Source organism: Triturus cristatus, chromosome 2_2, assembly GCF_964204655.1.
Source record: "Triturus cristatus chromosome 2_2, aTriCri1.1, whole genome shotgun sequence".
Classification (NCBI taxonomy): domain Eukaryota; kingdom Metazoa; phylum Chordata; class Amphibia; order Caudata; family Salamandridae; genus Triturus; species Triturus cristatus.
Genome location: NC_140582.1, coordinates 437922539 through 437994627, shown reverse-complemented (window position 1 = coordinate 437994627; position 72089 = coordinate 437922539).

Below are 72089 nucleotides of genomic sequence, written 5' to 3'. Positions count from 1 at the left end.
TATATATAGACTTCAATATGTTGGTTCTACAATCGGGAATGTCAGAGAGGACTAAAGAGCATATGAGAGCCTTTAAAAACAAGGATATGAAATGGCTCTTGTAGTGCACTTTTTCAAAGAACACTCTACTGAAAACATTGAGATATTAAACTTATAGGTAATCATAAAGATACGTTTAAAAGAAGAGTAGCAACCTGGTATAGAAATGAGAATGACGATTCTCCAATTATCATACAGAGAGAATCTTGATTTCATTAAAGACAACGGAGGCTGACATTATGCAATAACTTTTATTGCTGCCCAAGATATGCAGCCCTTCAAAGTGTAACCATTACACCATGAATAAAACATTCCAAACAGCATAACAAAGCACCATAGCAACCAAGTGACTTACTCTTAGAGCTGCGAAACGTTAGGACAACTTCATCCACGTTGAACGATGATCTGGATTTACAAGGAAGTTGAGTCTAGAAAAAAGAACATAAAATTGAAAAGCAACAAGGTCAAAGATAAACAACCACCAGGGAGTGGTGGGAGGGATAATGTCAGCCTCCGTTGTCTTTAATGAAATCAAGATTCTCTCTGTATGATAATTGGAGAATCGTCATTTCATTACAAGACCGGAGGCTACATTATGCAAGTTTAAAGCTTTGCAATGCTATGTTGCTTACATGCTCTACAGGCTTAAGATATAATTTAACAAAGGTTGAAGCATTTGACCAATCAGCTGCTTTGAGGATATCTGAAAGTGAATCTCCACCCCAGAAAACCTTGCTAGCCATAGCTCCTCGAGAGTAGTGAGCACCAAATTTTGATAGGTCAATACCGTCATCCATCATCACTGTTCTAACCCATCTAGAGATAGTAGCAGAAGAAACAGCCTTGTATGGTTTTACAAAGGAAATCAGTAACTGATTCTCATTAATAGGTCTCAAAACACTCATTTTTTCTTCATAAACTTTCATACAACTTACCACACAGAGTTTGGGACAGTCAAAAAAGGAAGGATAGAAAATATTTTCCGACATAGTCTTAGTTCTCTTCCAAACTTCAAACAACATGCCATCAGGAGAATAAAACCTATTAGAAATCTCTAATGCTTTAACGTCTGACACGCACCTGAAGGATATAAGGCATAATAAGGTAGCTAACTTAATGGAGAGTTGCTTTCTTGTTAATGAAAAATGATCAGGCCAAGAAGAAAAAAGTTCAAAAACGAGGTTTACATTCCATAAGGAATCATACCTAGCTTTAGGAGGACGTTTGAGTTTAATTCCCTTCATCACCCTGCGAATTAGGGGTCAGTACCTATTGAAAAATCATTTAACAAAGAATGTCCTGCGGAAATTGCTGATCTATAACAATTAACCGTTCTATAGCAGAGGCCTGACTTAAATAATTCTGCTAAGAAATTTGCAACCTCAATTACAGGTGCATCCACGGGATCCAAATCCCGTTCCAGGCACCAACTATGCAATTTTTTCCAAGAACCGGTGTATCTTCTCCTTGTTCCTGGAGCCCAAGATTCATCCAGAAGAACTTTAGCTTCTCCCGAAAGGCCAGAATATCTTCTTGAACCCCTGAAATCTTCCAAGCAAGAAGGTTCATTTTTTCTTCTAAGAGAAGAGGGTGTACTTCCCCATCTGGGCCCTGAAGGAGATCCAAACTCCCTTGGATGAATCGTGGAAAATCTATTGCCAACTCCATCACGGATGGGAACCAAACTTGAGAACTCCAAAAAGGAGTGATTAGAACAATGCGGCAACGCTCCGTTCGAACTTTCAGGAGTACTCTCTGAATTAGTGCGAAAGGAGGGAACGCATAACAGCTGGGTATGTCCCATGGTTGAAGGAGAGCGTCCACTGCAAGAGCTAGAGGGTCCGGTCTCCAACTGAAAAACTGATATATCTGAAAGGTTAGCCTGCTCGCAGAGAGATCCAGCTTGAAAGGACCCCAAAGGTTCTGCAGTTTTTGAAAAATCAAAGGACTGAGTTTCCAATCGCTTGAATCCTTCAGAAACCTTGAGTTCCAGTCTGCTCTTGTGTTCAAATGGTCTGGGATGAATTCTGCTCTTAAAATTATTTTCTGGTTCCAACAGAAGTACCAAATCCTTTGTGCCAGGTCCGCAAGGATCTTGGATTTGGCTCCACCCAAGCGATTGATGTAAGAAACAGCTGTAAAGTTGTCTAGCTTGATAAGAACTACGCTGTTTTTCAATATATCCTTGAAACTCATTAAAGCGTTCAAGCTGGCCATCATTTCCAGACTGTTTATGTGTAAGGGAAGTTCCTTCTGGGACCACCTCCCTCCAGTTTCCATACTCCCTAATCTTGCACCCCAACCCAGACTGCTCGCATCTGATTCTAAAGTGTGTTCCGGGATATTCCCGAATATTGCCTTTCCATTCCAGCTGTCTAGATTGTAGCACCACCAAAGGAGATCCTACCGAGCTTCCAGGGATAGGGGAAGAAGGTCTGAGTACCAAAGGCCTTGCCTTAGCCCTGAAGATTTCAGTCTCTGTAAGGCCCTGTAGTGTCATGGCCCCGGAGAAATCGCTTGAATCGAAGAAGATAAAAGACCTATTGTCCTTGCCCTTAAGCTGACTGAATTTTTTGAGAGGACGTAAGAGACCTCCTTTTTTATTTTTGCCAATTTCTTCTGTGGAAGTTGTAACTGAGTTGTAGGGGTGTTGACTTGAAACCCTAGGAACTCTAGATTTTGTGAAGGAATCATGATGGATTTTTCTAGATTGATAATGAAACCTAGATTCTCTAAAAGATCTATAGTCCATTTCATGTGGGTCAACAATTCGTCTTTGTTCTGGGACATCAGTAAGATGTCGTCCAGGTAGATAATTAGACAAACTCCTCTTCTCCTTAGGGATGAAACCACTGGTCTCATGATCTTGGTGAAACACCAGGGAGCCGAGGATAGACCGAAGGGAAGGCAATGAAATTGGTAAGTTACGTTTCTCCACACGAAACGTAGGAATTTCTGAGAGAACGGATCCATAGGGATCGTAAAGTACGCATCCTTCAGGTCTAATTTTATGAGCCAATCCCCCTCTTGGAGAATGTCCCTCAAGAGGTGAATTCCCTCCATTTTGAAATGTCTGTACACAAGGAAAGAATTCAAACCCTTTAGGTTTATAACCGGGCGCCAACCCTTTTCCTTCTTTTTTACGAGAAAGATTGTGCTCACAAAACCTACACTTGTGTCTGAAATGATCCGAATCGCCCCTTTGGCTAACATTTGTGAGACCTCTATATCTACTAATGAGGATTGTTCTTGACTTAGGGAAAGTTCCCTTGGTACTTTTTTCTGGAAAGGGGTTGTAACAAAATCTATTCTGAAACCCCTGACGGTCTTTAGGACCCATACGTCCTTGGTAATGGCAGGCCAATTGTGACTAAACTCTAAAAGTCTTCCCCCTACCCTTGGAAGGGAAGAACCAACAGAAGGTCTTACCTGGTTGTCCTTGGAATCTTCCGCGACTGTTGCCGCCTCGTGTACGTGAACTGCGGTCTTTTGGGGGTAAAAATTATTGTTTCCCCGATAGTATCTTGAGGAACCTCGCTGGAAGGGGTTGTAAGAGGACCTGTTGAAACCTCGGCTGGCAGACGGTCCTCCCCTGCCAGCCCTTCCAAAAACTCTTCCTCCGAACAATCTTCTCATATTGCTCTGTGCTCTATTGAAGGCGGAAAAGGTTGAAACGTAGTTTCCCAAGGTTTTAATAAAGGCCTCACCAAAAAGAAGCCCATTAGGATCCTCTTGGATATTTTTGTTGGCTAAATCTCCCAACTTGGGATTCATCCGCATTAGGATGGCTCTACGCCTTTCCGATGTTAGGTTAGCGTTTGCATTGCCTAGGAGGCAAATAGCACGTTTGCTCCACCCCCTGAGGAGTTCCGTATTAACAGGTGAACCATTCATTGCGGATTCCTCAGCTTGATCTAGGATTCTAGCGAGGGGACCAAGGACGTCCTGTAATTTATCCTGGGACTGTTTTAGGCAACGTTCCAGACCTTTACGTGGGTCTCTCCCAGACTTAAAGAGGAAAGTAAGTAGTTCCGGATCTAAGTTGGGGGTTAAACCCGCTTTGTTGTCTAGAAAGGGTTTCGGGCACTCCGATTTCATGAAATTCCTAGAGTTGCGTTCTAGGGGTCTTCGAATCCATGCCTTAATGAACTTTGCGACATTGTCCATGGGCCACCAATCAGAAGCTCTTGGATGGGTAATTTTAGAAGGGTAAAACATCTCGGACCCAGAGGGATCCTTGACGATGTTACTAGATTGCCCAGTAGATTCCCCCAAATCTTCGTCGAGGTCAATCTCCATTTTTTTGTGAGGGTCAAAGACGTATTCGTCTGCGTCTTCGGTCATATCGTTTTGAGACAGGTATTCGTCGTCATCATCATTGAGGTCAATTGTGCTGTGATAAGCACCAGGTCTTATTGTGCCGCGTGGGACACCCAAACTCTTTGCGCCATTCAGGTCGCTCTTCCTTTGCGTGCCGCTCGGGGCACCTAGGTCTTTTGTAGCGCACAGGCTACCAAGAGATAGGATTCTGTCTCTACAGGAAGCACGTAGGCTAACTGGTTCCATGTGTTTAGTTTTTTTGGTGGCCTTTCCGCTTTTAATTCGAGCGGGGTCCTGTTCTTCATCCGAAGAGGAAGATCTCCCATTATCCGTATTATTTCTCCTTCTCTTGGTTAGAGCTGATTTTACAGCTTCCTTTAAGGTATTTTTAATTTGCCTCCCAAAGAGGTTCATTAATGATGACTCTGTAAGGGTTGAATCATTGGTTGACTGTGCGTCACCTTGAGACATAGTTAAATACCTGTTTGAGAAGGGTTAGACCAGGAAAGTTCTTTCACTTTTTTCCCCTTTTTTTTTTTTATTTTTATAAGGAGGGGTTTACCTTTAGTAAGAGGTTTCCAAAAAAAGTACCTCAAAAACTCGCTCCAATGTGATTATTTGACCAATAACCTCCCCAAAACTCGATCAAACGCGATGTTTTGATGAGTTACGTGACTAGAAGAGAGCACAAACAAGTAAAACAGCTGATCTGCTGCACACGCGAGTAAAAACAGCTGATTCAGGCGGGAGAAAAACAAAGCCGTTGGATCCGCTGTTCGTTACCATAGTAACACGTGTTACAACGATCGTCTTAATTTCGCCCTTCGGGTCACATTTAATGCTCAAATTTTTGCAGTGTGGGTCTCACTAGTGCTTGGGACCCGGAAGAAACAACGGAGAGGCAATCGTTTGGGTCCGTTGTGGGCCGTATGTCGAGGCATTAGTCAAGCTCCGTTTGCCAAGCTTGAACAAGGACAAGTTTCCTTGTTCCGTTCGTGTTGCGCCCTCGATCGTATAGCTGAAAGAAGTTTTAGTAATTAATTAAGTGCAACTCCGGTCCGTGGAGAAGCGGACACGAGCGTGAGGAGATATCAACTCTCTTCAGTTGAAAATTAAGGACACGAGCGTGAGGAGACATCAACTCTCTTCAGTTGAAAAATAAACGACAGAAAAAGGAAAGGAGAATGAAAGACCCGACCATAAATTGGAGGGGTATGGAGGAGAAAGGTAGGAACTTACCTCATGAAGGTCGGATTATGAAAAAAGTCAACTATTAATTCAGACTGGCATATAATAGGCATGAAACGACTTAAAAGTTGATAAACATGTATAAACAATGTAAAAAAAGATGTATAGACAAACATTACCGCAAAAAGTAATTACAAATCAGACTAATCACTATCTTAAGGAATAAATATGTTATAAACCCATAAAAATATAGGAGACACTGAGAAGTTGTACTTAACTTGTCCAGAGCAGCGAATAAAAGAGGAAGTTACTTGGTTGCTATGGTGCTTTGTTATGCTGTTTGGAATGTTTTATTCATGATGTAATGGTTACACTTTGAAGGGCTGCATATCTTAGGCAGAAATAAAAGTTATTGCATAATGTCAGCCTCCGGTCTTGTAATGAAATTGGAAACCAACAGTAACACTTGATTTGTGTGAGTACCTTGCATATGTGTACCATCAATTATGAGTGAGGAGAGCATTACTGCCTAAGTCAAAGGACCATCAATGCATGAGACAAAGGGTTGATACCTGCAAATGGAACTGATTATTAATTATGCAGGTTTGTCACACTTAAAATAGAGATAAGTTTGAAATAAGATATTACAAATAATAGTAGCGAAAAGGAATACCCTTGATTATATTGTTTCAGAATTTATCTGATACCGACAGGATTAATTTATGATAGTCTTATAACATGTCTCAAGATAAATTAATAAATGGAATGAGGATTCTAGTACTAAGACACATAAGGAAACCTAAGTTATAACCACAGTTTTCAATATGATTTATTAATAATGATAGACCATGTTGAAATGAATAGAAATGACCAGCTAAGTACCCTGAGGCGGAAGCCGGGGTGTCTGTGTTGCTGCTAGACTAGCGTTTATTTTAATCATTGTCAAACTGCACTTTGTTTCATGTTTTGATTTTAAAAGACTTAAAACTCACTTAGTCAGCTGCTTTGCTCTTTTGCACTAAACTGCGCCGAGGGGGAAGACCAAAATCCCTACTCAGCGTCACTGCACCCACGTGACTCGGGGCCACGCCCACCCACGTAGCCACGCCCACTCCAGGAAGTAGAAAAGCGCCGTGCTCGCTCTAAGCCGGTGTTGACCAGCTAAGTACCCTGAGGCGGAAGCCGGGGTGTCTGTGTTGCTGCTAGACTAGCGTTTATTTTAATCATTGTCAAACTGCACTTTGTTTCATGTTTTGATTTTAAAAGACTTAAAACTCACTTAGTCAGCTGCTTTGCTCTTTTGCACTAAACTGCGCCGAGGGGGAAGACCAAAATCCCTACTCAGCGTCACTGCACCCACGTGACTCGGGGCCACGCCCACCCACGTAGCCACGCCCACTCCAGGAAGTAGAAAAGCGCCGTGCTCGCTCTAAGCCGGTGTTGACCAGCTAAGTACCCTGAGGCGGAAGCCGGGGTGTCTGTGTTGCTGCTAGACTAGCGTTTATTTTAATCATTGTCAAACTGCACTTTGTTTCATGTTTTGATTTTAAAAGACTTAAAACTCACTTAGTCAGCTGCTTTGCTCTTTTGCACTAAACTGCGCCGAGGGGGAAGACCAAAATCCCTACTCAGCGTCACTGCACCCACGTGACTCGGGGCCACGCCCACCCACGTAGCCACGCCCACTCCAGGAAGTAGAAAAGCGCCGTGCTCGCTCTAAGCCGGTGTTGACCAGCTAAGTACCCTGAGGCGGAAGCCGGGGTGTCTGTGTTGCTGCTAGACTAGCGTTTATTTTAATCATTGTCAAACTGCACTTTGTTTCATGTTTTGATTTTAAAAGACTTAAAACTCACTTAGTCAGCTGCTTTGCTCTTTTGCACTAAACTGCGCCGAGGGGGAAGACCAAAATCCCTACTCAGGGTCACTGCACCCACGTGACTCGGGGCCACGCCCACCCACGTAGCCACGCCCACTCCTCTATCCCCTCTTTATCATGCTCACTTCTCGACAGCGCAGTGGTCGAGCGCAGCGGGCACACCATCAGCACGCCGAAGACACGCCAAAGACTAGCCCGTCTGTGCCCGTCCGTGCCAGGACGGGGCACGAGGCCAAGGCTCCCACTCCCACTTCACCCCCTAGGCTGGTAAGAACATCTTCCGCTCTGAAAGCGTTGCGCCCTACCCCCAATCTGAATTGCTCTCTGTTCAACCTTCACAAAGTTGGAACTCATGTTTGCTCCGAATGTAAACTGTCTACCACCGTATATCAACCCCACCCCGACCCATCTAGGAGACACAGGAAATGCAAACTGTTACGTAAAAACGTGCCGCCAACATACGTATTTTATAGTACAAACTGTCGATCATTGCCCAAACATAAGCATGATATCTTCAATCTCCTTACCGAAGAAAGTCCTAGCGCTGTTTTCTTAACTGAGACATGGCTGCATGACAGCGCCGGCCCGGATGTTGCTATTGCCCTCCCCGATAACTACGCCATTGTCAGAATAGACAGGGAAAAACAGGTAGGGGGTGGGATTGCTATCATTTTTAACAGAGAATTCAAATGCACTTTGGAATCTGTATCAATTCCAGACTGTGAAGCGGGTCTTTTCAAAATTTCTTTGAACCCCAATTTTACAATGTCAGGCCTTCTGATTTATCGACCTCCAGGCAACCCCTCTCAATGGGTATCAAACTTTGCAAATTTTATTACTCCCTACTATATGTCATCAAGCAATTTTTCCCTGCTGGGTGATCTAAATCTCCACCTAGAAGATCCCACTATCCCCTCATGCTCTAATCTGTTGGAAGACCTAGCTGCACTAAATTTGTCCATAATAAATTCCAGCCCTACTCACATAGCGGGCCATTTGTTGGACCCCATAATATCCAACATCAGGGAACTTACGTACATTGCCACCGTACCTTCTGGCTGGTCCGACCACCATCTCATTAATTTTAGCATTACTTTTCCACCCTCCCCCAGTTTGGAACAAAACACTGATGTCACTTTCAGGAAAAATTGGAAGTCAGTCGACATCGATGCTTTAAATGCGGCACTAAAACATAACCCTCCAAGCCTAAACTCCAACATGGACCGCGTAGCAATTGAAACACAAAACTGGCTAACAAATGCAGCAAATAATTGTCTGCCCTCTACTCGCACCAAAGGGAGTAGGCATCGTCCTCCAGCCCCATGGTTTAACGACAGCCTTAAAATAGAAAAATCAAAATGCAAAGTACTAGAACGCAAATGGCGTAAAAAGTACGACCCTAATGCCAAAAGAAGCTATCATGAAGCCAGAAATCATTATCATGCTGCCTGTACAAAAGCGAGAGCTGCTTTTGTCTCTAAAACAATTATCGAAGCAACTAACATGCCTAAAACTCTTTTTTCCAAAGTCAAGGAATTGGCGGGCACACATACCACAGCTGTTGCACCCCCACTAAGCACACAACAATGCCAGGCGTTAGCTTGTTTCTTTACTGAGAAAATCGATAAAATTATCTCAGACATCAAGACAAAAAATTCTGATCCTGACCCTCTTTCTGACCCATTTTTGCCTCAACCCATTGCTCTGGGTGAAAATTTACTGGAAGCCTGGCCGACTCTTTCATTAGAGAAATTGAAAGGAATCCTAAAAACTGTTAAATCCGGCTCCCCTAGGGACCCCATCCCTATTAAAATTATTAAAAAATTGGATGACCAGTCTTTGGAAATCATTGCCAATCTCTTAAACTTATCCCTCGATCTCGCCACTGTCCCAGCCTTATGGAAGCATGCCATGGTGACACCCCTTTTGAAAAAGCCTACTGCAAACCCAGAAATACTGGCCAATTATAGACCTATATCTCTGCTCCCTGCTTTTTCTAAATGTCTTGAGAGACACGTACACTCTACTTTAGCCACTTTTGCAGAAGAAAATTCCCTACTCCATCCTTCGCAATCTGGCTTCAGGGCTGGTTTCTCGACTGAAACCGCCCTGTTAGGTGTCACTGAACACATCAGAAAACTTCTTGACCAAGGCCAGACGGTCGCACTTGTGTTATTGGACCTAAGTGCGGCGTTCGACACCATCTCTCATGAAACGCTTATTAAAGAGCTATATACAAATGGTGTAAGAGGAAAGGCTCTGGATTGGATCAAATCCTTCCTGGCAAATAGAACCTTTCAGATCGCATCTGCACAAGCCGTGTCAGACACCCTACCTGCATCACATGGAGTGCCTCAGGGGTCCATCCTGAGCCCTCTGTTTTTTAATATCTATCTTAAACCTCTGGCAGAACTTGTTGAAAAGTTAGGTCTAACGCTTATGAATTATGCCGACGACACCCAAATCATTTTTTCCCTATCTGAATCTTGTCCCCACTCCCCGTCGTTACTCAAGGAAGGACTATTAAAAATATTGAACTGGATGACAACAAACCAGTTAAAATTGAACGGCGACAAGACGGAAATACTGATTTTGGGTAAGGATCAAGTTCTCTGGAACCCTGCACATTGGCCGGACCAGATGGGCACTTTTCCTACCCCGGTGTCCCATGCTCGAAATCTGGGCTTTATATTGGACAATGCCTTATCCATGGACAAACAGGCCAGCAAAGTAACCGGCCTTTGTCTCACCATAGCTAAATGGTTGAGGAAGATCCTGTGGATGTTGCCAGTGTCAACGCAAAAGACCGTAGTCAATGCCCTTATCACATCAAGGCTTGACTACGGCAACATCCTCTATCTGGGCGCAAATAAATCTGTGATCGGACGACTACAGGTAGCGCAAAACGCTGCGGTCAGACTCCTTTGTAATATTCCGAAGAACTCTGGAGTCTCGAACCATCGTCGGAATCTTCATTGGCTCAGGATAGAGAGCAGAATCCGCTTCAAGGCCCTGAACTACATGTACAGAATAAAAGCAGGAATAGCACCAAAATATCTCCAATCTCTTGCCTGCCTCTATACGCCCAAGAGAAACCTCCGGTCACAGACAGCAGCCTGTTTCTGCATACCAAGGTTTAAACGTGCAAGAACAGGTGGCAGATCTTTTGCCTATCTGGGACCCTCCCTGTGGAACACGCTTCCCCCCGGTATCCGGAAGGAAGAAAACTACTGTAGGTTCAGAAAGCTTGTAAAGACCTGGCTGTATGAACAATAACCACTTAACAGTCACCTCCTTTCTCTGTCCTCAATCTAGCTGTGTCTAGGCGCCGGGAAACCCTTTTTGGGTAGCTGTTGCGCCCTATAAATTGATAAAATAAATAAATAAATAGACTAGTGCTGCAACTGATAGGTTAAGTTTAAATATCCATGTATTATGAAATTGTAAACAACCCTTACAAAATTAACCTCTTCAGTGCCCATGACGAGATAGTCTCGTCATGGAGCACGGTTGCGCTGTGCCAATGACGAGACTATCTCGTCATGAACCCCGCCCGTTAATGTAACGCCCGGCACCTGCACCTTACCTCCAGATCTCCCGAGGCTTCTCCGGGAGCAACGCTGCGTTTTAAACCTGTTCTGTGATTTTCGCCGGCTGGATTTTAATGACTTGCCTGTCTGCCTGTCTCCACTTTCAGCGCTCTGAATACAGCGCTTGGATCCTTCCTGGCTGCCCCTTCTCGCGCTAGCAACCCAGACCGCCTCCGCTGATCGCCCCCCCCTCGCCTGGCTCTCGGAGGGGGACGGGCGGCTCCACCATCTTGGGCGGGTCTGGGCGACGCGCTGCTGCTCCTTGGCCCCTCCCCCTTGGCTCAGTACTTCAGGTGGATGACGGTCTGCTTACCTGAACCTGCACCTTACCTCCAGATCTCCCGAGGCTTCTCCGGGAGCAACGCTGCGTTTTAAACCTGTTCTGTGATTTTCGCCGGCTGGATTTTAATGACTTGCCTGTCTGCCTGTCTCCACTTTCAGTGCTCTGAATACAGCGCTTGGATCCTTCCTGGCTGCCCCTTCTCGCGCTAGCAACCCAGACCGCCTCTGCTGATCGCCCCCCCCTCGCCTGGCTCTCGGAGGGGGACGGGCGGCTCCACCATCTTGGGCGGGTCTGGGCGACGCGCTGCTGCTCCTTGGCCCCTCCCCCTTGGCTCAGTACTTCAGGTGGACGACGGTCTGCTTACCTGAACCTGCACCTTACCTCCAGATCTCCCGAGGCTTCTCCGGGAGCAACGCTGCGTTTTAAACCTGTTCTGTGATTTTCGCCGGCTGGATTTTAATGACTTGCCTGTCTGCCTGTCTCCACTTTCAGCGCTCTGAATACAGCGCTTGGATCCTTCCTGGCTGCCCCTTCTCGCGCTAGCAACCCAGACCGCCTCCGCTGATCGCCCCCCCCTCGCCTGGCTCTCGGAGGGGGACGGGCGGCTCCACCATCTTGGGCGGGTCTGGGCGACGCGCTGCTGCTCCTTGGCACCTCCCCCTTGACACGCCCCTTTGACCCTTCTCCCCCATGTGTCCCTATATATTGGTTGGTCAGCCCCGGCGGCGCAGCGGACGGGCGCAGCGGGCGCGACGAAGGCGCGCCGAAGTTGCGCCTAAGTTAAGCCCGTCTGCGCCCGTCTGCGACAGGCCGGGACCTGGGGCCTCTGACCCCGCTCTTCCTTTGGTCTATTCGTCGTCCCAACTGGTTGCACATTCTGCTCCTACCCCTCTTTCCCCTTCTCTCATATCCTATTTGGATAATCTTGGTATTCTTCTCTCGCATTCTCTAGATTCCTCTTCAGTTGTGCCCGCCCTGGCTTCTCTCACTCCAGGCATTTCTCCTTCCCCCCGCCCCCCTGTTAGCTTTCCACCTGCCTCTGCTATCTTGCTTAACACTCGCTCCGCAGTCAAAAATCAATCTGCTCTCTTTAATTTACTCAACACTGATTCTCCTGATTTTCTTTTTCTTACAGAAACCTGGTTCTCCACTGACTCTCTTCCTGACCTCCTGGCTATTCTGCCTGATACTTACTATGCCCTCCGTGCCGACCGCCCTGACGGCAAGGCTGGGGGGGGGGGGTAGCTATGATAATACGTTCATCTTTGAAATTTCAACTCCTTGCTCATCCCCCCATACCTAATGTAGACTATCTTGTGGCCCGGTCACTCAATCTCCCTGTACCCCTTACTGTTGTCCTTATGTATCGCCCCCCGCACCCTATGCCGCAGTTTGTTTCCACCCTGCAGGATCTCTTGGCCACCTTGGTGGTAAACAATTCTTCATTGCTGCTGCTGGGCGACTTCAACTTTTGGCCTGGGGACCCCAGGGAGGACTCTTTGTCCAAAGATTTTTCTGCCACACTTCGGTGTCTAAATTTCCTTCCCCATGTCTCGGCCCCTACTCATGTCCAAGGCCACACTCTGGACCAAGTTTGGTCCTCAAGTTGTAACATGTCATCTGTTTCCATCCTTCCTTGCGTCTGGTCTGATCATGCCATGATTTTATTCTCCATCTTCCTCGGCTCGGTCACCAAAGCTCCGCTTCCAAAAAATATCTTGGCTCGGAGTTGGAACCAGACGGATCTTAATGTTCTTTCTTCCTCCTTGGTCTCATCCGCCCCTGATCTTACGGGTTTGTCTCTGGAAAGTCAAGCCAATACCATCAGTGCTTGGCTTTCCTCTTCCTGTGATCGGGTGGCCCCGCTCAAGAAGGTTAAATCTGTCCGTCCCCATGACGCTCACAAATGGTTTTCTCATGACCTGAAAGCCCTCAAACTTAGTCTCAGGCGCGCTGAACGCCATTGGAGACGGAACTACTGTCCGACTCTTCGCGCCAAATACAAAGCCCTTCTCTGCGACTATAAAAGATCCGTCCTCGCGGCTAAGACCAAATATTTCACAGAGAAAGTGGCCCTCTCTGCCAATAAATCTCACGAAATCTTTTCTCTCGTTCACAGTCTTGCCTTTTCTGATCGCGCCTCTTCACCCCTTGTTCCATCTCAAGCTCTTTGTTCTTCTCTCAACGACTATTTTATTGATAAAATCTCCAACATCAAAGCTAATATTCCCTCTGTTCCTTCACCTGAACAATCTGGTTTCTCTTCTTTTTCTACCTCCACTCTGGATCGCTTTCAACCTATCTCTCCCCAGCTTTTTCTTGACCTTTTGGCCAAGGTTAAGTCGGGTTCCCCTACGGATTGCGCTCCTGCACGGATCCTTAAAACTCTCTACACTAACTGTCCGGCCCCCCCTCTTGCCCTTCTTAACACGTCCCTGGCTCTCGGCTCCGTTCCCTCTTCATTTAAATCTGCTATTGTTTTGCCTATTTTAAAAAAAACGGGTCTGGATCCCTCTCTTTTATCTAATTTCAGGCCTATTTCTTTGCTTCCTTACCTTGGGAAGATTTTGGAAAGCTATGTAACATCCTGCCTGTCCGCCTATATTGAGGAGAATTCCCTTTTGGCCTCTCATCAGGCAGGCTTTCGCCCAGGCCACTCCACTGAGGGTGTGGTTCTTGCAGTCCTTGATGAACTCAAGGGGATGGCGGACAAAAACCTCCCCCAAGCCCTGGTTCTTCTTGATCTGTCCGCTGCGTTTGACACGGTCGACCACGCCATCCTTCTCGATCGTGTCAGCGCGGCGGGCATCCAGGGCCTCGCCCTATCTTGGGTGGCGTCCTTTCTTCAAGGCAGGTCACAAGCGGTACAGCTCTCCGGCTTTTCCGCTCCCCCGCGTCCGGTCACCTGCGGGGTCCCCCAAGGTTCTTCTCTTTCCCCTCTACTCTTTAATCTTTACATTCGTCCCCTCATCTCCTCACTTTTGGCGCTGGGGGTCTCTGTGTATAATTACGCAGATGACCTCCAGCTCGTTTTCGATCTTTCTTCCCCTCTTGATTCTCTTCCCAAATTCTCTTCTACTCTGATCTTTATCTCCCAATGGATGAGCTTCAATCATTTGAAGCTCAACCCTGATAAAACGGAGCTTGTACTCACGGGTGGTCCCTCCAATCCTTGGTCCCCTTCCCACTGGCCCCTTTCCTTTGGTCCTCCTCCATCACCGGCTGCCTCTGTTCGGACTCTGGGTATTAAGGTTAGTCAGGATCTTTCTATGCACGCCCATATAAGTTCTGTGGTGTCTTCTTGCTTTCTCTCCCTTCGTTTAATTCGTAAGATATCAAGGTTCTTTTCTGTTGATGCCCTCAAAACTATTATCACTGCCCTCATCACGTCCCGCCTGGATTATGGGAATGGCCTGTACGTTGGCATTCCTGCCTACGAAACCCGCCGCCTTCAGGCCATCCAAAACCAGGCAGCTCGCCTTATCCTTCGTCTCCCCAAAACCTCTCACATCACGCCTGCTCTTAAATGCCTCCACTGGCTCCCCGTGTATTTTAGATCCTATTTCAAACTTGCTTGTTTTGCTTTTCAGGCTCATGCCCGTTCTGCTCCTTATTTCATTAATTCTCTTATTGCTCCCCACGCTCCTAATCGCACTCTCCGCTCCTCCTCACTTTCTCTTCTCCATGTTCCTCGATTCCGTAAATCCCGCATTGGTGGCATTCGTTTTTCAGCCCTGGCCCCCCGGTTTTGGAACAGTCTCCCTCTTTTCCTTCGTTCTATTCCTATTTACACCCACTTTCGTAAGGCCCTTAAAACTTTTCTGTTTTCCCAAGCTTTCCCTATCTAGCTCTCTGGGACTGTTCTTGTGAGTCTGGACTAGGTGTCAGCGCCAGGAAGCCGCTTGGCAGCAGTGCGCTTTAGCAAATTCCTTTTTCATTTCATTTCATTTCATTTCATTTCACAGGGCGGGGAAAGGGCGGGGCACTGAAGGGGTTAAGATGACTGTTGATATAAGCAATGTACTTTATAGCGAAGTTATGCACAACAATGTGCTAGTAAAGAGTGCATGTGATAAATAGATTTGGAATAAATACGTGTGGTAAATGACATAGTAGGTGTAATGATTCATGTCTTTAAAAATTCTAAACAATTACCACAAAATTAGGATGATTAGTAACGTAAGGAGTATAATTCTTAATATCATAAATATAAGATTTAGATTGCTTGTATAATATGTCTACAATAAAGCAAATGATTCACATTGGCTTTATATACCAACTAATATATTTCTATTATAAAATTACAGCCTTTTAAAAAGAGGTTTGTTCCCTAAAACATGTGTTGGCTGTTTTATGAAGGAGTGGCTGTTGTATGAAAGACTGTCCTTTTATGTCAATAAGACATGAAAAGAAGATTGTGAGGCAATTTCAAAGCATAAAGGACAAATAGATTATTGGATGTAAAGAACATTCACCAATTGGTGGATTATATCAACTATACAAAGTGAATTACTATCTACAAAATAAATTACGGTTTCAAAGATTACTCATAAACATGTGGTTGACAATTGTAAGTGCCTCCAAATAATATGTATATCATCTGCAAAAATATTTCTCCATTGGATTTAGAATTTCTAGTTTTTATCTCCCACATGGCAATGCTTTTCTAAATGATATTTCACACAAAATATTTTTGTTACACTAACTTTAGGTGACGATATTTTGGTACTATACTATTTGGAATACTATGAAAAAATTAACCTGATACTCCTAATGGTATTAAACCTTTTTTGACATTCTTGTCCTACAAACAAAGGCACAAGGATGGAAGGTAGTGGCAGGGAATTTGGAGCTGATGAACAGAAAGTTTTACTCATTCTTGAAAGACAGGTAAAACAGAGTCAGCACAGCAAATGGCAGACCCCTGTTAGATATATTAAATATTGTGCACCCCAAGGCTTGTGGATGGTGCTACTACTTTTTATTATTTATATAGAACCACTGCATAATACTTATGTTAATTGAAACTGTCAATTCAAAACTACATGTATGATACATAGCTGATATATGACCAGCCGAAGGGTACTGAAGTATTACAAAGATCCCAGGCTGGTTGAATGATGACTAGTTGAGCCCATATTACACCAAAACAGACTTTTTTGTAAGAACTAATATTCTGGTAATCAGAGTGAACTGAAAATGCTTCGGGTGTTGTTTGACTCCTAAATGTCTATGAATTGCAATGAGAACTCAACCATAAATACTGCTATTAGCCATCTGAAAATGATGCAGTCTCTGTCCACTATTGGATGGATCAAAAAGGACACTCATTGCCAGAGGAATAACTGTTACAAAGATCAACTTCTGCAGATCCCCACAAGCAATGAAAACCAAGGCAAATATTGGGAAACAGCATGCATTGCAGAAATCCTCATAAAGGGCTATAATGATTATTACTCAGAAAAGCTACATCTCACCAATTTAGAGGAAAAGTTCCAAGGATTACCAGGATCAAATTTAAAGCGCTGACAGTAGTCTGTTGCTCTCTGTCCAGTACTCTTTTAAGGCGAGAGAATGTCATAGGCAGAACAGAATGCTGAGTTCATATAAACAGAACTAGTTGATGGCGCCCATTATGCTAAACATAAGAGAAGTAGTTCACACCGTACCAGCATACGTCTGCTCCCTGTGTAATATGCAGCTGGTTCAGAAAAGAGTCAATGAAGGCACCTTAAAATAAAATGATCAACAAAGGTCAATTTCCCTTGTTACAAGACTTTCCTAAGGGTTTAGTGCTGAAGGAAAATATGGGGTGATGATGATGAGATTCATTTTCTACTTGATACATTTGCAAAGATGTATAAATATGCAGATCTACCTAATTTTCAAGCAATTTGGGCATGCCACAGAGCAGACAATGATAATGTTGCCATGAACCATGACATCCCTCATTTGGTTGTAGGAACAGATACAGACAATGGAAAATATTTTCAAAGTTAATGATTATGGTTAATTTTTTATTCAGTCTGCAGCATTTTAAGGGACTTGAGTTAAAATGACTTGATCAATGTACATATATATGTCTCCCATCTGTGCCACTATTCTGAACCTATGTTGTCGAGAGTTATAACTTAAAGGTCAGCACAATAAAGACCATATGGATTCTCTCTATAGTTCACTAATTTCTTCTGACAAAGGTGACTGCATTACATAAAAGTTGTAAAAGTATACTTGACTCACATTTAGGGGAATTGGTGGCAGTGTTTCTCTGTCAAACACTGTGTGTCATGTCTGAGAGTAGGAATTGTGTTAATAGGGTGAGAATGTCAGAAAAAGAATAAGGGATGCTCTGTGGGTAGGTTTTGCAAATCATTATGGATGCTCCCATAGATACTTCCCAAATAGAGGTACCAAGACTGGGTGTATTAGTAACTGCATGTGGTTGGAAAGGATTACAAGGTGAACTTGAAGGTAGCCCTTAGAAATACAGATTTAGCAGGAGAATCAGCTGTTTTAGGTTCAGTTCCCTGGGTATTCCTCATTCTCTAGGTTTTCAGGTAGATATTTTGGCTATTTTCTACAAAAGGTGAAACCTACCACGTCCATGGTGAATCCACAGACCTTTTAATTCTGATCGGGCCACTAAAAAAATCTTCCAGTGGATTGCCATTATCTCAACATTCATAATCCGATAGGTTTGCAATTGTGTAGATACCAGGAGTCCCCTAAGTCTCTACTCTATGTCATGATGTAGAGTTCTGGAAAATTCTCAGAAATGTATTTGGTTTATGAATTATATATTCATAAGCCTCAAACAATATTGTAGTGTCATGCCACAATTAAGTTTAGTGGTATGTTTAAGGTGATCAAGCAATACATGTCTAGGCCTTTCTGCCCATTATATAGAATTATAGATGGATAACAGTGAATTATGTGAATCTTTTTCTCTGAGGGGTTCTGCGTGACATCAAATTAACAATAAGAATTAAGCTTAAGTCGTCGAATATGTCACATAACCCCGAGAAGTAAAAATCCCTTCAATTCATTAATGCACATTTATACTTTTATGCTACGTATGGCGCTGAAAATCATCTGCCCCTGCTTTCAAGTGCTTCATATGTGAGAGGAGTCATGGGGAAGCCATAGATAACATGGCCTCTCTTCAGTCCAAAATTTAAAAAAACTAAACGGATGGCCTCCTGCTACCCATCTCCACCTCTCTCTGTCCCCTTCCTTCCTCTCATCCAGAATCTGTGTTCCATGCTTTCTAGCGCTGCTCTGACAGTTTCTCAGAAAGTCATTGAGAACAGCCTGGATTCCCTTCATCACATAGCAGCAGTGGTTTACAGGTTCTGTTACCCACTGTTGCTATGTCATAGCAGTAAATTGCAATCTAGTCATTCACTCTAATGGCTCTCTTTAAAAGGCATGCATGGCATGTAGAATTACAAGTGGGTAACTGTGACTTTCAGTATGTTTTTCATTACTAAGGGGATAGCATGCTTTTCACGTAGGGGATCTGTGTGACTTCAAATAGACAATTGGAGAAGAGCTTGAGTTGTCTATGATGTCACTCAAAATCCTGAGGTGAAAAACATCTCTGTAACACACATTTATCCATCTATAATGTTAAGCCTCTAGTTGTAACTGTTATGCTAAGGCAATGGAGTAATGAGGGAACCATGCTCTATTCTTCTTGTTCCAAATGTGAAAAAATACATAGACTCCTGCCTCCCCCTCCCTCCTCTCTTTGTGCCTTTACTTCTCTCTCCTGCAGACGCCATGCTTACCCACCATTGCTATGGCATAGCAGTGAATTACTGGATTTACTCAGTCATTCACACTAATGGCTCTCTATGAAAGCCAATCCTAACATAAAGAATAATAGATGAGTAACTTTCAGCTATGGGGATGTTTTTTATCAAGGGGTTCTGGGTGACATCAAATAGATGAGCGCAAAGCTTGAGCTGTCTGATGTCATTCAGAAATCTGAGGTAAAAAACATGGCTGGAACTCACAGTTACCCATCTATAATTTTATGTTATGTATGGCCCACAAAATCATTTGCCCTTGCAACTACTAGGCTGAGGCAAAGGGATAATGGAGGAACCAAACACACTATAGCCTCTCCTGCCAGTCCGAAATGTGAACAAAATAGTTTACCTGTCATCCTTAACTAGATCTCCACACTTTCCCTGCCTTCCTTCCCCCTATTGCAGCTGTACTTTCTGCTTGTAGTTGCAGCAGTGCTGTGCAGACAGGCTCTCAGAAAGCCTCAGCGAGGGTATAACCTGTGACCATTCAAAGATGGGCAGAGTTGTTTTGTAGAGCTCCTAGACAGAATAATATAACCTGTTTGAACAGTGAAAGGCAGACAAAGGTACAATCAATTTTCATGCATGTTGTTGGAGAGTAGTAGGTGGCTGCCGGAGGGTTGTCTTCTGGGAACCTGCCATTGGCGGCTCTTGAATTGAGGGGCAAGCTAGTTCTAATTAAGCGGTCGTACATGTTTTTTCCTTGCATTGGTATGACCCAGAGCAAACTTTGAGCTGCCACTGCATCTTCTGAAGAGGTGACAAGCAGAAATAGGATCAGGTCACTGGTGAGGACGATTTCTGCTGTTTCCACCTGGCTGATTTATGCCCCATAGCTGGTCTGTTAGCTGCCATACTGCCTCATTTTTTGTTTTAGGTCATTATAAGCATTAATGATTATTGTTTTGGATGTCCTGTTCTGTGGTGTGGTGGTTATTTTATTGCGTTGATTGCTGGTGAGGCAGAGCAAAAAGAGCGTGTCATGACTGTGCAAGCAATGGAGACATACGTTGCCAATCCGCCTCATAGGTGGCCGTATTTTGCTCCCCTAACTGCTGGGGTAGAAAAACACAAATATCCTTAGAGATGTAATTATTCTGCCAATAACGTTTCCTGCAACGCAATCATGTAAAACGTATTTAGGTAGTTAAGAAAATCCTGGTCTGACAGCTTGCTGGCAAGGCCGTCAATATTCCACGAGCACAGGTAAAGTTGATTGTTGCTTAGTGTGGCAACTGCTAATTTTTCCCAGTCTTGTCATTGGCTACCAGATTGCCTATTCATTGTTCTAGAAATCCACCTGAGGTCATTGTATGGATCTTAAGGATCAACTCTCTCCTGACGATACCTGTTTGTGTCCTGAGAGGTCTTCATGTGAGTGCCGCATTGCTCCTATAAGCACAGAGCTAGTAGTGTTAGTTGAGCCAGCTGGGGATTTGCCCCTGCTCTGTGAGAGCAGAGGTGCAGGATAACTGGGTTTGTAAAACAGCATGTTATTTATTCTCTAGTTCCAAAGGGGAGCTTTCCGCAAAGGCTTTCTAAACAGTGTTCGGCATTCTGAAAGTTGTCTTGGGGTCTTCACCCCTCAGCGGGGTTTTGGAACGGATGATGTCTATCAACACCTGGTCTGTTGAGGATAAGCCTGCCAAGAATGGAATATTTGCCAACAGCAGAAGTACATTGCCTCGATTCAGGATGTCATGGATTCCTATGGATTTGTATTCTGTGCTGCAGATGAGAGTGTTTGTGTCCCACTGAGAATTGATCACCTTTTGGGACTGGTGTTTCATGGTTCCAGAAAGGCAGCAAGGTAGGTTTTGGCCTTCTGGTGATATTTGGGCCCCTTATCCAGCCCTTCTTCCTTTGTCTGTTTGGGCAACGGCATAGAGGCCACCTGGTCCATCTGGGCTGTAACACCCCGGGGCTCAATGCCAGTTCCATATCTTTGCTGGCGTGGTGGTGGCTTAGTGGGGTTCTTGTTACTTGGTGGCCAGCTTCTACTCTCATCAGCGGGGGCCATGGCCGCTGCCCTACGGCCTCTGGCTGGTGATACCTGCGGGCTCATGTTTATTACCTGTGGTGTTGGACCAGAAATTTGTTGATGGATATCTGTCCATGTTCCTGTCTTTGTGTCACTTGTTTCTGAGGTTGTTTCTGCCATTTTGGTTTCTTTGCTTTCTGGCCTAGAAGGAACACTGGCCCCCTCCTCGGCAGTCCCGGGGGTGGCTTAATGGGAAGCTCCTTTGTAAGCTTGGTGGCTGAATCCGCTCTGGGGATATGGTCATTCTTTGGCCTGGTACTGACCTAAAGCGGGGGTAAATGTCTACCTGGTTTGAAGCAGGCTTTCTATTCTGGCCTTACCTCCTTTGGGCACGTCTTTGCCTTGCATTTGTTTTTATTTCCGGGTAATCTGGAGGTTAGATTGTTCTCGTCCTGGAACCTAAAATGGCCTTAAGAGGAGATTGCAAACCTTGAACCCAGTGCTGCTTGAAAACAGACCTGAGCCAGCGTCTTTCAAAAGGCAGAAATTGGGGTATATTTTCAGTTGAAAGAGGGTGGAACAGCATTTCTTAGTATTTTCTTGTGCCTCTCCTTCAATACTGCTTATTGTGCCCTCCTTGTCAGACTCAATTTCATTGAGCTGGAGATCTGATTGCTTTTGCAGAGGAGGTTGGGATGATTGCAGATTCCCTTTCCACATTTCCCCTTTTTGTTTTTGGCAACGGGGTCCCCCTTGTTCGCCTGGACATCATTCTGAGACTGTGCTGGCTCCACTGAAGTTGCCAAGCCTTAACTTATGTTTGCTTCCTTGGCTCTAGGGCTTGTCGATATAGCTTTCCGGTGGACAGCGCCACCTCACCCCTACCTGTTGGTTATGCCTTGTGACGGAGGGGGCACCATCACACACATTCTGTGGGGGAAGGGGCAAACCTTTTTCTGGATTCAAAGTTTGGGATGGTAGCCTTTCTGTGGTCTTTTGCTGCTTTCTTTGGCTTTTGTTGGACAGCACCCTGTAGCTGTAGAGACTTATTGGAGGTGGGGCACAAGCATGCACGTCTGGCAGAGGTGAGTCCCTCCCTACATATAGCTATGTGCTGCACAGCACAAATTGCACCACCAACGGTTTACCATCCTGGTTATCGGTATGGCACGAGAAGAAGAATTTGACTATGCACCCCCACACGCTACCTGTAAGGAGAGGGCACAAGCACTCTTTGGTTTTTCAACTGGATAAAGTGCTTCTGATGTCTGAGTGTTGACTGGAATCAGGTAAGTGCAGATATGTGCAGATAAGTGCAGACCCCTTACATTCCTCCAAAGGGGTAGTGGATGGGAAAGAGTTGTTAAATTTCGAATTTCCCCATGTCCTCTGCTTTAGGGTAACTGGAACGCAGGGTGCTGGAGAGGGGTCACGCTGATGGGGCAAGCCGCACCAGCCTAACGCTGGCCTTTTCTGCCCCAGTGGAGGGGGTATAGCCTTACTCACTTTTGGAAATGCTGCCCTCCTGCTCTTTCTCCTTCTGCTCCTCCTCCAGGCTGTCCCTCTGTCAGAAGAGGAAATGAGTCTGGCTGCTGGCAACAGAGGTTAGTGGCCACAGCAGCAATAGTCAGGGCACCAATGGAGGAGGGGTAGAGCAACATAGGTGGAGGGGGGGGGCTAAGGGCAGTTGAAATTTCACCGGACCCTGTGTGCTGATGCAGGACCAAAGCCTGAATGTCAGCTGTCGGGCTGTCGGGTTGCACTCAAGCCTAGGCTCACCAGGCTCGTCGGTCCCACTCAACCCTGCTGCGCCTCACCTCAAGTGCATTGTAGTAATAGACAGAGCCAGTCGATATGATGAGCTTATTTGAATTAGCTCTCCTGCATGCAGCATTTGCCAAAAGTGAGATGCAGGGAAAATCGCTCCATAACCTACTGCGTAGTTGGAAAAACTGACATGCACCTAATGATGTAAGATGCTGCTGCACAAGGACGCTGCTGCACCTCTGAGCCAAACAAAGGTGCCCTGCTGGAGAAGCACTTTCCACCCGCTTCCAAGGTCCCAGGACTGGATTAGCACCCCTTGGTAGGGCAAGACTCACAGATGGCAGAGTCCAGGTGTTGTAGCAACGTGGCTCAAAGTCTTCAATATCCCTGAGTCTTCAGAACAGGACGCAAGCTGACAAGTCCTTGGAGTCACTCTGGGCTCAAGTGGTGCAGGTCCAGTCCTTCTCACCCAGGCAAGGAGGGTAGCAAGCAGCAAAGCAGAGCAGCAAAGCAGTTCTTCCAGAGCAGCAATCTAGCAGAGTGGCAGTCCAGCAGCACAGCAGTCCTTCTTCCAGAAGCGTACTGAAGTGGTAGGGACAGAAGTCCAATTCCTCTACCCAGTGATGCCTTTGAAATGGGGGGGACTTCAAAGAAGGGCTTTGAAGTGCACAGAGATCCTCTCCCACTGCCTGGGCTCCAGACTCACTACAGGGGTTTAACAGCACACAGCCTATTCAGGTGTAAGAGTGAGGCTGTGCCCAGCTCCTCCCTCCCATCCTGCCCAGAATCACCCATCAGGACGTAGATGGCCATTAATACATACCTACGCTTCTTCTGTGTGTGGCTGTTTAGAGGGAATACACAAAGCCCAGTTGTCACCCACCCAGACACGTATTGGAGACAGGCTACAGGAACACAGGGCAGGAAAATGCTATCTTTCTAAAAGTATTCAAAGAAAGGGGCACTCCTCTCGTGCTCCACACTGACGCACTGCAGAAAGTGGAAACTGCTCCCTCCAATTATGTCCATTTCATCCAAGTACTCCACAGTAAACCAATACGACAAATATGTATTCCGATTCCTTGTTGCTCCAATATACTTTTTTTCTTTCATCACACAGGAGACAGTCTGATTGAATCTGAAGTCTTTATTTAAACACTTCTAATACCAGCTGCATGTCACTCCAGACTTTTTACAACGGTACATGCAGATTAATCGCAATATGAAGTAGGCACATCGTTTAGGTACCCAATGCATTTCGAGCCTCCTTAGGCTCTTCGTCAGGGGTTTCTACAACAAATAAAATAAACAGCTTAGCTGACCCAGTCATTATAAAAAATGGTGATCGTGCCCTGCCATCTAATTACAGGCCTATCAGCCTGATCGATACAACTCAGAAGCTGGTGGCCAAAATTGTACTTAATCGGGTATTAGAGTGGATAGATGAAAATGACATACTATCTAATTTCCAGGCGGGTTTCCAGAGCCATGTCAGCACTATTGACCAGGTTTTCAGATTTATGATGCTGTATTGGAATACAGTAGTGCTGGGCGGTGGTGTCCTATATGCAGCTTTTGTGGACCTTAAATCCGCCTTTGACCTGGTTCCACGAAATAAGCTTTGGGAATCCCAGGAAAGGGCTGGGATGCCATTAAAGATTTTATCGTTTATTGTAAGGCTCCATGGAAATAACTCTGCCTGTGTGAGATGGGCAGGGCAAGGGGAGACTACTAATAGTTTCAAAGTGGCTAAAGGTGTGCGACAGGGGTGTGTGCTAGCTCCCACCTTATTCTCCCTTTTTATTAACAATGTCGTCCCCTATTTTACTGATTATCCCACGGATGCCCACACACTTGATGGGTTAAGAATACCGATTTTAATGTTTGCGGACGATTCTCTTTTATTGTCCAAAACTAAACCCGGCCTCCAACGTGCTCTGGATCGCTTCCAACTCTTTTGTAGCGATAACGAGTTGGAGGTTAACGTTGGGAAGACAAAATTTATGGTCCTTCATAAGAGGAAAAAAATCAGTACTACACTTAGAATGAATAATGCCCCTATTGAACAAACTGATTTTTTTGCATACCTAGGGGTGACTCTGGGACGGAGACGTAATTGGAATCATCAGTTGGATCTCTCGGTAATTAAACATAATCAATTAGCGGGAGTCCTTCTAAAAGAACACAGATCCTCTTTAACTAAACCCATAGCTCCAGTAATGAAGTTGTATCATGGGAAGGTTAAAGCGTCAATACTTTACGGTGCGGAACTCTGGGGTTTTGAAAACTTGCGACCCCTGGTACTTGCCCAAAATAAGTTTTTGCGATCTCTTACTGGTTTACCCCAATCTACACCCCTAAAACCATTGCTGCAGGATCTGGGGTGCGTGTCTTTTGAAGAGATAGCAGGGTTTCGACCATTGGCGTATTGGAGACGCTTGTGGACCACCCCAGAGTTAGCACCTTACGCTTTGGCTCTTAAACATCTTATAGGGGTGGATAAGTCCCGTCAAATCCCTTGGTTATACAACATCAGAGCTGTCCTTATGGCTATGAACCTAGGTCATCTTTGGTTAGATCCAGAAGGGACTCCATTCCCATCGAAGAGTGAGCTTAAGAGACTGTATGTTGAGATGTCCCAATTTAAGTCTCATGCCCAGATTACCAGGGATTCATTAACTGATTTCTTTATGGACCATAAAGTCGATTATTCATTGGAACCCTATTGGGACATTATTATTGGAATCGGTGATAGGAAGTTGTACCATCAATTCAGAGTTGGATGCTTACCCTTAACATTTTTTACAAAGAATTGGGGCAAAAATCAGGATTACTTCCTGCCACTGTTGCCCAGGGATCCCTGAGACTATTTCACATGTGTTATTTGTTTGCCCAGCATACAGAGCACCCCGCATGAAGTGGATCAAGCCCCTGTGCAAACAGCTAGGCATAAGTTCTGCGCAAACAGCTCTGCGTATCCTCAAGTGTGACACTAAGGAGGTCATTGTAGTTGCTGGGGCAAAGTTCTGGTCCACGTGTTGGGTTATAAGAAGGAAATATCTGCAAATTTAAAAGATATCATTGGGTTTGATGAGTGAATATTGTCTCTATTGTTTTACTGTTATTATACTAGTCTTGGTGTATTTAATATTTGTTTTATGTAATTTATTGATGTGGCTTATACAATTGTTGATGCTGTGTATTTTATGATTTTTAATCGAATAAAGACTAAATGATGATGATGACCCAGTCATTATAAAAAAGTGCCTAAAGTCCAAAACTATAAATTAACCATAACCCACAATCCTATTACATACCATACCCCTACCCTCGCCCAATGAGATTCCTGTGCTGCTGATAAATTAAACCACCCTACTCCAACCCTTCATCCACTCAAAACATACTCCCAATACCTTAATTCGTAATGCCACCCATTTAGTCAAAGACTTATATCTCTAATCATAATCCTCCCTTGTTCCCTCTTCCCCCACTGCACCCTCTCCCTCGCTGTTAGTTCTTAAACCATATCCCTCGTTGTTAGTTCTTAAACAAACCACCTCATCCAAACTAACCTCCTCGTGCTGCTCTCCATATACATGCTGCTTCCTCTCTAGTCCTGGCTGTTAGTTCATGAATACAGCTGCTTTCACTCTCGCACTTTTGAATGGTCCTGATACGCATTCTTAACTACCAGCACGTGCCTGCCTCCCCCTATAGCTGCACTCGATTTTAAACCAACTGCAAACTGGAAACTCTATCTACCATGATACACCTCTCACCCTCACTGCACAACCAGCAACCCACCCCCAACAAGTATGTGCTCCCTTAACCTTAAACCAATCGTACAACGAGAATTGTTAAACAAAACATCCTTATCTCCCTTGTGAATTGCCTAAACCTAAAACCGTGCATACATGCTCAACTTATAAATTAGCAATAAACATGATTATAAAAAAGTGAACTGCATTGCATGCCCTAAATCCATGAATATATTAAAAATACATTGCGTGTGAAATCATAATGCCGAGCTGCTAATACATCTGCCCCATATATCAGCTTTAACTGTTCATGATACATGTCCGATTTTGATTCTATGAATTCCACTTCATGTTTCCACTGTCTCCGCTGTGACAAATACATGCTTATACGTAGCATTTTTGAAATTGTAATTATTAATTACACTTTACCATTAAATATGATATATCAATACAATTTCATGGGTTCTAAACATGACAGTGCCACCTCTTTCCAATTGGGAATTACATTTATTAAATGAAACAAGGAATCCCTAGTGTTAACCTATGGGATGGGTAGGCCTCACAGTTGTGAAAAACAAATTTGGGAGAAAACTTAAAAGCACATGTCCTGCCTTTTAGTTACATAGCACCCTGCCCTATGGGCTACTTAGGGCCTACCTTTGGGGTGACATATATATAATAAAAGGTTAGTTTAAGGCATGGCAAAGGGTTTTCAATAAAGAGTTGCACAGCCTGAGTTAAACACACATTTTTTTTGTCTAATTTCAACCATCACAGATGTTGTTTGAGGGACATTGGGTTGTCATGTAGAGTGCTGTTTGTTTTCTTATTATGTAATTGTGGGATGATGGGATTATGGATGATGTAGTCATGCAGTAAGGAAGGGTAGTATATGTTGCTTTAATTCATTTTCTTGTTGGAGTCGAATTCGTTGAAGGTGACATGAATGGATTACAGGTGGGGCCGTTGTGAATAAAATCAGGGACGATGGGAGATCTAAACGCGCCAAGCATGAGGAGATAACGCTGCAGTTTAAATTGTAAGCTGTTTAGAGGTAAATAGCGGGGAGGGTTATGTCTCCAGATAAAAGTTGGAAGTGAGAAACGGTTTGATGGAAAATAAAGGAAAGCGGGTAAAATGTTCGGTATGTGGGAGACTGTAACATAAGGTGTGTTAGATTAATAAGGGTTTTCCCAGCCTGAGGGTGAGAGTAACTTCGAGGTTCATGTGCTTGTAGGTGTCTGTGGGTGGGAAACTGGGGGTAGAAGGAAGCGCGTTTGTTATTATGCTTTTGAGTGAGGAGGGAGAAACACAAATTATGGTACAGATTAAAACGTAATAATAATTAGTTGTTTTTGGGTGGCTTGTTAAGTGTTTGGGATTAATAAATATTTTTTAAACCATTTCAGATACCCCTGAAGGTCTCATATGACCAAAATGCATTGGGTTAACTGTATAACACGGAGGAATGAAGTTGATACGTGCCTGTGAATAGGCATGGATGGGCAATTCCTGCACAAATGAAAAATGCTTGAAAATATGAAACTTCGTATCTTTGACGTGACGAACAAAAATGGACTAACATGGAAAATAAATGGGATTATTTTGAGAACTTCATCGAGTACGTGGTTATGTTGTTCACAAACATATATCAGGCTGTGCAACTCTTTTTTGACACACACGAGAGCGTGTCACATTGTGGTGAGATATCGCATGGTGCTAAAGGAATGGAGCGCTTCAAGAGTGCATGCACGCCAAAGTTGATTAACTTGTTTTAAAGAGAAAAAAAAAATGGACAAAAGAAGGGTGTGCTTCAGGTTTTTTTGTTTATAAAGGGTTTTTAATGCCAAGTCGACATGGCAGTGTAAACCACAAACATAGGTTCTATAGTGGTAGGCCTGAGACATGTTTTAAAGGACTACTTAGGTGGGTGACACAACCAGTGCTGCAGGCTCACAGTGGCATTTAATTTACAGGCCCTGGGCACATGTAGTGCACTTTACTAGGGACTTATAAGTAAAATAAATATGCCAATTGTGGATAAGTCAATGTTCCCATGTTTTACGGAGAGACTGCATGCACTTTAACAATGGTTAGCAGTGGTAAAGTGCCCAGAGTCCTAAGGCTGCTAAAAAAGAATTCATCAAAAAGAGGAGGAGGAAGGCAACAGGTTTGGAGGAAACCCTGCAGAAAGAGCCATTTCCAACATGACACCCCTCCAGCCTAAAATCAGGGTAGACTAATCAATGCCTTGATGGACTTCTCCGCCTATGTGAAAAAACGTGGACAATGGTACACTACTGCAGGCACACTTATCAGTTCTATGCTTCACTGATCTCAGTTGGATCCCTCTGTTTACACTCTCCTGAGCCAATGAACTGACCCATGAGTAACACTCCTCCTCACCTCTGGGCCCCATATTTGCAGCACCTAACCTTACTTTGCTCACAGATGCATCCCAGTAGACAGACAGTCCTACCATGGCCAATAAAGTGACGTGGCCCATTCCACCCCTCGGGTCTGACTTCTGTACCAAACCCCCCGGAAAGCTCTGTCCATGGAAAAAACAACCAACAGAAGCCACTGACAGTTGTCAGTTCAAAGGTCAGGCCCCAGGTCATCTAATGGACTCTGTCCTCTGTGGATTCTCAGAATGGGGGGCAGTACCCCCGGGTGCCTTGCACCCTTTTCCCACTATACCTCCCACCAGTTCAAGGGTGGTATCCTGAAACTGGTCCTTAGGCTGAACATGTGCCTGGTGAGCCAGGACTTTCAGGGGAGTATCACTGCCACTCTCAAGGGTGTCACTATGTCTGGTCCTGCAAGAGTCTGCCTGGTGCAGGTCCCCAGCCCTCTGTCCCTGTGACAGTGCATGGAGCCCCCCCCATTGCCAACAGTGGCCTCACCAGGGGTCAGTCTTGGGGTGCTCTGTTTTCTGGGCTGGCAACCTCTGACCTACTGGTTCTCCCATTGTAGACTGTTTCCATCTCCTGCCCCTCCATCTGGGCCTATGTACCCTCTTCTGAGGACTGGTACCCCAGAAACTAGAACTGGTAGGGAGCTTCTGGCGGCAGCCTCACCCAACGTGTGTCCCAACTAAGACCAATCCAAGCACTGGGACAGGAAATAGGGAACCCTTGTCTCTGCCCACCATAACCTCTCCTCCTATTCTTAGAAGAGGCTTGAGACCCTTTTCCTCCATGCTATAATGGGACCTGTCTGGGTCACTGTGTACCTCCCCTTCACTTCCCCGGGGTAACCTTAGCCTCCCTCCTTAGGATCACTCCACAATGCCTTCCCAGACACTCTGGTACTCACCATGAGGTCTGCCTCCTTTGCAAGCTCTCTGGGGTCAGTGAACTTGCAATCAACTAGGTGTTGGCATAGCCTGGGAGAAAAGCGACTGAACATGTGCTCTCTGGCAATCAAATTGTATAGCCCCTCAAAAGTGTTTACCATACTACCTTTCACCAACCATCCAGTGCCGTACCCCACAAAATGCCCCCAGGACTGGTGAGACTGTTTCTGAATGTCCCTGAATCTCAACCTGCATTCTTCTGGGGTGAGTCCATATCATTTGACAAGGGACTTCTGCATGGTGGGATACCTCAGCCTGACCCACATTTCTAGGGCTACCAGGACTTCCCTACCATCACCAGGGATATGCCTCCATATGCCAGCTCCACAGTTCTCCTCAGGGATCCTGTACACTTCTAGAGTCGCCTCATATACCTCGAACCACCTGTCTCTGCAGTCCCCCTTTTTGAAGTCAAGCACCAAGTTCATGGGTGTGGGTATCCTTCCCTCACCATTGAACACTGTAGTGTTGCTGCCACCATTTCTGCTAGACTCTGCCAGCTGCTTGGCTTTCAATTCAGCTCTTTGAGACTGAGCTCATGAGCTAGCAAGATCTTTTTTTCTTCTAAGGCTTTTTCAGTCTAATCTCTTCCAATCCTCAGCAGCTGGCTGGGCAAGCAGCATCCTCAGGTCACTCTCAGCCTGTCTGTCCTTCGTCTCCTCAGGAGACATGGTTTGGGAGGAGACACTGCTTCCCGCATTGGATTCAGCAGGGGACTCCCTCTCTGTGGGCTACCCAATCTTATCTGGAGGCTTTGCCAAGGCATTTTTCTCCTCCTCCTCATCCTTCTCCGGGCCATCACCTTCTTGGGGCTCCGATTCTGAGGTCAGGTATAACTAGGGTTGTGCATTCTCTAGAGTGGTGAAGTAGTCCTACTGAGACTCTTCATGTGGTGCAGATTGCATTCAAAGAACCTCCTCCCAGGCTTTATGGGGTATCTGCTACTCAAGCTTTGTATAACGCTTATGGAGTTTAAGTATCCTCTCCCTGCACAACTTCCTGTCCTCAGCCATGCTTTAGCTCTCAATTGCGTCGATATCCAACTCCATCTTTGACAGATCCATAGAAGACACACTGCCCCCTGACTCATCCTAGGAAATCTGTTTCCCCTTCTGGAGGCAGGGGGGGTCCTTCCTACAGCTCAGGGTTATCCTCCTCAGTTGTTGCTTGCAGACTCTTGACTCATCTGATGCTTGGATGGCTATCTGTAGTCAGGCTTAATTTAAGAGGCAATGTGTAAAGTATTTGTGCAACACTTTAAACAGTAAAACAGTGAGAACACCACACAAAAAGATACCACACTTAGTTAGAAAAAATATAGCTTAACTTATTGAACAAAACAAGACCTAAATGACAAAAATCCAATAAGTATAAATGGAGTTCTGAATTTTTAAAGAATATCTTGAATGATCATGCTTAAAAGCATAAAGTGACAACAAGGGCTATCTGGTTGCGCTAGACCAGGTCAAATCCAAGAGTTCAGGCTGACCTCGATGGAGTGTGGGTCGGATACAGGGACCAGCCTTGGCCCACAGAAATGGTACCTGGTTCGCTTTGTGTTTATGTCAGGAATGAAATGTGAGGAGCAAAGGAGGCAATGCATCGATCTTTTGAATGTAGGTGATGCTTCGGTTCTGAGTCACACATAGAAGGCCATGCATTGGAAATGAAGCCAATGAGCCAAACTATTGGCGATGCGATGTCCTCGATCCTCACAACAGCAGCAATGCATCATTGTCGATTGAGATGCACCAGTTCCGAGCGGCTCAATGGCGTTACTGCATGGATTTCTGCTGGAGCAACACTTTACACCCACTTCCCAGGGTCCAGGACTGGATTGGCACCACTTGATAGGGCAAGACTCACAGATGGCAGAGTCCAGGTGCTGTAGCAGGTTGGTGTCCCTGAGACTTCAGAAAAGGAGGCCAACTGACAAACCCTTGGAGTCACTCCGGGTTCAAGTGTGCATGTCCAGTCCTTCCCACCCAGGCAAGGAGGGCAGCAGGCAGGTCAGCAGAACAGAAAATCAGTTCTTCCAGAGCTGCAGTCCAGCAGAGTGGCAGTCCTTCATCAGCACAGCAGTCCTTCGTCCTGGCAGAGTATCCACAGGTCCAGAAGTGTACTGAAGTGGTAGGGACAGAAGTCTAGTTCTTATACCCAGTTGTGTTTTTGAAGTGGGGGAGACTTTAAAAACGGGCTGTTAAATGCACAGAGATCCTCCCTTCCTGCCCTGGCTCCAGCAGTCCACTATGTGGGTACAGGGCACTAACTATTCAGGTGTAAGTGTGAGGCTGTGACCAGCTCCTCCCTCCTATCCTGCCCAGGATAATCCATCTGGATGAGGATGGCCCATCAAGTCACAACTAAGCTCCATTTGTATGTGGCTATGTAGAGGGAATGCACAAAGTCCAGCTTCCACCCACACCAGATGTCTATTGGAGATAGGCTGCAAGCACACAGGGCTAAAAACTGAAAAATGCCATCTTTATAAAAGTCTCATTTTTTTAAATTGTAATGATAAATTTGACTTTTCTAGGGGGGCGCTAGAGGACGCGTGGCCAAGATGGCTGTGCTTGAGTGAGGCTCCCGAGCAGCAGAGCCGTTATCCTCTACTTCTTCTGCCCGGGACGTGCCCCGGGGTTGCCGATGCTGCCTGATTCTACCCGTGGGGTCCCGGCATCCCTGTGGGGCCCGAACTGAAAGTGGGGGCGGCCTCTGACTACGTGCCGCCCCCTTGGGGACTTGCCTGGCGAGCGGTGCGGGGCGAGCTGGAGGCGGCGGCCGGCCGCGGGAATCACCCTACACCGTGGCTTGCCACGAGGAGGCTGGGCCGCGCAGCGAGGTGCGGATCGGCGGCTGGCGGACTGGCGACCTGCGAGGGATTCCCCCGCAACAAAGGGACCCGGGGGGACTGTCGACCGGCTGCATCGTGACCCTGCCTGCCTAAGAGCGCCGAGCCTGCAGGCGCTTGCTGCGGTAGTCGATGGTGGTGACCGTGACGGCCAGGGGCGATAGTAGCAGACATGGGACCCTGCGGCGCCCGAGAGCCCGGTGAGTGACCTGGTGCGAAAGACCCCCTCTGGCTGCGAGGTTGTGGACGGGCACCTGGTGAGCGCCTGGCTGCTGCCCCTCGGGGGCGAAGAGGACTGCTGTGGTGGCGGAGGCGACCCTGGAGAGCGTGCTGTGGCCCTGAGAACTGCGCCGTTGGAGTGATCGGACGGCCAGGATCAGAGTGAGGAGCTTGGGGAGTTGGCCGCTTGCCTGCTGCTGGGTGCGTTGAGGTGATCTGGCCATTGTGGACTAGGCGGAGCGCGGACTGGAGGACTCTGGCTGCCGGTTGCCCACGGACCGCGATGCACTTCCCCCGCCAGTGACGCTGCCCTGCGCCCTGACCCCCCTGGCGTTGGCCTGACTCGTGGTAGTGGGACTGGGCCCTTTGATACCGGCATCTGGAGGTGCCTGGAGCCCCGGTCGACATCGCGCACCACTGGACTCTCTGAATGCCGTTGGCGCAGCAACTGGCCATGGGGCGGCTTCGGAACAAGCACGCCGAGACCAGGCTGAGGACGGAAGGTCTTGACGCGGCGCCGGGGCGCTCTGCTGGGACTGTGGCACCGCCTGCATCGACCCTGGAAGCCAAGATGGACGCCATGCGGGCAGCGGTCGACCGACTGGGCAATACGCTGGAACAAACTCGAACCTCCCTGGAGTCCCGGATTGACAAAGTCACGGTTGACTTCACCTTGCTCCACGCCGACCATCGCAAGCTGGCGGACACCGTTGCCAGTCACAGTCAGGCGCTACAGGATGTTCAGCCGATAGTGCGCAACCACTCTGCCACTTTGCAGGACCTGATAGACCGCGTTAACACTCTCGAGGACCGTGCAGAGGATGCGGAGGGCCACTCTCGGCGCCAGAACATACGAGTCGTGGGCCTGGTGGAAGGTGAGGAAGGTCGACGACCGGAGCAGTTCGTTGAAGGCTGGTTGCGGGACATCCTGCCCCCGGGGGTGCTCTCCCTGCAGTTTGTGGTGGAGCGGGCGCACAGAGTGCCGATGCGGAGACCTGTCCCTGGGGCCCGGCCGCATCCTTTCCTGTTTCGACTCCTCAACTACCGGGACCGGGACGTGATCCTCCGGGAAACGAGGAAAATGGGTGCCCTGACGGTAGGGGGTGGTGCAGTGATGCTGTTCCCGGACTACACTGCGACCGTTCAGAAGCGGAGGAGCAACTATCTGGAGGTGAAACGCCAGCTCCGTGAATTGCAAATCCAATATCCGCTGCTGTTCCCCTCGCGCCTCAGGGTGGTCACGAGAGATGGGACACGTTTTTTCGACGCCCCGTCTGATGTCTGGGACTGGCTGGAGGAAACGGGCTAACATGGTGGCCCCCGGCCTGCGGACCCGGGGCCCGTGGGGCGCAGGGAGAAAAGACTGAGACGACGGAGACAGAGGGACCGACGCGGTGGAGCGGGGCCGAGTCCTCCGGCGGCCCTGAGTCTGGAGAGGATGCACGTGGAGCGGCTGGAGGCTCTTGAAGTGGTGGCCACTCTGGGATCCGTGAGCAGCCAGGGGGACGTGGCGGCTCGTTCACACAGTGACACTGAGACGGACCTGTCCTCCTCCCCGTCCATCATGATTCCGGAAGACCAGGTGTTGCCGGTGGTGACCCCCCAGACGGCCGACCTTCTGGGGTGAACTCTTGTCTGATTGCACTGTGTTCAATGCAGGTACCCCGAGGTGGTGGGCTGAGTGCTGCGAACTACTCTTGAGGGGAGGGGGTTTCCTGCCTCTGTTGCCTCCGGGATCGTGGTTCTGTGGCTCTTTATGCTTCCATGGCTGGGCAGGTTGGGGTGCCGCGGGGGTCACGGGGGCTGGAGGGGCAGTGTGGGTTCCCTTACACGTGAGACGTGGTTGGGAGTCCACGCATGTCTTGGTCGCAGGGGAGCGGGGTGGTGGCGTTCCCGCACACATTCCTCTGGGGAGCAGTTGAGCGATTGGCGGCCCTATAGGCACACGAGGCTCTGACGGGGGTAACATGGGGCTCTTACAGATCGGGACCAGCAGTATTGCCCTTTGGCCCCCACTAACACATATTTGGCCTGGTAGTTTACAGGCGATTGAGTCTTACATGTTTGGACGAATGCCCGTTCTGGGGTTTGCCCTTGCGGTTATGGAGTTCCTTTTGGTAATCTTATTTTTATCTTTGTCTATTTGCACTCTGCAGTGTTCTGCAGTTTTCTCGTACACCATGTTCTTGCAGCAGGCGGTCTGGGTAACAGTGCTCTTGGTCTCTGACACTGCAATAGTCACATGGAACATTAGAGGCATGCACACACCGGCCCGCCGATACTCTGTTTTTGCCTACTTGCAGAGGCACAGGATAGCGGTGGCCCTTCTCCAGGAGACACACATGACACGGCCAGAGTCGGACAAGTTGCGCGCTCGGTGGAGGGGGCAGCTTTTTGGGACCACATATTCTGCGCATGCTCGGGGTACGCTGGTTTGGGTACGGGCGGGTACACCCTTCACATGCTCCGAAGTAGTGCTTGATCCTACTGGCCGATACACATTGGTTCGGGGGAGGCTCAACGGGATCCATCTATGCCCCGAACGTTGACCAACCGTCGTTCCTTGACCAACTCTCGGTGGCCTTGACCCCGTATGTGGGTCTTCCCTGGTTACTAGGTGGGGACTTTAACGCGGTGTTGGACACGAGCCTTGACAGATCCTACCCGCCACTCCGTAGCACACAGGCAGTCTCGAACACGAGGAACCTTACTGATTGGCTGTCGCGATGGGCCCTGCATGACGTCTGGCGTACCGTACACCCCACTGACCGGCTCTATTCATATTGCTCGGCGGTACATGACCTTCACGTTCGCCTTGACAGGGTGGTGAGCTCTCCTTCACTGGACCCATTGATAACCCAGGCGGACTACCTGGTCCGGACCCACTCGGACCACAATCCTCTTAGGCTGCGTCTCTGCTGGGATCTGGGGAGGCCCCCCATTCCCACATGGCGTTTGCAACCGGCCGCTCTTGAGGACGCGGAGTTTCGAGCGTCGCTCGGCACAGTGGTCGAACAGTTCTTTGACCTCAATGAGGGTACGGCAGGGATCACGTTGACAGAGTGGGACGCGCACAAATCTACCATGCGGGGACACTGCCTAGGGGCGACGGGGAATATCCGTAAGCAGCTTACGTTACTGCTCACCGCTTTAGAAACACAGCTAATGGCGTGCGAACGCCATTGCGAGGGAGGAGGTTGAGACTCGACCCTGTTGGCCCAGCTCCGGGCACGCCATGCTGAGCTGCTGGAGAGATTGCGTTGCCATAACTACGCTGCCCATTCGGCTCGGGTCCACGCCACGTCTGATAGGGCGGGCGGTTGCTGGCCTGGTTGATCAGGCAGGAATCGGGCTATGTGCCAATAGCCTCCATCCGTGGATCGGACGGGACACTGGTGCACACGCAACAGGAAATCCATCAGATACTCACGGCGCATTACAAAGCCCTGTCACTTCAGTGGGGCGTCGGCAGGCACAGGATCTCGATCTGTTCCTGGGGGCCGCTGGCCTACCCACGATTCCGGATGCCCACCAGGAAACATTAGAAGGTCCCCTCAAACTGGAGGAGATAGGGGAAGCGGTGGCCTCACTGGCTTCTGGCAAGGCGCCTGGGCCGGATGGTCTCCCGGCGGAGTACTACAAGGCATATCGGGAGTCTCTGGTGCCCAGACTGCACGCGTTATATCTCACGGCCCTTGAGGAAGCTACCCTGCCCGCCTCCATGAGGGAGGCCTACCTGATCTCTTTACCCAAGCCAGGGCGTGACCCTACTAACCTGGGGTCCTATCGCCCCCTCGCCCTCCTCAACACCGATTATAAAATCCTGGCCAAGGTCCTGGCGGAGCGGCTGGCCCCCACTGTACCTGTACTGGTGCACAGGGACCAGAATGGGTTCGTGCCGAAGCGCAGCACCTCGCTTAATCTCCTCCGGTTCTTCCGTGTCGCCGTGCATGGTGCACAGCATTGGCCGCGAGCGAGCTGTTTAGTATTAGACCTTGAAAAAGCCTTCGATTGCCTTGAATGGGGGTATCTGGTGGCGGCATTATCGCACTATGGACTAGGCCTCGGGTTCCTACAAATGGCGGCGCTTCTCTACAAGAATCCTGTGGTCCGGATGCGAACTGGCTCATACATCTCTGAGGCCGTCTCGGTCGGCCGAGGTACCAGGCAGGGGTGCCCTCTCTCGCCCCTCCTTTTTGCGCTTGCCATAGAGCCCTTAGCGGCCACCCTGCGGAGGATGTTGACGGACGGCATTCCCATGGGCGATACCACCCACCAGGTCTCCTTATACGCGGATGACCTTCTGATCTTCGTACGGGACGTGGCAAACATTTCAGGGGACCTTGAGCGGGTTCTCACGGAATTTGCAGCGCTATCCGGGTTGAGGGTGAATGCAGCCAAATCGTGCCTTTACCCGTTCTGTGCTGATGCTCTGGATCCCCGGTTTCATCTAGGGGGTGTGCCTGTCAGGTGGCAGCCGGACACCTTCCGTTACCTGGGCATCCAGGTGTATAGGCAGCCAGCTGACCTGGTGGAGGGCAACTTGGGCAGGGCGGTAACGGCGATCAGGGCCCAGATGCGTTTCTGGGGCACCCTCCCTCTCGCGGTCACAGGCCGCATAGCCCTGGTCAAAATGGTAGCCCTGCCCAGACTCCTCTACTATTTTGCTAACCTGCCGATCTACATCCCGGCGTCCTTCTTCGCCACCCTGGAGCGCTCCCTCTGGGATTTTGTATGGGGTAACGCACACCACAGAGTGGCGCTCTCTAAGTTATACTTCCCCACGGGTCAGGGGGGACTCGCGATGCCGTGCTTTGCGCACTTTTACCTAGCAGCGCAGCTGCAATGGGTGGCCAGGTGGTTGGCCAACAGGGAGAGGGATGACACGGCGTCCACGGAGCCGCCGCTCCCCCTGGCAGATATCATAGCGTCGTTCCACCCGACGGCCAGAATGGTCAAGCCGGGTCCCCTCCTTGTAGCAGTGGCCTACAAGTGCTATCGGCGTGCCCTTTACTTGACCCGGTCGCATATCCCGTACACTCCCGCCATGCCGATTGAGGGTTCGCCTAGTGGTCGGGGGATACTGCGCTCGACGGAGCTTACGGAATGGCACGCGGCGGACATCTGCACACTAGGGGACCTCTACCGCGATGGTGCGCTTATCCCGTTCGCTCAACTAGCGGAGGAGACGGGGTTACCAGTCGGTCAGTTCCTCCGTCACTGCTCGCTAATCGCGACATTGGCGAACCGGTGGGGTGCTCTTCAGGAGGAGCCGGCACAATACCTCATGATGCAGTGCCTCCATGTCATGGGACGGGGCAGTCACATGATTCGTTGGTTCGCGGCCTCCCTGCGCATACAGGTGGCGACGGACCTGTCTCCTTTGCGTGGTAAATGGGAAGCGGACTTGGATCGCCCCATGGCCGACAAAGAATGGAGGGATGCACTACAGGGGCCCACGCGGGTTCCCAGGAACTTGCGGTTTCGCCAAATTCAGTACTTTATACTACACAGAGCATATCTCACTCCCGACTCTATCAACCGATATTTCCATCGCGCGGACGCGGACTGCCCACGCTGCAAGGCTCTGGATGCTGGACTGGTGCACATGTTATGGAGTTGTCCAGCACTAGACTCGTATTGGCGGACGGTGCATGGAGCGTTAAGTAAATGTGCCGGCCCGCTGGCGCTGCGGGAATGGCCGGCCTGTTTGTTACACTTGTTTCGTAGAACTTCCCCCACGAAGGTTGCCTGTCGCTTCCTCGACCTGGGTTTGATCGTGGCGAAGTGGTTAATCACTAAGCGCTGGAAGTTCCCTGCTGGTGTGGGCGGGGGCGGAGGGTACGGCCCTTTTGCGGGAAGAAACGTTGGGCCTTAGACGCACGACTATAGCGAACCAGTGGCTGATGCAGCTGGATGGGGATGCCCTGGGACTCTGTGGGGCAAGTACTGCGGAGGCACTCCCTGAGGAGGAGGGGAACGGAGGTGAACCCGTGGGGTCTAATTTGGGGACTGGTGTGGAGGTCCTCGTCGAGCCTGACAGGTGTGCGGACATTGACAATTGCCTTTAATGGAACTGTATGTACCGAGGGGTGGGGACCGGGTGGGGAGGGATGGCCTGGGGAAAGTACCTTGGGGATCACGTGGTTGAAGACCGAACCTGCTGCTGCTGTTATGCTGGGGCTTCTGTTGTTTTGCCTCATTCTTTTTGTTGTTCTATGGAACTGTTTAAATGTGGGCGGTGGTCCTGAGACCTATCAGTTTATCTTGCTTCGCACATGGGGGTGGCGTTTGATCCTGTGGTTCGCTGTACTCACAATTGGCGGGGACTCCTCCGAGTAACTGACTCATTGCCTGTGAGATGTTCCATTTATGACATGTGCTATGTCTATAATACCGAAATGCCTATAAACAGATTTAATAATAATAAATTTGACTTTTCTATTAATGAGGATTTATCATTACAGTTCCATAGGTACTAAAGGTGACAGCGCTTTCCTTCTTCCAACTGGGAATTACACTTATTAGATGTAACAAGGAATCCCCAATGTTAACCAATGGGAGGGGTAGGCCTCACAGTAGTAAAAAAAAGAATTTGGGAGAAAACATAAAAGCACATGTTCTACCGTTTAGTTACATAGCACACTGTCCTATGGCCTACCTAGGGCCTACCCTAGCGGTGACATGTATGTAATGAAAGGGGAGTTCAAGGATTGGCAAGGGTTTTAAATGGGAAGTTGACATGGCAGTAAAACTGCACACACAAGCTCTGCAGTGGCTCACCTGCGACATGTTTTAATGGGCTACATAAGTGAGTGGCACAACCAATGCTACAGGCCCACTAGCAGTATTTAATTTACAAGTCCTGGGCTCATGTACTGCATTTTACTAGGGACTTATAGGCAAATTAAATATCTCAGTTTCAGATAAACCAATGTTACCATATTTTAGGGAGAGAGCACATGCACTTTAGCACTGATTAGCCGAAGTAAAATGCCCAGAGTCCTAAGGCCAACAAAACAATTTCAGCAAAAGGGGAGGAGAAAGGCAAAAGGTTTAGGGGGTGACCTTGCAGAAAGGGCTATTACTAACAGAGTCCAATTACTGGAGAAGTGAGATCGCGTCTATGCTGCCATGATCCCAGCAATTACAAATCTTCCTCTTAATCAATAAATACAGCAGATGGTATGGACTAATGTGTTGCCGCAGTCAATGAGATGGAATTGGTTAAAGGTAGGTCCCAGAGTGCTAGAGAAGCAAAATGATGAGTATCGTAAGATATTTACATTTTGATTAGCTCTTTACTTTTGGAATGGTACCATTTAAATGGCCCAGCATTTTAAATCTCTTTATTTAAAATCCAAGGCTGAAAGTTTAAAGAAGAAAACATTTGGATTAAGTAAGAAAATTGACATTGGGATTGTGTAATGCAATTTTGGGGGGATTTTTACTGTGTTTTTGAAACCAACAGGTTTACCATGGCTGGCAAGGAGGGAATATGTTTTAATTGTGCCAGATACCATGAGCCACTGCAATTTCCTTACACCTTCTAAAAACATAATTTTATTTTAAAGCTCCAAAATAAGGTTTCCCTGACATTCTAAATCACTGGGGATCTCAATGACCATATTGTGCAATCCTAAACACAATCAGCCCAGTTCATAAATACAGCTTTAGACATTCACCTACAGTTCCCTGCATGAGGAGGTTGAGAAGGGCATTAAAGGCAGATGTTGCCAATCACCTTTTAGCAGTCATCACAAAATACAACACACCGCAAAAAACTAAGTAGCAAACAAAAAATTGCAAAAAGGAAGTTAATGTTACTCATTATGGTCTGCATTGAAAAAAGATTCTATCCTGAAAGAAATCAATTGTTCCTGAATTTTTCCATGTGAAAACAGACAGTGTGAGACAGGCTCACAGGCTCTACCACACAATTTGAATATGCTTGTGCAGATATTTGCCCTGCAGCTCCCAATTCACCATATGGATCTGTAGTCGAGAGGAGGGCCAAGGGTAAATGAGGCCCCCTTTTATGCTTTACTTAGCGTGAAAGGAGTGGGCAATGGGTGTTATGGTGGGCGTTCCACCGCAACACCCATTGATTTTAATGCTGCCCCATATTTACAAAGGCGGCATAAATAAGGGGCAGCTCCAAAATTAAAGACCAGGGAAAACCTGGTCTTAAACATGTGAAACAATGAGAAATGTTTAATTTCTCCTAGTTTTTGCTGTTTCCATGTGTGCAGCACACATAGAACTAGCAAAAGGCAGTTGATTGTTTATGTGCAGGAAGGTGTCCCTGTCTGCACATAAACAATCATTAAGAAGAAATTAAATTTTGCAACTTCTATGCATGCTTCAATAAGCAGCACATATAGACACTACAAAACGCCATTTCGAATTGTTCACCTTTCTTTACATAAACAATCTCCCCCTCAACGCAGACACCCTTGCACTATGGTGCAAGGGTGCCTGCGTTGGTTCTAGGCTGCTAAATTTAGCACCAGCACAGGTGGAGACGCAGGGCTGCACCATATTGTTGTAAATATGGTGCGACCCTGCGTCTCAGAAGTGGTGGAACGTGGCATTAAGCCAAGGAAACTAACGCCGCACTATGCGGCTTTTCACGTAAATATGCCCTTTGTGTGTAAACGTCATATAATATTGTCAAAACTCCAGAATCACCTTCTATGCTGTCGTTAGCGCAAATTCGATGCGCCACATGTAGCTTTAGAGTATAATCAGGCCGGGTGGACTTGAAGGGGTCGCGGTACCGATCTCATGGGTGGAAAGCATGACAGAACTGTTTTAAACATTTCTGTGAGCTAACTCGATGATTACAAGCTAGATTTAAACCAAACAACAATTCACAGCCTACCCTGATCCAAAGATACAGCAGATCACATTCCAAGAGTGCAATTACAACTGCCTTCCAAATGTGGGGAAACTAAGTGCATGTTAAACTCCTTTTGCTTGATTACATGTTGATTCCGCACACAAAAACAAGATGCAAGCAGGAGAAAAGCTTAAAATGTCTTCGATTTGACAAGGTGGGGCTTGCTATTTCCAGCTAGAGCTGTGTCTGTCTGGCTGTCGGCTGCATGGAACACAGCAAGTGGAAAATAAAGGTTGGAAAATAAAGGATGGAGGGTGTGAAAAGCGAAGGAGATTCTCCTAGGAGAAGCAGAAACGCAACATGCCTATAAGTTGTGCAGCTCAAAGCCTCCTGGGAGAAGAAGTGTGGAAAAGCCTGCACATGAGGCAGGTGGACACTGAGAGAGTCCAGCCACGACAACGATGAATCACTGTCGATCAGTGACATGTGCAGAAGGTGTTTTCAGAGCTCGGCTACAGTAAAAACAGCAGCAGGAAATGACCGAGGCAGGAAGGAACTCGAGATACTGTTATTTGCTGCAGAAATAGAGCTGAAAAAGATACAATTATGAAAAACTGCAGCTGCTCAATTAAATGTTATTTTTAAGCCAAATGTGTTAAATCAATCCTGTAATATAAAGTATTCTACTGATAATGTGCCTCAGCCCAGCCAAAAGTGCCCCTGGGAATCCAATCAAGCTGTTGTTTAAAGGGCTGGCATATTGGTGTGTTAGTTTAATTAAATTGCTTCCTTATTCCCTGATGGAAGGTTGCAGGAGCCTCATTTTAAGACCTTTTGCTTACTTAAAATGCTTACTTAAAATGTGGTTATTACTTTATAGCTTGATCTATTTTGTTTGCATTTTGACAACACTTGAATGATGTTTGGAAACTAAGCTTTACTAAGTGCACAAATAGAAATAATAATTCGACCAATTGTATTGAGGTGTTTCCCTTTTACAGACTAAACACAGACAATTGTGACTAGTTGATCTTTTGTGAACATTTTTTGAATAAGTGATTGTTTTTTTGATAACTCTATGACGTCTCACATAATTACAAGGAATGACTCGTTAATTGGACTTAAAAAGAAACACCTTTGTTAGCACTGGTCTCCGTCATATGCAATAATTTAGACACTGGTCTTCTGTGGTGTGAAAACCTACGTTCATGTTGGGAAATGTTTAAGGGGAATGTGTAAGCTATCTAGATTGCAGAGGTTTGGTGAGCTTTTTAAAGTTCCATATAGAGACGACAGTTCCTGCACAGGCCCATCTTCTGGAGGCTCACTCAGTGGCCATGGGACTTTGAACAGCAGACTGGGGGAATACACCACTAAGGGAAGACATTTTTCTCCATCAATCTAAGGTATACATAAGACAGTGGGACCAGCTGTTGCACAAGTCTGCAAATGCACCAGCCTCTGGTGATGGGGGTCTGGTGCATTGATTCGCTTCCATTAACTAAGCATATAAGTGCCCTAGAAAGTCGCCAAGGTAAACCAACTGGCTACAGTGGGAACATGTTTTCATTAAGTTTCTCGTCTATTCAAATCTTTCTCCGATCCATTACTACCATAAGAAATCTAGAATTCAGATGAATACTCTCCTTGGTTCAACACAAGCGTTAAAGCTTTGAAACAGGGAGTTGGAAGCTAAATGAGGAAGCATTAGTGACCTTCTGATCAGATTGAATATGTAAGCACAATTAAAGCCTATAAAAAAAGGAATTACCTAAGCCAAAAAATATATTTGGGTGAACATGAACATATATCCAATGCTTCCAACCAAGCAAGAGGCCTCTTTAACGCTGTGAGTTCTGACATTGCACCTCAGTGACTCTTTCTTTAGTACTTTGTGAAGCACTCAAAATTATAAAATGATTATAGCAATTGCGATGGCTGCAAAGCTCACAGATTCTGCTTCACCTTTTCTGTATCTTCAGGAAATTTATTTTGTTTAGTTCCAAAAAGAAATGTAGAAACTATGTCAGCCAATAGAATAAACTAAAACCTGTACTGTCTTTTCTGTACAGGAAACACTTTGCTTTAGTAGCAGTGGAATTAGTAAATGCTAAATTAGACTATTGCAACTGTCTAGACTTTGGACAGGCAAACCAACACATTTCACACCAACACAATGACCCCACTAAAGGGCCAGAGTAAACCTGTAAGTCTTGTAACAGACTTACAGCCAAGAAAACATGTCACACAAGTCAAGAAAACATGACTCTGGCTACTAGTTAAAACACCTATTTGCTTATGTTTAATGGCTACTGTGATCTTACTCATATGTACCTGTTGCAGTACATTATTCATTACATCCCATCTTGAGTGTTTCAAAATAAGATAAAAACCATCTAGTAATACTTAGATTTAAAAAAACGGGTAGTCCCTTTATGCGAGAGCAGCTTAGGTTTCCACTCTGGTCCAGCAGTTTTAGAGCAATTTTAAAAACACCTCTTCTAAGACCATAAAACAAGATTGCCGCCAGGATACATTTGAGTAGGTAGTGTACACCTTATACATGTTATGATGATGAAGATGCATTTTCCTAAAACCTCAAAAGGTTTCACTGACAGGCTGTGGGTAGCTTCAGTACAAATGTTATGCTATTGATGAGACTGAAAGATATAATTTGGGACATTCCCTTGAGAAAAGAATCATGATTAGCATATTCTTTCCATTAGATGAATAGAAGATCCACAGCTCATTCTCCTGGGATATATATTTTCAAAGCTGAGAGCAGTAGGAACATTGTCGAGTGAGGTGTAATTAACATAAGAAATGTTATGTTGTTATGTTACAGTTTCTTATAGAACACATGGATACCCAGACACGGGCTTCCCATCGCTAACCAGAGTCATGTTAGAGATAATACACTGATTGTGTGAACAAATGAGTCTTCAGTTGCTTTCTGAAGCTGAGCAGGTTGCCATTAGCTCTTAAGTGAATAGGGAGGGAGTTCCAGGGCTTGGACACCAGCTGAGCAACAGACCACCCTCCTCTACTAGCCCATCTGATTCCGGGGTTATTCCACCTTAGATATTGTACATTGTTATGTGGGACAATGAGATGACTAACGATGTGTCGGCCTTGTGAGTGCTTTACTTTGTGTGTAAGGCAAAGTGCTTTAAAATCTATTCTTTTACTGGTAGCCAGTGAAGACTAGCCAGGGTCAGGCATGCAGACTGATTTTGAAAAGCACAACAGAACTCGAGCTGCAGCATTTTGAATAACCTGCAGTCTCCTGGTGACATAGGTAGGACTGCCAAGGTAGAGCGAGTTGCCATAATCTAATCGTTACAGTATAAGGCCTTGTTTCACTATTCTCTGAGTTTCCACGGGTAGCCAAGTCAAGTCAAGTCAAATAATAGTTTATTTAGACCTTGATCTATAAACATTACTATATATACATCATAAAATAATACACAGGCAAAAAGTGATTAAAAACACATATCAACAATATAAAAATAAGAAACTGTTTGATGGGGGCATCTATCAACCCACCAGGTCCCTTATAAATTATCCGACTGACCTTTTAATAGCAGCCGTATTGCTTTTAAAAATCTCCATATTGCACATACAACATTTAAAAATCTCATATCTACTGCAGGTTGAGGGCTTAATTCGGATTTGTAATTCCAAGTGATAAAAATGGGTTTTAAAAATGTTTTCCGCAAGCATTAGCAGTCCAATAAAATTACATTTTGCCTTCAACTCACATGTTCACATTCCCTGCTCATCTCTCATTGCTGCTTATATCTGCGTAACATGAGTTTATCCCGACGTGGATTTTTAACACCGCATTCCTAAGTTTGGGGTTTACCAAGGCCTTGATGTATGGAAATTGGACATCGTTACTCCAACCTTTAACCAGAAATTGAATTGACGATTTACCCCTCAAGTTAAGCCGATCCTCCTCTCTAAAGCTTTTGGTTACAATGCTGCATAGCTCCTGGTTAGGGATCAGTAGCCCTTTCCTCCACTGATCTGGCTTTAGTGACAATTTGACACAGAGCTTACCTAACATATGTCTTACTTGAGAGGCCCAGTTCAGTTCACTGTTCTCTATCTCCGCTTTGCAGAGATGCAATATTTTGGAAGTTTACTTTCTATTTAATCTCTGCCAGAATTTCAATGTGGCTTATGCCCCCAAATAGCTCCAGGCTGTAAGCTGACATTCTACTCTTAGGACTTGGATCATAATTGAGGATGGCAATGCAAGGAGCCTTTTCACACATTTACCCTCTTCAGGATTCCAATCCAAATTGCCATTTAGGGTTAGCACTTCCACCCCATATTGGAATTGAGAGAAAACCATTGCATTAAAGGCAGACAATATGTTGTGTAGAGAGGGCCCTCCATACTTCCGGCTAAACTGTTTTAGGCCCCATACCGTGGACAATGCAGTTGATTTAATTTAATGATTCAACATGATCTCTCTAGTTTAACTGCATCAAATCACATGCCCAAGTATTTATATTTGTGGACCACATCACATTTATTTCTGCCCAAGTCCAATTAAAGCCCCCCTTTCCTTTCCTTTCCTTTCCTTTCCTTTCCTTTCCTTTCCTTTCCTTTCCTTTCCTTTCCTTTCCTTTCCTTTCCTTTCCTTTCCCCAATACCATTATCTTAGTCTTGTCCAAATTAACTGTAAGTCTTTTGCTTAAGCAATGGTCCTGGAAGGAATCTACTTCTTTTGTAGTCCTACTTCTGTTATGTCCCCTATCACCAAATCATCGGCCTCTAGTAGGCATGGGATATGGGTCCCATCCATTTTGGGGCAAAGGCTGCGTACTTTCTTTAAGGTGCTTGGTAGATCAGACAAGAATAAAGAGAATAATAGGGAACCCAGAATACAGTCCTGTTGTAGGCCGTTCTTTATCTGAATTCTCTTCGATAGGGTCCCTTTGGTATCTAAGATCACGCGGGCCCAATTCTGGCTGTGTAGCTACTGAATAAGAGTGAGCAGCATCTTGTTGATGCCGACCCCCCTCAGCATATCCCACCGCAGCTTACAGTCAACCAGGTCGAAGGCGGCCTGGAAATTGACAAAACAATAAAATAATTGGCCCCTCAACTCAATAGATTTCTTTGCCATTGCCAATAGGCTAAGGCAGTGGTTGAATGTGGAGTGGCCTTCTTTTAGGCCACCATGCTCTACCGGGATAACGTTATTTTGTTTTACCCAGGTTTATATTAAACCTAACAATACTTTGGAGAATTGAGGCTCCACAGCGGGCCAGACTATCTGTGCGGGGGTTGGCAGCCCTGGGAGGTGCCACCCAGTTACGGGGCCCGAGCAGCAGCAGAAAAGAATAGTACCCCCCTTCCAACTCACCTACCGATTTAAAGCCTGGGTCAGACTTGGCACCATAGGACCACATGGTACGCAACCTCTGTCTTGTGGGAGCAACGCTGGATATCAATTAGCTGTGCACAGAGACACAGCTCTTTGTCCATTCACCTATAGGCTGCAGTGGGGGGCACGGGTGGCCTCTCAGGGATACCGCTGAGGCAGAAGCTGGTGGCTCAGGAAAGCGAGGTCAGACGGTGGGGCTGGGTGGGAGGGGGGAAGTCGACAGACGACAGAACAGGTATAGTTAAATAAATAAATATTACCTATTCCGTCGTCTTTCAGCTTCTCCCCCTGCCGCGCCCTGCCCCACCTCACCGCCTCACCATGCTTACTTGAGCCAGCCGCCACTGCCCTGAGGGCCACTATACATGGGCAATCCCCTCTTGAGCACGACCCCCAGTGGTACAAAATTAAGATATGGGGAAAACAGATAAGTCACAGCCCAAGCTCCAATTTGAACTGTGCATGCCCCAGGGACCATGCAGAGATGACCAGGCTGAAGTGGGAACGGATGTGGAAGCTGCAGAGCCTGGGTTTGAGGGCAACCTTCGCCAGATCCTTTCCGCCATGCAGGTTATCCTAACCGCAATTGATAGCAAGCTAAATGCTCTTACATATAGGGTGGATAGGCAGTCTGAAAGGATGGATAAGCATGCAGACTGACTGGATGTGATGGAGCACAGGGTGTCCGATACTGAAGACGCTCAAGGCTCGGCTAGAGAGACCCCAAAACAGGTGGAGAAGGCGCTGGAATCACTCCAAACTAAAAGTGGAGGATTTGGAGGCACGTTCAAGATACAATAATCTCAGAGTCGCTGGAATTGGCTTATCCAACAATACCAATACCAAGCAATATGGAGAGGTTCGTAGAAACGCTGCTGGCTGATGTATTGGGTCGAGATATATTCTCTAACATCTATGTGGTGGATAGAGCCCATAGATTTCTTGCACCTTGGCCGCCGCCACGGGTGAGGACCCGAGTTATTTATTGCAAAGATCCTGAACTACGCTCCAGAGAATTCCAGACACTCCGGTTCAAGGGCTCGGAAATCTCCATATACCCGGATTTAATACCGCAGGTCCAGGAACCATGAAAGAAATTCCTGCCAGCAAAGAGGAAACTACAGGAAATTAACATTACCTACGCCATGCTCTATCCAGCTCACCTTAAAAAAAATGTTGACGGCAAGCAAAAGATTTTTGGCAACGATATGAGCTTGCAACAGTTTCTGCAGCAGCAGGAGTGGGATGAAACAGTTGAAAATCTCCACTTCGGGGGCAACAGAGAACTGGCAGCTTCCTCCAATTTGAATAAACAGGGTTATCGTTAACATCTTAATACAAAGGTGAATATTGTATTGTAATATTGCATGACTCAAGTTAACAGTTTACGGAATGCTATACATGAGGCATTAGAACACCATCAGGCACATGCATCAAGGTAATATTTTGCGAGTCCTTAATTGCGATTATTAAGGAATCGCACTTAAGGACTCGCAAAAGACTATGCATGTAGGAATCGCTATAAAAATAGCAGTTCCTACACATTCCTTATTTGCGAGTCACAAATTGCGATTTGCAAATAAGGAATGGCTTCCCATTCATTCCTATGGGCCTACAGGCCCATAGGAATGAATGGGAAATTGCATGCGCAATTTGCGAGTAACAAGTGGTACTCGCAAATTGCTCATACAATTTTAAGGGTGCAAGGGTGTCAAAAGGACACCCTGTTGCACCCCTGAAATTGATCTGTGCACAAATGTTGCGCACACACATGTCCCAAGGACATGTGTGTGTAACCTACAACTTTGAAAAATGCACTTTAGTGCATTTTTCAAAGTTATTGCAAATTACCATGAAGTTCAACTTCATGGTAATTTGCGCCCCCTAGTAGCGAAATCGCTACTTTAAAGTGGTTCTTGCATTGCATTTAAGGAACCGCAAAATGCGATTCCTTAAATGCAATTGCAATTTGAGAACTCGCAATTAATTGCGAATTCTCAAATTGCGAGGGCCTTGACCCTTGATGCATCGCAAAAGCTAATTTTGCTATCGCAAATGGCCAATTTTTGCAAATCGCTCCATTTGTGATCACAAAAAGCTTTGATGCATGTGCCAGCATAATTGCTTTGGACAATTGTAGTATGTTTTATTAGTCAAGATATGTTAGATAAGATTTGAAAAATGAAAAAAAAAATTTGCACCATTATAGGTAATAGGCGCATGGAAGGCCATTTTATGCGGCTCGTACAGCAATAAACATTGTGGAGGGATCTGGTGGGCTGCTTCTGCTCCTATGCATGCACCATAACTGTTTCTATAAATAAGTTGCTTTAAGAGGGAAGGAGGGGGGATTATTTGAAGGGGCTTACTTAGGGGAAGGTAATGTCATCTGTGCAAATTGAGCACTGAATTGGGTGGGTTCTTGTTGGGGCTGATATTGTTTCGAAATGACACCGGTCGGCATGGCACCATCATCATACTGATTAATACTGTGAATTTGGTTCCATCCCATTCCCTCAACATGTTTACTAGGACTGACCACGACACAGACACACAGGCCTCTAACTGCTCTCACTTGAAATGTAAGGGGACTGAAAACCCCCAAGAAAACTCGGCATATTTAGATCGGCATAGCATGCAAGTCGCACTGCTACAAGAGACACACCTTACAAGACACACAACTTCACATGGGTGCTAGATGGGCATCTATATGCATAGCCTCCTCTTATTCATTCTATGCCCATTGTGTGGTCTAAATGGTAAAAAGGAAACCCCATGTGTAGTGCTACACATGAATACAGACACAGAAGGCTGTTATGTTATTGTACAGGGTAACTTCAGTGGTACTATCCTGACATTGATCAACATGTATGGGCCGAACACTGATGATCCTTAATTTTATGCACAGATCTGGGCATGACTGCATGAGATGCCACCTTCAGTGATACTTTGGGGGGCGATGTTAACACTTGTATTGATCCAGCCTTAAACAGATCGGCCCACACTGATAGTTATGGTAAAAATGCAGCCAAGGTGCTAAGGGAGACTATAGAGGTACAGGGTTTGGTAGCGCTCTGAAGACTGCGAAACCTGACTAGGCGAGAAGGCATATACTCTTCATCCACACATAACTCCAGATCTACGATAGACTACTGGTTAGCAAACAGAGAGGTGTGTAACTGGATAAAGGCGATAGAGCATATGCCAAAAACATTATCTGACCATGCCCCATTCGGCTGGATTTGCTGCTGCCCACATGTGGTAAATAATTTAATTACCGGGACTTAATTTGGTACAGAAACATAATAAAACAGCTCAGTAAATAAGAGGCAGAATCCGTGGTATTAGAGGTTCGGAATGGGCTTTATTCCAATGAACGATTATAATCGGTTGCTCCAAGTTCCGTCACCACGAAGGTTCAGGAAGTGAAGTACATACATGATTGACAAGAAATGACTTTTATAGAACATACAATACAATGAAGCGAATGCGGTAGGCGTAACAATTGATAAGGAAGATGACGATTCACCTGCGTAACCGAAAATGGGTGTAATGAGGAGTAAAAAGGAACATAATTGGTTATGATGTCATATATAGGTGGATCTATAAGATTATACTTGGCATAGATGCGCGCGCAGCAGCATGACGTGTGATTGACGTGCAACTAGGGGGTGAAGGGGACTTGACATTTAGCTCTACATGTGGAGACAAGAAGTCTGGAGGGTCAAGTCAACCTAATCCCAAATCATATCTAACATCCCATGTTTAAAGAACTATGTTATCCACAAAGGGAAGTCTCTTGGACAAAATCTATTCTATACTGACTGTGTGTGCGTGCACAAGCGTCTAAGTGTCTAAGTGTCTATATGAGATGCAAGGGGCAGAAACCTTCCATGGTAACAGGGCTATGAATTACTTGCATGAGGACAGAGAAGCCGAGCCTTTGCTCGGTAGCTGGAAGAATGTTTACTTAAACTACTAGACAGGAATGCATCGGGCAGGGAACGGAGCAGATAATTTCGAAGGTGAAATACAGTTCTTGGCAGGCAGCAAGCTGATGTCAGGCTTCGTGAGCCGCGCAGAGAATGAGGCAAAGTTCATGGTCACGGTTGCAGGCTCAGACTGGAGCTTTCAGAGGCAGAAGGCAAGAAGAGTTCGATGACAGAATCAGGGCCTACTTGCCTGGACTGTAAAATGGCATAAGTGAACCATATAAAGGCGGTGGCCTTTCGTACTTAGGAATGGAATATCCGGCCCATTCATGGCGGATCAACAGAGGACATGTTAACGGTGGACGCACATGTATTTGCGTCTTCATAACTGGAACTGGAGGGAACATACATGTACTTGTAACATGCACATAGAACCGTTGGGGTCCAAGATAGGGGACATAACTGACCAGAAAAATCCATATTTCCACACACTCACACACCTCAGCAGTTTACATGGTGCTTACCGGCCACTGCAATGCTAAACCAAGTTTTCAGGACTGAAACACAACAGGCCATTGTTGAATAGTTTGAATATAACACAGGCTCTGTGACAAGTATGCAAATGCTGTGGGAGCCTTCAAGGCGACACTGCGTGGGGTCTGTATCAGCAAACAAACCGGTGTCCTCTGTGACATTCGCCAGCAACTACATATGCTCGAAAGAGACATTCAGGCGTTACAGAGAGAGCACAAGCAGACACTAGATGCAAAGCTACTGGCTACTGTTAGCGGAAAGATGACTGCATATCAGTGATGGCGCACCGGGAAATTCGATATCTGCCATACATACATACAGCACTGACTTATGGTGAGGGTGACCGTCCGGACCGCACGCTTGCCACGAAACTAAAAACAAAAGATATACAATTGATGGTAGGAATGCAGAACAAAGCAAAACATTCACCCCCAGTCAAAAGATCTGGGTTAAATCAATCATTCTTTTGCTCACCATGCCACCCCAGTTTATAACTGGCCATATGCAAATCAGTCTTCACCCTGTGCCTCATGGGAACAGTCCAGACTGAACTGCCAAGCCAGGTCCTCCCTGGACCAGAAACAAGCATCCTAGGACCGGTTTCGGGGTTTCACCCCTCATCAGCCAGGATAGCTTGATTCCAGTGGCACAGTGAGCCCAGGACATACCTGGCACACTTAGAGCGAGAAAGTAAAAGACACACAATTGATGGACAGAATGCAGAACAAATCAAAACATTCACACCCAGTCAAGAGATCAGGGTTAAATCCATCATTCTTTCGCTCACCATGTCATCCCAGTTTAGACCTGGCCATATGCAAATCAGTCTTGACCCTGTGCCTCATGGGAACAGTCCAGCACGAACTGCCAAGCCAGGTCCTCCCTGGACTGGAAACAAGCATCCTAGGACCGGTTTCGGGGTTTCACCCCTCTTCAGCCAGGACAGCTTGATTCCAGTGGCACAGTGAGCACTGGATTTCCTCTACTCTGGCAAACGGACTCAGTTAAGTATCTAGGGATTTGGCTGCTTCGGGACCCGTAACTAGTGATTCGTGTAAAATATGGGAGAGCACTGACTAAATTAAACAACCAGGTGGCTGGATGGATCTGGTTGCCATTCTCCTCTGCTGACAGCATTGCAATTCAAAAAATTGTTGTACTACCACGCTTTTTATATTTATTTTTAAATATACCTATCACCCTGACACAACACTTCTTCAGAAAACTGCACTCCCGTTTGATTACTCTCACGTGGGCAGGCCGGCAGCCGAGAATTGGCGGGGAAGAACTCACACCTCCGTACGCCCAGAGTGGGTTTGGGGCGGCAGATATTCGTCTTTACTATCTCTGTGTGCAAGCGCACTTTGTGCACTACTGGTTACGCCCACATGATTATGTCCCACATGTTGCTTTAGATTCAGATGAGTCCCATCCAATCCCGCTGTCTGCCCTTATACCACAGAGCAGGTCGGGCATCCCCCACTCCGATATAATCCTGGTTCAGAGCACAATTAAAGCATGGAGCAAGCTAGGACAACATGCACACAACACTCGGCTCTACGTCCCTGCACTCCCCTTTTTGCACCACCCAGAGAAGTCTGTCATGCAAGAACAGAAAGCACAAGAGTTTCTGACCACAATGGGCATACGCACCATGGGGAATATGTTCAGAGAGGGGCTATTTATTAACTCCCTGGACCTTTTCTCTGGCATTACTCAAACCCCCTACTTCTTTTTACTTACATGTGTTTACAGCTGGCCATCCGAACTTTATATCCATCCTTCCCTCAGGAACCGCCAACACTTTAGGCATTTCTAATGCTGCTTTGGCCCCTTCACATGAGCGCCTAATAACCAAACTTTACAATGCAGCTCAACAGGAGAAATACAGTGAATCAGAACAGGCTTTAGAGAGATCGAGCACTATACTCGACATAACTCTGTCTATAGATGAAGGGGATTTTTACAGAATACTCACAAAGTTGCTAACACCAAACTGTAATCTTCCTATTATCCATTTCAAATTCTTACAACAAATGTATTATACACCCGTGCGATTACACAATTACGGATTGGGAGGCAAGCCCGAGTGTAAACGATGTGGGGACATGCAGGCAGATTTTCTAAATGTTGCTTGGGCTTGCCCCCCAATTAGGTTGTATTGGAGAAAGGTGACAGATGTTATGGGATCTATGCTGGCTGAGCTAGTCCCCAATACTCCCCTAGTGTGTCTACTGGGCCTGGTGAAGGCACAGAAGCTGGCCAATCGCAGATTATTGGCCTTTTACTGGCCAAAAGATGCATTGTCATGCACTTGGGTAGCCGATGTGCTCCAAAATTAGAGTGTTGGATACATGACATGGTATCCTGTAATGGGCAATTGGGAATGTATGCAGAGGAGATACCTGCGCCCTCAAGATCGAAAGATATATGGGGCCCATTGAACCAATACCTGCGGTTGCTGTCAGATACACCACTAGCTGACAGAGAGTGTCACAAACTTGATGGTCACCAGAATTTGGAGTGGGGGGAACTACAATTGTTGCATTACCCATGGAATGTCGCAGTGAATAGTAATTTGTTGAATGTTGTACTGGCAAGATGTATGTAGCAATCTAATGTGTGTTATTGAGATTTATGATACCTTAGAGAATACGTTTTCCCCCACATCCAACAGACGGATTAGGTGGTGATTCTTGGGCTGCGTGGCATCATCATTCTTATATATTGGGCAAATTATCGCGCCTTTCCAACTCTCTGGAAAACTCACAGAATCCAAGGCCTTTTGAAAGGTGGCATGAAAAAAACTTGCCCACCAATCCACATTATTTTTTATTATAATTGCAGGGAGGTTGGTTGCCTTGAGGTTCGGAATGGTTTCTTTTATCTTCTGGAATAAAAAATCGACCCATATCCTCCTCAACCCCAACCTTAATCTTAGTGCCCTCATCCTCGTTGCTGCTACTATACAAGTTACTCAAGAGGTTGATCCAGTCATCCTCTCCTACTAGACACCTCATTTTCCCCTGCTCACACTCATCGCGCACCAACTTCCAGAATGTCCTAATAATATTTGTACCTATCACTTCAAGCATAGTTTGACAATTTTTATTTGTAAGATCTATTTTCCTTTCCCTCAGCTTGATTTTTTATTCCTGTTTTTCTAGGCGGATCTTGCTTTATATTTCTGGGTTGTGTTTTTCCTTTGCCGTCCCTTCCATTTTCATACCCTTAATTTTAACCTGATGCAATCCTCATTGAACCAGCAATTTCTCAGTATCATACTCTCATACATTATTATGGACTCTTGAGTTAAATTGTATCCTCAAACAGTTTACAACCTGCTCTGCCACTTGTTTGTACCATGTTAGGGCATCACTTTGGTTGCCTGGCATGGAAAGTAAAGTGTAATCTATTATCAGGTAATTAAGTATCTTTAAGCTTTCCTCTGTTATACAGGTTGTTATACCTCTAGGGTATTCGACTTGCAGGGGGTGACTATGTCTCATTGTTCACACTGCCCTACACCAACCAATACCTGCAAAGGCCTGTGATCACTGTCCCCAGTATGGAGAAATTCAAACCCTTCCCCCGACGAAAAGTGCCAAGCATTAATAAAAACATCATTTGGGCATATCTGATTGCTTACCCGGAAAGTCTTGCCGCAGGGTGGTCTGTATCCAGCTGTCCATTTATGCAGAACAGCTCTATAGACCCTAATAACTACATTGGGGCTTCATCTCATGCTGAGCAACATGATCTTGGCAAAATAGCCAATGGTACTTGTGTGGCAACTAACAAATCTTTGCACATCTTATCGCTAAAGGATGGATCTAACGTATGATTGAAATCCCCTAAACACATCTAAGTTGCATTTACCATACACATTGCCTCCAGGTCTTCTTCTCACAGGCCTAGCTGCACCACACAGTCTGCTGCATGGTTGAACATATATGTTAATTACAATTATATACCTTATTACCTAGGGAGCACTATAGATCTCTATCAGGCCATACAATAACCATTGGCTTTTAACCTTCAACATGGTAAATTTATTGGCTATTTTTGTCAAAACTAAAGTGAGCAGGTTGCCGGAAGGCCAACCTGGGCCCAAACGCCTAGCGTTTTAAAAAATCATTAGAAATCAATCTAATGGTTCAGGTGCTTTGCACAGCTAAGTCACTTGTAGACATATAATTTCATACCTTCCCAACATTACTTTGAAACTGTTTTGGGTTAGCTGTTTCCTAAAACCTCCTATGTTCCAGGCCAAGACTGCTAGGCTGTGCAAAGTCTCCAAACCCTAATCCAGTTTACTCAACCCCCCTCCCTTCTGCTCTCCTCGCAACTTATTGCTGTATCAAATAGGCGCTCAAATCAATGTCTCAGCTTTAGTCCTTAATTTCCACATGCTATGGTCACATGTATGCCACCTTCTCTTAAGTCTGTAAATGTTCTTCTATCTTGGACCCCTTGTGAGAAGCTTCTTACTTGATCTGTGCTTATACCTGCATGGCAAGTCAGGGACCTTTGTCCCCTGCCCTCCTCCATTCCTAATTCCCCCGTCTGTACCAGTGTTAAGCTCTCCTTCCCTAGTTCTTCCTTGGCCCTCAACACATCTGTTTTACACATTCCAAGTAGAAAAGGGCTTTTGTCACCTCCTCTTCCTCTAAATTTGTTGTGAACCAGATTTGCCTTATGTCGCCAGTTGCAATCTCACATAGGCTAGAGCATATGGCCAACACTGACCTGAAAAAATATCCTGTCTGAGAGTTACTTTAATAAGCGGAAAACAGACTCTCCTTTAAATTGTGCTTAACAAGAGTCACACATGAGCCAGATAAAGACTACGCTGACTGAACATATAAAAATTAAGAATGAAAATATTCAATCACATGAATTGATCAATAACAGTAATTAGACAGCGAGCAAGTACATTCTTATTTTTATTATAAGTATGAAACATAATCTAAACTAAATACTATATAATCACAACATAACATATAGAGTAGTTAATGAAAACAACACCACGACACAAAAGGATATATTGATATATCTGATCCCACACTTCCATACATACCACATTCATACCCCACATAGTTTGCACACACTAAAAACACGAAATAAGGAAATCTGTTAGAACCATCCCTCAGACATATTACCGGAAATACCTCCAATACAGAGTCTGTTTGTACAATGATACATCAGTCTCAAGATCTTTGAGTAGTGTGTAAATCTGTCAGAGAGCCGTTAACCAGTTTCTCTAAAACCTTACTGACATCTGGGAGCAGAGACATTGGTCTATAATTCTCTGCCTTATCAGGATATAGGAAGGGCTTTTTCAGCAGTGTACTAATAATCGCATGCCTCCAGAGGTCAGGGACCTGTCCACTTTACAGCACTAAGTTATACATGGTAGTCAGGACAGGTAAAATGATATCTCCCCCTTTCAGCATAATGTCTATGGGAGCTGGGCCCAAGGGGGATCCAGACTTAATTGTGTTTGCTGCTACCCAAATAATTTTACTGCTTAGATGGGGGACATTTGAGAGAGCTGGAGAGGCATTTCTATCTAAAATACCATCATTAACGGCAAGATGCAAGTCTAGGTCCACTACCAGGAAGTCACAAATAAGACTAACCTTACTGAAGATGAACTTGGCAAGTTCCTTGCAACGTTTCTTGGAGGGTAGAGGGCCTTCTCCCACAAATTTAGGTTTCAGATAGGAAATTACAATTGTGTTTCTTTGGAGGCTTGTGATGGTTGGGAGATACTGTCCGCAACTTCCGCTAGCCTAGCTTTCAGGATTTCATACTGATGTTTTTTCGACACTTATTTATAAATAACCTTCATCGTATTGTGCCCTACATTTCCTTTCCTCTCTCTTAAATTCATTCTTGAGCTACCTGAGCTCGGGTGTGAACCATATAACATTGTTACTGGTTCTGGAGGACTTCTGTAATTTTCTTGGGATCAACCTCTCTAATGATGACTCGATCAGTTCCTCAAATGCCCTGTAGACGGTGTTAACATCCCCGTCTTGGCCCCAAGCTGAGACCTGCAATTCTGCCTTGTCAGTTTGGAAAAAAGGGGAACTAGGTTTAAATAATCCTGTCCTTTTGATGGAAAACTCAACCAGCAGATGATCTGACCAAGGTACAGGTTGGGGGTCATTTTCCATCAGATTGGTCAAGTTGGTAAAAATAGGGTCCAATATATGACCTTTATGCATGTGTGCAGGTGTTATCGTCCAAATGAATGTTCAAATCCCCCAACAATGTAAAATTCACAGTGAAGACTGTGAAATGCTTTGATTTCTGTGATGGTCTTAAGATTACATGGCAAGCCCTGGAGGTCGATAGAGGAGCAGGCCTGAAAATGTAAATGAGTACGAGAGTTTAATAGAGACCATCAGGATTTAATAACCTTTAATGTTCATTGGGGAGATTCTGTATTGAAATGGATCTTTAAAGATAATGGTGACCCCTGCCACTTTTTTGCCGGCTCAATTGTTTCTTCCTGGTGGGAGGGTAATTGCAATGTCAGGCCCGCTGTCCTCATTCAGCCATGTCTCTCTGAGGACTAAAGCTGCGGGTTTTTGGTCTTCCAGCAGGGTGAAAAAATCCAAACTGTGATTAGATAACGATCTACAATTTAGAAGGAAAATCAGCCAGGAAGTATTTGGCTGATACAGGGCACCATTATTCCCAGATCCAGCTAGAGTTTGTGAACTCTCTGCAACATGGGGGCCATCTATCTGTATATCAGGGATGTCAAGCCTGTAGCAGCACACTTGACACATGCCAGGCATGATAGCTGGATCCATCGCGTAATAGCCAGCTTTCCTGGCCAATTAATTAAGGCTTTTTAAGGTCTCTATGATGTAGCAAGTGCCATCTGAACTAAAAGGGGCAGGATTTCTGTCCCCGGCTGGGCTTGGACAGATGCAGACGGGTTTGCCATGTGCCAGCGGCATTCCCGCTGCACATGTCCACTCACCAGGCCTCATTAAATAGAGTGACCAGGCGTGATGAGCAAGCTGGATTCCAACCAAAGTGGGACCCTCTTATGTGCCACCGGGCTGGCTCTAAACACAGGCAAGGAGATCCTACCTCCTGTAATGCCCGAAGCACCTCCTGAGAAAAGTGCAGATAAGGATAAAACAGGTTTTTCTAAAAAAAGTTTCAAGCATCTTGATTCACCCAACTCTCCCTCTTGTTCTACCCCTATCACAGCAAAATTCACCAAGTCTATACTAATAGACAGTTCATCTCAGTCAAACAATATCAATTATCAAAATAAAATTTTCCTTTGCACCCTGTGTAGCCATTGCAGAGATGCCCAGACATTATCTCAGCTATGGGGACCAAGTCGCTTGGAGATTTCAACTACTAATACATGTTATATTTCAAGATAGCCTTGAACATATAAATGCCACTCGTAAGTTACGTGTATGGAAAAATTATTGCTTTGTGAATTATGAATGTGGAAAGGTGCCAAAATGTTTCTCATACATATTTGACAAGATGGCTGCCGGACGAGAATGAGCTCCAGAAGGGAGCTCCGGAGGCCGGCGATTACTCTAACGAGTAAAAATCTCCTGTTGCCCCGGATCCAAAAGCCCTCCCACCAAGGCCCCACATCTTGAACATTCCGGGAAGACTTACCCTCGGATTCCATCGTCGGAACGAAACCCGTCTGAGGTGTTCCTACTCCCAGCTCAAAGTTCATCCTCGCAGGCTTTCGGGTGGTGATCCCCCACAACCATAGGGCTGACCGGGACCGGAGGACCCCACTGATTGACAACCACTGCATAGGGTCAACCGGAGAGACCCATACACCTTGCCTGGTGAGCCGGATCGGTCCTTCCCACCTTTGCCAGATGGGAACTCAGCCACGATCTCCTCACAAGCAGGAACCATGGTCTGATCTCCCGTCTTGAGGATGGTCGAGAGCTGCCTGTTAGGCGTACCCACACCCCTGATCTCGACTAACGTCCAACTTCTACACAACAGTGAGTTCACCTCAGTTTTTCGCCCCTGCGCTGAGCCCGCAGAATTGAAGGGGACACCAAATGCGATGCCTCGGTGAGCTCCAGCTCCATTTTCTTCTTCATGTGGGGACGGGCAGCCTGGCGGCGGTGTACCCCACACCGGTTCCACAGAACCTTAAGTGAAGGCTCCTTCGTCTCGGCCGCCCGCCCTCCTCCCTCAGCACCGGAGCCACACAGCATTGCATGAAGGCTCATTGCTTTGCTCGTTTGCTCCGCCTGCCCCTCCCTCAATTCTGGAGCCCCTGCGCTGAGCCCGCAAAATTGAAGGGGACACCAGTTGCGATGGCGCAGTGAATTCCGTCTCCATTTTCATCTTCTTGTGGGGACATGCAGCCTAGCGACTGCATACCCCACACCGATTTTATAGAGCCTTAAGTGAAGGATCCTTTGTCTTGGCCGCCCACCCTCCTCCCTCAGCACCGGAGCCACACAGCCTTCCATGAAGGCTCATTGCTTTGCTTGTTTGCTCTGCCTGCCCTCCCTCCCTCCCTCAATTCCGGAGCCTCGGAGCTTTCACGTCTAAAACTCACACGATTTGAATAGCCTGCCTTCCTCCCTCAGCCCTGGGACTGCAGGGCCCTTTTCTCTCTTCTCCGTTTGGCCATCCTACCCTCTCCCTCTTCAACTGACGCCTCCTAGCCTCACATGAAGGCTCTTTCGTTCTGACCTCCTTGGACATTAAAGAAAGAGTGATCCCTGAGGCCATTTTCCCACAGGCCATTCCTCTTCCAACCACCCAGTTTGCAAAATTGCAGAGTCCATAAAAAGTAAAAGAGGACTACACAGCAAAAGCTAGAAAGACTACTGAAGACACCTTCTGTCTCCACCTACAAAGTGGCAGCCACCTTGTAATGGCACCCAACCTACTGTTGTAACTCTAACAATTATGCGAAGCATTTACCCAAATCACCTCGGAAAAATATATCCCTGGCATGTCCACCGTAGGTTTAGCAAACTGGTCTTTCCTCCCAGAAACAATAAAATTACTTGGGCTCCCACTGCTGGTGCCTACATTGGGGCAGTTTGTTTGAAATAACACCTATACCACTGATGCTACTGGCTTACTAATGTAACATTATTAGCACACCATAAGAAATCTCATGCAGATAAGCCCTCCCAAGACTACCCACGGTACGCTTCCTAGTCCGGTCTACCTCGTAACCTACCCTCCACCTCCAAAGTCTTGCCTCCTGAAGGTCGCCTCCTGAACTACCCTAGGTCAGAGCTGCTCATTGACCCCCCTCCTCACCATGGCAGAAGTATCTATGAAACTTGGAGGAAATAACTCCCAATCTATTCTTTTCCCCTCTAATCTCTCTAGAAACACTACCAAAACCTTCAAACACAACTTACTAAGGAAAAACCCTGATACTCTGTTCCCTACCACTCCTTCAACTTGAACAAAGGCGTTATAATTAATGACCTCATATTTTTCACTGGAAAAATGGCCAATTGGCAAACTACCTTTTCTAAGCTAGTATGCATCCAAAATAAGAAAAATATCCCATATGGAACCAAGATTACAACTGCTCCCTCACAAAACCTTACAGCCAATCTAAACATAACCTTTTACAAAAATGGCACTGTTCTTATTTAAGCAGCCAATTCAACAAATACTTCTCCACACTAAAAGCTTGCATCTTCAATTACCTCCATCACCCACACCAAATCGGAGATAATGCTCTCACCAACACACCACCTCTAGTTCTCTTGGACCAATCAATTCCCTCTGTCTCTCTGCTAGCTCAGCAACCCACACCCCTGTCCAGAATCCCCGATAAAAGCAACAGCAACTCACCGCCTTTAGTACACATCTCACGACCCTCATCTATCCCTTACCTTGCCCCCAGCCCCATTGCTAGTACCGGCTCCTCCCCTCTCAAACCTTCCTTGACCTCCTGTAGTTCACTCAACAATGAGACCTTGGTAGTGAATCGTAGCAAAACCCCTCACCTGGGTCTACCCTACTCATGTAGGACCTCCACCATCCCTACCACACAAACCTACCTTACTGTAAACACAGTCACCAAACCTCCCAGCATTCCTAACCCTAGTCTTCCTTGCTCTGCTCCTTCCTTCCCCCTCATGCCACTCTGAACTAGACACACTCAGAGACCAGACGGACATGACATACCGGAACCTACAAAACGTTATCTTAAAAATCAAAAATATACCACTACTCTCTGAAAATTCTCTCTAAAAAACTTGAACATCTTCAACTATCTTTAACCTCAGCCAACTGCAATACCCACTCCATCCCCATTCCTCTGTCAAAACAGACATACTGTACACACAAACACTACTACTTAACTGACTCTGAAATCCAAACCTTACTACTCTACTACAAGTCTACTCCATGTCCCCTCATTAATAAGGATGAGTTCTCCATTCTCCCAGTCCCCATTAATCCGAACAGAACTGCGCAGCTGAATAACAGAAAGATAAACCCTAACAACTTACAAAGAGTAACCTTAACCTTGCTCTCAGAAACTCGACTCAGATCTCCTGTCTCCTACTCAGTTGCCGCTGTGCCATGAAACATACCTCTGACATTGCAGACCTCATCCTGAACCATCAAGTGGACATAACCATCCTAATGGAATCATGGCTTACTGAATCATCCTTGCCATGACTAGACATCCTTGTCCCCCCTAACAACAACATTATAAGATTAGACAGACTTCATAAAATGGGTGGAGGTATCGCTGTTATTTACCAAACCAACATCTCAAAGTTTCACACTGAACCCCTTCGATCCTGTGACTACCTTGGGCTCTCCATAAAATCTTCAGGTAGCCATCCCTACAAACTACATATATTTTACCACCCCCCCAGGTAAAAACGTCTTATTCATAGACCAACTAATGGAAATCCTTACTACAAACTCTACCCCTCACTCCAATGACTTATTCCTAGGGGACTTCAATCTTCACTGGGATGACCCCCTGGATAAGTAGGTCAATGCCGTCAAAATCTTCCAAGCAGACCATTCCCTGATCCAAGACTGCTCTTTACCAACTCATTCCAAAGGTGCTACACTGGACTGGATCATCTCTAAAGAAAAACTGGTTGAATCTATCGCGATCATCCCATGCGATTGGTCAGACCATCATATTATCACCTTCCAAATACCGGCTACAAAAAGACCACCTTCCACACAGCAACTCATGCCCCGACAGTGGGTCAAAGACAGTAAAAACCTGAACTGGGACAATCTAGCTGCCTACTGCGAGAAAGAACCCCTTCCTCCCAATAACTTATCTGACGTCTATGAACTCACGATCATTACAACTCATCGATGACCAAACGAATTGACCACCTAGCCCCCCCTAAACTCAAAAGAATTCTGAACAAAGACAAAAACCTGTGGTTCAACGAAGCCCTTAACGAAGAAAGGCGCAAACTGGGACTAACTGAATGGATATGGAGACAACATCCCTCCTCCCCTCATCTCAAACTCCTAAGAAAATCCAGAAACTCCTATAACAAACGAATTCTAAAATCTAAAAAAGACTTCTTTCGCTCGGAACTTGACAATGCTAAAAACAGACCGAAGAAACTATTCGACATCTTAAACCAACAATCACACGAACTGGCCAAATCCGCACTCTTGACCTCAAAATCACAGCTAAGTAGTGAAGAATTTTCTTCCTTCTTGACAGCCCAAGCCAACTCATTACAGAATGAGCTTCAGACAGCTGCAATCAACTCAGCTATTTTAAAGAACCATCAAGCCGATAATCTAATCCAACCTACTTTGCCATCGCTCAAAAATAAGGCTCTATGGTCATCCTTTAGGCTTTAAGATCTCAATGATATTACAAAAGCTTTACCGACTATCAAATCCAATAACCACTTCAATTACTCTCTCTCCTCTAAATGCCTATCTCCTATCTACCACATCATCACCCCTCTTTGGCCCCAAATCACCAATGCCACTCTCCCGCAAGGCTCCATCCCGAATAAAAAATTGGTTGTGACCCCCATACTGAAAAAACCTTTATATAACCCCTCTGACCCAAATAACTTCCGACCAATAACCAACATTCCCATGCTAGCCAAGGTCTTAGAAAAATGTGTTAAACCAACACATAACACATTTCAAGCTTCTGGACTACTGCCAATCTGGATTCAGACCTGGACACAGCACCGAAACCCTACTCGCACTCGACCGGAATGAAACTTGTCTGCTAGTGCTGCTCGAACTCTCGTCCACCTTTGTTACTGTTAACCATGACAAAATACTGGCTAGGCTAGAAAACAGGATGGGGCTATCGGTTCAAATCCTTCTTGGAAAACAGGACGCAAAGGTTTATGGTGAACAGAAATGTATAACCTCCATCTACTAATCTTTTAGGAGTATCACAAGGCTCTACTTTATCCCCTGCGCTATTTAACCTCTATGTCGAAACCCTAACTGATTTACTAAAGCAGTTGAATATCTCCTTTCATATGTACGCAGATTACACACAGCTGTATATCAAGGTGACCTCCCTTGAAGAGATCAAGTTGATGAATCATGCTCTTGAAAAGACCGCCCACTGGCTAACCACCAACTACCTTAAGCTAAACTCGCAAAAAATATGAATTCCTTCTAATTTCCTCCCCTAAAAAAACTCTGCGATGTTGAAGGACTGGACCAAGATGATCACTGCTCTAAACTGTACCCCGATCCTAGTGGACACCACAAATTTATTTGGAATCACGCTGGATAAAAACCTAAACATGCAAACACACATCAACATGCTAGCTAAAAATGCCCGCTTTCACCTCAGCTATCTCAGAAAAAAGAAAACATTCATCGAGAACCCGGACCTCAACACTGCAGTTCAAGCGTTAGTCATCTCGAGGCTGGAATACAGATGTACAACGTTATTGGGTCTTCCCAAGATCTCCACAGCCCCTTTAAATACTTGCCTCCTTGTAGCCGCAAGACTCTTAACAGGTTCTAGAAAATTTGACCAAATCTCGCCACACCTGAAAGTACTCAACTGGCTGCCTTACGAAGCGAGAATACAGCTAAAGATGGCCTGCATCACACATAAAGCCTTACACTATAAACCCTCCAATACCTAGCCCAGAAACTTATGCTATCGGGTGGAAACAGACTCACTAGGAGCTCTGACAATCTGCTGCTAAAACCTTCTTGCTTCAGCAGGATAAAACATTTGATAGAGCATTCTCCAGAGCTACACCAAGAATTTGGAACTCTCTCCCCCCGAGCATAACAAGAATCTCTTCAAAGACAACATTCAAAACGGAAGCTAAAACCTTTCTGATGAGCAAATTTCTCCCTTAAATCCGTAGCATCCCTCACCCACCTTGACTCATTAAACTTCAACAGATATCCTTTTGACTTGCCCCTCTCTTGAGTGGCTCTCCCCACTTCTTCAATCACTAAATCTGTTCCTGAGGAAGTTACTCCATCGTTTACATCTCTGCTTACATCTTACCTACCCCGCTATTCTAAACTCGTCTCTATGATTCCTTGTGTAGACTGCCTTGACAAATAAGATTTGTTTGTACTTAAACTTGCCTTAATGCACCAAACTAAAGTACCTATGTCGTCTTAGCATGTATTTATACTTGTACTGTCCTGAATTTGTTTTATTCTTTACTGTGAAGCGCTCTTTTACCCTATTTTGGGTTTTGTTTGCACTATAAAAAACTATAAAAATAAAATAAAAAATAAAATATGTCGGAAGAACAGATCGGGTTATAAAGAATAGGGGTGGACAATAAATTCCGCTCTGCTGGCAGAGTTTTGTCCACTCCTCATTACGCATGTAATGTGGAGTCCTGGCCAAATTCAGCCAATCACTGTGTGGCGGAGTTTTTATCATGCGAGGCTCGCCAATGGTAAGTTGGCGAGTGAGATTTTTGTGTCCCCTAGCACGATTTTTGGTCACCAGGAGAGCACTTAATATGATTTCACCAACTAGGTTGGTCAGGCGCGGTCTTGACCATATACAGTCAGAAAGCTGCCGCTTGAAAAGAAAATCTGCTCGAGCGCCAGCGAAATCAACTTGAGAAGCAATGCCCTCTGGTGTGCCACGTGGTGCCTTTCACGCTGATTTCTCCGCACAAAACAAGCTTCCGGTGCAAAAAATCACCGTGACCGTAACAATGTGGCTAATTCCGCCTGTTCACGGAACTCTGCGGAATCTAACTCGGCAGAATTCCTCAGAGTGAAACTTCACGAGTTCCGCCCACCCCTTGTAAAGATATCACAGAAATTGTTATGTCCATATAACTATTATTAGTAATGTTAATATTATTTTCAATAGTAATACTTAATACTGTATTTTTTTACTTTTGTATTTGTTTCACTAAAAATACCACATTGTTGAACTATTACCCATGGCACAATTTCAACCAGCACTTCTCTGAATGGTGGAATAAAATGAAAGTTGCAATGCCCCAAAAATCAAATAACTGCTTTATATCAAGTAGCTTTAGAAATAACTTGCCTATTAATGACACTTACCTCCATATCTCATGTGATTAGTTAATGCTTCTAAAACTGTAGACTAATACACTTATCACAAGTGTGCTTTTCAAATAAATATTCTTTATATACTCTCCTCCTGTACTTGCTAATTTTCCTCTCAGGCATTAGTCCCAATAATTAAGCTGCAAATGTACGCTCATATTGATTTCATGCTTCTTTCATCGTATCTTACCGTACAAAAAACATGTTACTAATATTTATTGGATGACGGAAAAACAAACATGCTGGGCTTTGGGTTTAGAAGTTTTGATATTTCTGCCAGAACATCTCAATTTAAAAAAGTTGCTGTTTGTAGAACAGTGGTCAATCAATGCATATCCTTAATATTATCTTAGGAATTTTATTATGCCGTGATATAGAATTTAAAATATCAGTTTGTCAAAATATTGCGGACAAGTATATCATTTTTCTCATTCATTTTGAAGTTTAAAACATAGAGTATTAAAATATAATTGTGTTTAGTATCACTTCTGTATGCTGCTTAGCAATTGTTATGTTAATTTACAGTTTCTAATGCTAATTGTTTAAATAAATGTTCAAATTATATTTTTATAGATTGTTGTGATATATTGAGAAATTGGGTGGGTACTGTTCTAAGACAAAATCTGTTTTTTTTAGTTTTCATGTGAAAAATAATGTCTATTTAAAATTGTTGTGTCATGTCTATTTATTGCATACTTGCTTAAATGTTTTAAATGGGAATGTTTTTTATAGGAGAATAGGATGTATAGTGTTTTTAAAAATGGTATATTGTGATAGTATTTTCAATTTAGAAAATGTAAAAATATCTAAATTAAAACTTTGCAAAGTTTAAAAATTGGTTTTAGAAATGGACAATATATTTTTTTAAATACTTTAAAAAAATGATATTAAATTTTTAAGTATTAGAATACTTGGAACTTCAGCACTTCCTAATTATTATAAAAATATGAATATGTGTCTTTTTTCTGTTGTAATATTTAAAATATGTAATTATACTTATTATATTGTGTTACTAAGATGACAATTGCAATATTAACTATACTATATTTGAAATAATAATATAACTGATATCATTAATACATATTTAAATTACATTTTTTTATTTTGTTAGTGCCAGTAAATATTAATGCTAATTAATATATACAATAAAACATTTATAGAGATTACAATATAATTCAAAGTTATGTTTGCTTTTAAAAGAGAAATTGGAAATTAAAAAGAAATAAAGACCTTAAAATATGTATTCAATGTTAGGAAATTAAGCTAAAATGTAAAATGTGATAACTATAATAAAATGATATTATCTTAATCTTTGTATATTTAGGATTTATAATAGTTAATTCACTCTTCCCCAAATGTATTCAGGTTCCACTTCGGTTGTCAGATTTGTGTTACAATTAGAAAGTATATAGAACCAATATATTTTGTGTCAGCCTAAAGTTTGTTATCCCTGGAGTTAGAATAGTAAATCTGAATAGCCCCACATGTATTGTTTCACCCAAATGTTTGTCAGACTTTGAGTCAGAATATAATAATTGCAAATCCCCAAATATTTGCAGTTACCCTAATATTAATAGGGCTTGGAATTATAACAGTCAAACTTTGCTATCCTAAATATTTGCACTTAGCCCAATGTATGTAGGTTTTGTAATTATATCAACATCTTTGCATTCCCCCATATACATGCAGTTGCATCAATGTTTGTAGCCCTTAGAGTTAGCATGGTAAACAAACACAACTCCAAATATATTTAATTACCATATGTAGGTGCAGGAGGTTGAGCTGTAAATCTGTAATTTTCCGGAAAACATTATTATTCTATAGTTTATTGCCATTTTACATAGAATAGAAATTCTACACTCCCGAAAGTATTTAAAGTAAAACTAAACCTTGTGGTACTGGCTTTGTAAAAAAAATGATTGTTAGTACTACTAAAATGTATTTGATATGTACTTTAAAAGGTTTGTGATAAAAAATAAAGAGTATGTGTCCTTATATATTTTACACATTTATTAATATATAGATAAAATTATGTTGCTTTTAAATAAATAAAATAATAGCAAATAGGATGAACTTGAATACCTATTTACTACATAACCCACAACAATACTTTATTTTAAGTTCAGAAAAAAGTATCAGTTCTTATAGGTCTTTGATTGCTAAAAAATATAATACGTTTAAAAATGTTAACATAAAATATAAACACACTTCCTGCACAAAACACACATCATTATTTCTTTGCGATATGGTTTGAATATGGAAAAAGTAAATTTTTCTAAAATTATGCAATTGCAATATTAATAGAGACAGTTTCACAAATTTTTAGAAGTCTATTAAACATGATCCTAGTTTAACATAGGTATTTTTATATCAATTAACAATTAATAACATTTACTTAAGCATTCTTTACTTTTTTTGAACATACATTTACAATTTTATAAAATAAAAAATTATCCTTAAATTCTTTCTACATTTTCATAAAAGCGCCAGAAGTAAGCATGTATCGAGGGATGTCGGAACACCAGAGACACACTTCCTGAGTGTCCCAGCTGTTATGAGATCGCCTCTCCAATTTTCCTGCTCCTGAGCGTGGGGACCTCAAGATGCACAACGCCTGGCTGTGCTGTTGACTCTGCACCAGGCCCCATTGGTCCCAGCATCGATCAACCAATCAACCAGCCCTGTTTCTGCGGTCCCCAGGCTCTTGCGACCTCCTCCCTCTAGGGACACCCACCACACTTACCTGTAAGACCCTCTGGGCAGTGCTTTTTTAAGTGGCCCCCTCTGTCGTTGCACACCATCTTCCAAGACCTCAGCACTCTGCTTCCAGTCAAAACTGAATGCTCCTGAACATCGCCTGCTGGAACTTTGGACCCGGTCCCAACATTGACCTAAACCGAGATGGTCAACTTCGTGAAAGCATTGCCTGCATTGCTATGCATTGCTCTGCTTTTCTCCCATTGTTTCCTATGGTGCGTAATTGCGCATGGAAATGATATATTTATCAAACTTTGACAATTCATAACTTTAAAAGTATTTATTCTAGAACTGTGTTTATGGTCTTAAAAAGTATATAAAACTCGATGATATTTTTACAAATTGGTGGCAGATTTTTGACTCTTTGAGTATAACAAACTCTACCGTCTGATAAGCCTAACTGCTCGCCCACACTACCACCCAAAGAGAGTTAGTATTATCTATTTTAAGTTCTGCTTACCCTTTGGGGATTTCTCACACTCTCTACAAAGTCTACTTCATTTTAGTGCACTGTACAATTAGGCGGTTTACCTCACTACTCATAAGACTACTACTTGTAATTGTAAAGTTCTGGTATTTCAGTTAAACTGCAAGAGTGAACTTACATCAAAAGTTCAACTTTACCTTTGTGAATCAAGCCAAATAGTGCACACTAGTACTATCTATCATGAAACAGACATTGTTCTGACTCTGCACAATGATGATATTATCCCTTCATGCCTGGGTGGGTAGGTGGTGCTGGTGTGTGCTATCGTTCAGGTAAGAAGATCTCGCAGTGAGCTGGTGTTGCTTTCCACTACATCTACCCCACCAAGTTTGTGATAAATTAATGGTGTAAATTCGTAGTCACACCTCAATATATAAAACAGTATGGGGGAAGAGGGTTAGGGTTTGATGAATAGATGGAAATTGGAAGTTGGAGAAAGGTGTGAAAAAGACAAATATGATAACAGTATTAATGAGTTCGATGAGCAGCACATCATCATCATTATCAAATCTGTTGTGGGAGGAATAGAAAGAATGACTCACTTCAGTTAATGAATGCATTGCAAACAGTCCTTTAGCCTCAAACATTTGCTGCAGCAGCCAGACAGCTAACTTCTTCATTGATGGCGGTTGCTACTTGTTGCCAGCTTCATCACCAGGAGTACCTATGTCAAGAAAGTAAGAAAAATGAAAACACAAATTGTGATGCTCAGTGCAAACACTTGTTTATACTATCTATACTGGCACAGTAGCAGAACATTGCTGGTCCCCTAGGGCAATTGGACTTTAATTTGGTGTGATGATTGATGATTAGTTGCAAGGCCTGGGCCCAGTTTTTCCCGCCCATGCATCACATCATAGCACTGACTGCAAGGAATTAAACCAGAACACCAACATAATCAAAACATGATTTTTGATTAAAGTATACTTGACTATGCAACATTAACTGGGACATGCTGGTGGGTCTGCTTCCTCTCCAGCATGTTTTGGGGACAGCACAGCTATAGCATGTTGTGTTATTAACTTATCATTTCTATTGCCCTGCCCTGCTCTTCTCCAACTCCCTCTTCAGTTCTACTACCCTAAGTCCAAATGTAGGTTTATAGGCTTAGGCTGATAGAGTGTGGCAGATCGGACATACTTGGCGGATAACGGATGCACGTGCCATACTTGTGATGCTATCAAGTTAATAAAGAAGACTACACTATTGCATACTTTGAAGTGTGTGTCTCTCTTTTGCACCACAGATAGTGGCATTTTAAATTCATCCGGGCTCCTCACCCGGCAGTCCACCCCTGCCGCTTAGGCTCCAGGATATAAGGACTTTGGTGGGAGGATTGGAAGCTTTCCTTGTCCTAAGAGCCCACTACTCAACACTGTACTGGAAGGTCTGTAACCTCAGACAACTCCTCTGATACGCATGGCTGGAAACCAGTTTCCACGAGGATTGTAACTGAGTCAGAGCACTCAGCACTGCAGTTCAAGAGCTCACAGTCAGTACGTGTCCCAGTAGCATGCATGCTCCTCTGCTGTCCTGGATAATTTAAATTGTATTCTGTGTCAATATTTACATTGAGTGACGATACGGTAACCTTAAGTGCAGAAATAGCTAAGAGCGATATGAGAAGGAAAACTAAAGGTGATCAGCTCACAAAATTGAAGACTCTAATACAGACTTGACTTTAAGACAGAAGTACTTTAAGCTAGAGAAACTGATGCAAAGAGAAGTCACTAAATGGTGGGAAGCAACAACATTGGAGAAATACTTGGAATGTTATCGCCTCTACGGGGGTCTAAGAATATTGACTGCTCCATCCTATGAATTCCCTAATCCAGAGTTGTTGAAGGAATGGGCAACAATTATGGAGAAATGCTCAAATCAAAGTATGACAATATTAATTAAATTTGCTTGGTTTGAACATGAAGAAACTTTGATGGACCTTGTACAGTTGAAATATGAATTATAAGACACAGACACTAAGGAATCATTTGATAAATATTTACAGTAGAGCAATGGTAAATTAAGCAAATTGGAAGAAGAGATCCAATTGAAAAAGCAAATACAAGTTTTGAGAGACCAGGAAGACTACTAGGCTGGGAGGGTATTAACTTACTTCAGAAATTATGACAATCTGATATGAAAACTATGTAGAATTATGCCTCTCTTAATATGAATCCAAATGAGGATAGTGAGTACAACAGCAAACTTAGTGAGAGTAATGTCCAAGATGGATCTTTGGGTTCATCTGTCGCTAAGACCAGCAAACCTCTACATTTTTGGGAGAAATTAAGACTAATCAACCAGGAGAGGAATCAACTACACTGGCAGAAGGATTGAGGAGAAGGGAAAGGACGAGGAAGAATTTGAGGCGCAAAAACGTGAGGAGAGAAAGGAGCAACAAAAGCAACAACCCCCATGGGAACAGTTACAAGGGGACAAAAACAGGACAGTAATGGATGAGACAATCAATGTGGTCAATTTAACATGTATTTTAACTGCCCCTGATTTTGTGTCCTACTAATGAGTTTAAGTATGCCCAAAGTAG